Source organism: Ambystoma mexicanum, chromosome 4p, assembly GCF_040938575.1.
Source record: "Ambystoma mexicanum isolate Mex_15411 chromosome 4p, UKY_AmexF1_1, whole genome shotgun sequence".
In the NCBI taxonomy this organism is placed as follows: Eukaryota; Metazoa; Chordata; class Amphibia; order Caudata; family Ambystomatidae; genus Ambystoma; species Ambystoma mexicanum.
The window spans coordinates 1,259,949,495-1,260,010,442 of NC_090927.1; the positions used below are offsets into that span (position 1 = coordinate 1,259,949,495).

General features: G+C 45.1%; 1 pseudogene; it reads left to right on the forward strand.

The window, feature by feature from the left end:
• Positions 1-39,297: 39,297 nt before the first annotated feature.
• On the forward strand, positions 39,298-40,240 carry LOC138452677 (ubiquitin-conjugating enzyme E2 J2 pseudogene; annotated as a pseudogene).
• The last annotated feature ends 20,708 nt before the right edge of the window (positions 40,241-60,948 follow it).

A 60,948-nucleotide genomic window follows, 5' to 3' on the forward strand; every position in this document is an offset into this window, starting at 1 on the left:
AGTCAGAGTGTGTGCTTTGCTCGAGTGAACCGCCTTGTCCCGTGCTGAAAACTTGGGGCAGAGAGGTCAACGGCCTGAACATCCTGACATATTATTTTGTGAACACTTCTTTCTTTTTCATGAACACTAGCCCTCACTATGTATGTTTAGCGGTAAGGATTGGCAATAGTTTGTTTTTAGTATAGGCCCTTTTATTTTGACAAGACTGCACTAGGACTGCATTATTATTATTTGCCCTCTTGGCATATTTACATCTCTCATCTTGCACTTATTCAACTTTCTTTCCTGTGATCTCCACTGTAATATCTTTCACAATTATTCATAACATTCCACAGAGACTTTCAAATGTGTTTCACCTCGCAGGATCACTCTGCTACTTTTTATCCTTTTCTTTAAATAATGGTTCTCTTCAATCACATTTTATCGGCACTCGCGTAACCTTCAACTTGCAAAATTACAGTCACTTTCCATTTAACATCAGCAAGACTTTTGTTCACCTCGATAACTCACCGGTCTTGTTAATTGGATGTCTTTCATCTTTTCTTTCAGCTCACAGCCATTACCAACTCATCCTTTCTCCTCCCAACTCCGCTGTTCACCCGGGAGGGTCATTGGCCACTTTCCATCACCACCAAGGTTTCTTTCCTCTGCTCGCTCGGCATTGCTTTTCGAATACTCACAGCTTCCCAAAAGCATGGCAATCTTGCCTGGCTTTCTCTTGATCCTCTCAACTGTTGATCACGCCATTGGCCTTCTAACTTGCACTGTCTGGTTCACATCAGCCTTGAAATAGCTGTTCCTTCATGTACCCAGCCTTGCTAAAAGTGTTCCTGTGCATGCCACCATTTATTCTCATAGGGAGTGCTAATAAGTGCCAGGTGTAAATTGTTAGAGCTACGTGCCTGACTCTGCCTGTCCTCATTACAGTGACAGGGCCAATGTAAGTCAGGGGAGGTAATCTCCCTAGCCTCATTCCTCATCTTCCTTGGTGCAGTACTTTTGTTAAGATGGAATGGGGAGGATTTATGGGAGTTGTAGTTTCCCACAAAATAAGCAGAGACAGGGGTTAGATGGGTTTTAGAAAAAGGGGGATACCATGTCTCACCACTTGGTGCTTCTCCCCCACTTCCTGAGGACCCCCTACCCAGGTGATCCTCCCTCGCTTGTCCACCCCAAGGGTCAGGATCTAAAAGCGATGGCCTTTCCCTGGCCACCTGATTATGGGATACCCGGGGACAGTGCTGTGAAACACCCTCTGGTTTTTCACAATACCATTATGGGAACCCTACGGAAACCCGGGCTGACAGCTAGCGCTAGAAAATGTAGTCTAGCTCAATTGGCTGTACAATATCTAGGATTTTTTTTATAGGAATTGGTAGTATACAGCCTCAGCAAGAGAAAGTAAAAGCCATTCTATCTAAATGCACCAACCCCCAAGACCAAACGAGATCTTAGAGCATTTTTGGGTCTAATTGGATACTATCGCAGATTTGTCCCTAGTTTCCCATAAAAAACATCCCGACTGACTGACAAGCTAAAAAAGGCTGAACCGTAAAATATTTGTTGGACCGATGTGTATGAAGTCTGTTAGAATAGTTTAAAACACACTTTATGTCAAAATCCTATATTGAAGGTGGCAGACTTCTCAAAAGATGTTATACTTCAGACTGATGCATGTATGACTGGACTGGGGGCTGTACTGTCCCTAGTACATGACGGTTTAGAACGCCCTATATTATTTGCCAGTCACAAGTTATTTCTCAGAGAGAATAACTATTTAGTGTTAGAAATAGAAGCATTAGCCATCAAATGGGCCATCCTTTACCTCAAATATTACCTCTTGGGAAGAAGATTGATTCTAGTTACTGACCACTCTCCTGTTTTCTTGATAAGTCCGCGAAAAGAATCTAACCCAGGTGTATGCGATGGTTTATGACTTACAACCATACTGTTTCACAGAAGAACATCTGACAAGTTTGATTCCAACACCCTGTATCCTCATCTTACTTGATCTCTCTTCTGCCTTTGACACGGTCAACCATGGCATCCTGCTCAACTGTCTCCGTGATAACCTGGGTATCACCGGTCAGGCCCTGGCGTGGCTGAATTCTTTCCTCTCTGATCGACCCTCCCAGGTTCAACTTGGGCCCTTCCTCTCCTCTATCTCTATCTCTACCTGTGGTGTTCCCCAGGGGTCTAACCTCTCTCCCTGGCTGTTCAACCAATACCTGGCACTCCTTGCCCAACGCATTGCCACGCTCTGCCCCAACTTCCAGTGCTATGCGGATGACACTCAGCTAATTTTCAGGCTACCCTCAGCCACCTCCTCTCCCTCTCTCATCTCTGACTGTCTGCCTGCTATCCAGGTGTAACGCTCACCTGGCTCCCACGGAGGCGCTGGTCTGGTCTGGGTTGCTATGGCCTCTTCAAGCGTGATGCGCAGAATTCGGACCACCGAATGAACAGGACCCCCAAATCTTGCTTGTCTGGCCCGTAGGAATATCCTTCTGCAGATGAGAAAGGGGATTAACTGTCTGCTGAATAGTGTGCTTGCTCCCCCCTTTCCCTCTTCGTTCTTCTCTGACTTCCTCCAAACCCCCCGGTTTAAGCTCACCTTATGGTTTGGAAGGATGAACTCTCCATCCTGCTTCTGGTGCAGGGGCGCGCGTTCGTCCAGTTACTTCACTGGTTTTCAGAATGGCGCTGGCAAATCCACTTGACTTTTCTGAGCGATACGCCGTAAGTATGAAGATGCAAAAGTTCAAGTGTGAGCCTCCTTTTATGTTGTTTTTCCTAACCTGTGATCTGTCCTTTATTTCAGGTGCAGAACAAAGGCGATGCGTTGAGGGGTTAAATTGCCGGTGGTAAAATCTGGTGAGTTGGTGATGAGGGCGACCCCTCTAAATGTCTTTATAATTCCCCAGTAATGTCTTTTGTCCTTTCCCCATAGGGGCCGGGGTGCGGTACCTGCCAAAGATGCGGCGCCGACCCGAGATGTGGAATGGTTCACCAAGAAAAGCCGTTAAGTAATACTGGAATGCTGGAAATTCGGCCTTCCTCTTGTGTTCCCTTGCTCACCTTTTGTCTCTTCTTCTCTCCCCTGGGTGCAGAGATGTGGCGACCGGTGCTGAGAGCCGCGATGGAGCCGGGCGGCGTCTCGGGAACAGGTGAGTGAAGCGCGGCGCTGCAGCGAACAACGCGGTGCTTTTAAATGAAAGTCTTCCTTCAGTAATGCTCGTGTGAAGATTCCGGATGCAGGTAAGAAGGTTGAATAAGTTCTTGGTTTTCACCTTTCTCTTCTCTTCTTTCCTTCAGGTGTTCCAGGTTCGAGGCGGGCGTGGCTGGAGTCCAGGTGCAGGAGCAGACACGATGAGCGTTCAGCTGCTGGGATGCAGAACAACGCGAAGCACGTGTGGCTGTCCGGGCGTGGCTTAAATAGCCTTGGAAGAAGTTCCAGGTGAGTATTCTTCCACAGCCCCACCCAAGTAACAAAATAGTTCCTTCAGAAAAATAGTCCCTCCTAAGCCTCATTTGGCTTGGTTCTTCATGCAGCATGGTCTGCATCAGGTGAGTGTGCAGCATGGTCTGCTTCAGGTAAGTGCACCAAACACTTCCCCTTATGAGCCTGGCGCCTATGGCACCAGGACTGATGTCCAACATGAGCCTGGCGCCAACGGCGCCAGGACAGAGTCCAAAGAGCCCCTATAAAGGGCCGCTGGGCTTTTACCTGGGGGCGTGATTCCTGCTCCCGGGGGTGCTGGGCCTGGCCTGGTGCTCCGGGGGTAGGCATCATGACACCAGGAGTGTCGCCAATCACCTCTGCCTCAATGCCAGTAAGACTGAGATTCTCCTCATTGGCACACCCGCTCCCTCCTTGCCTGCAGCTCTCTGACCAGCCTCTCTTGGCCCTCTTCCTGCTCCCACCTGCAAGGCTAAGAACCTTGGGGTCATCTTCGACTGCACACTCTCCTTCTCTCATCACATCTCTAAGAAGTCACACTACCAGCTGCACCTCCTTAGAGGTATTCTTCCTTTCCTCTCCTTCCCTCAGAGGCTCACTGTCTCCAGAGCTCTGGTTCTCTCTAGGCTAGACTAATGCAACAGCCTCTTTCTAAATCTGACTGCTTCCACTCTCTGACCTCTGCAACTTATCCAGAACAGGACTGCAAGACTAGTCCTTGGCCTCAAGCCCAGGGATCGTATCGCTCCAGGTCTGAAATCTCTGTACTGGCTCCCAGTGGCTGCAAGGATTAAGTTCAAAGCCCTCTGCATCATGCACAAGGCCTTCTGGGGCCTGGGGTCTCAACACCTTCAACTCTCTCTTCCTAAATATCTCCCTTCTCAAGCTCTTCGCTCATCCGCCTTCAACTCCCTCAAGGTCATTTGCTTCTCCAAGCAACGAGTTGGTGGTAGATCTCTTTCCTCGGCTGGTTCCTGCCTCTGGAACAGCCTCCCTGCCTCCCTTAAACTCGAGGAGAACCATCTCCGGTTCTGGAAGCTCCTAAAAACCTTTCTCTTTGCTTCTGCTTTTTCTCCTCCCCTCCTCTGCTGACCTCCCAGTGCAACTGGATACTGCACCAGCTACCTGGACACCCTCTGATCTTGGGACCAGGTCCTCCCCCACCAGCATTTCACACCTGCACTGCCCACCTGGCAACCCCCACACTTGGGGACTGTCTCTGTATCCCTACAGTCCCCCTCCAAGCCCTGGCACCTGATGCCTCACTTACTCATGCACTTGCCACCTGCTGGCAGCTACTTACTTATTGTTATCATCTTGCCATGTACAGCACTTTCCCTGCCCCCTTCCCACGCACTTGCGCAATCTGAATGACACCTGGCCTAGGAGGATCGTTGTCCGTCCTCCCTATGTTCCCCTCCCTTGCCTCGTCGCGTCTTGAAACACCTACGTATAGGCGTGCTATAAATGCCACATCATATCATATCATAACATCGGAAAGGCAAAGATCAGAGCAACGTGGATACCCTTTCACGGTTCCCCTGTGAATCAGTTTCGTCCACATCGCATAGGGGAAGGGTATGTGAAAAACTAGAGGGTGTTTCACATGCTAGTCCCCAGGGATCCTGTACGTAGGTGGCCCGGGAAAGGCCACCATTTTTGGGCACCAACCCTAGGGGTTGACAAGTGAGGGAGGATTACCTGGGTAGCGAGTCCTTGAGGAGTGGGGAGAAGCACCTAATGGTGAGACATGGTATCCCCCTTTTTCTACAACCCATCAAACCCCTATCCCCGCCTATTTTATGGGAAACTGCAGCTGCCATAATTCCTCCCCACTTTATGTTGACAACAGTACTGAGCCGAGGAAAATGAGGAAAATGAGGAAAATGAGGAATGAGATCAGAAAGATTGTCTCCACTGACGAGCATTGGCCCTGTCCCTGTAATGAGGCCAGGCAGAGTCAGGCACATAGTCCTAACAATGCACGCCTGCCACTTGTTAACACTCCCTGTGTGAATAAAAGGTTGCACGCACAGTGGCACACAGAGATCGAGGCTGGGTACGAGAAAGAACAGCTCTTTCTGGAGTGATGCAAACCGGGCTGTGGAAGTTGGAAGGCCAATGGACTGATTGGCAGTTTCAAGGATCGAGAGAAAGCCAGGCGAGAATTCCACAATGTCAGGAAGCCGTAATTGTTCTAGAGACCGAGACCGAGTGAGCAGAGAAAAGAAACCTTCAAGTTGCCAGAAAGCAGCCTGCTACCCTCCAGGGTGAATGGCAGCATTGGGGAGGAGCAGAGGAGGCATTGGTAATGGCCTTGACTGCTGCATGAATAAGATTAAAGGAAATCAATTAATACAGGTTGTGAGTTATCGAGACCAACAAATGTCTGGTTTGTGTGAAAAGCAAAAGTGACTGTAATCTGAAGGTTGAAGAATGCACGTGTGCTGATAAAACGCAAATGGAAAGGACAATTGTTGAATTGTAAAAGGAAAAGGATACAAAGTAACAGAGTGGTCCTGTGAGGCGAAGTCGCACATTCGAAAGTCTCTGTGAAATGTAATGAGAGTTGAAAGATATTATGGTAGAGACCAAAGGAAAGAAAGTAACTGCTATAAGGAAAGAAAGTTGAATAAGAGAAAAGTGAAGTATGTGAACTCTGAATATGACAAGAGGGCAAAGTATATGAACTTTGGAAAAGGTAAAGAGGGCAAACTAAAGAGAATAAGAACTACAAGTACCAAGAGGTATTGGTGTTACAGAATGAGGAAGATTGTGAATTGAAGAATTGTTGAAAGAGAGGTCGAAGTGGTCATGCAGAAGTCTATATATAAAATCTTTGCAGTTTCAAAAGTCTTTGACAGTGAAAAGATACCTAAGATAAAATGTGGGGAAGGGAACCCCCACGGAAAGGAGACAGGCTCGAGCCCGGCAAAGGGAAGTCTGTGCAGAACTGTGTGACAAAGTGAAAAGGGACAGGCTCAAGCCCGGCAGCGGGAAGACTGTGCAGAAATGTGTAATAAAGTGAAAAGAGACAGGCTCGAGCCCTGCAGAGGGAAGCCTGTGCAGAAGTGCTTGATAAAGTAAAAGAGGAATGGACAGGCTCGAGTCCCTTAGAGGAAAGCCTGTGCAGAACTGTGAGAAATTGATAAAGTGAATGTGAACAGAGTATTGATGACAAGGCGGACGAAGCCTAAGGAAGTGATTGAACTATCAGAAGTTTAAAGCCTAAGAGTGAACTGTTGAAATTGTATCAGTAAGCCAAATTGTGGAAGACTGATAGAACTGTGCCATCCACCTATCCTTTTTAAGAAACTCTCTAGACTCTTTGGGGGTGAACGTTAGCAAAGGAGTTGTTACTAAAGCCATTCTGGCATTTCTTTTGAGAAACTATTTTTCCTTTTGTATTCCCTTAACACATTTGTCATTTCAGAAGGAGGGCAAGGTTAGGTTTTCTTAGTATAGGCCTCTTTATTTTGACTAGATTGACTTGGATGTATTTGTTATTTGTTTAATGGTCAAGACTACTCCCATTCTATAGTTAGGGTCAGTTAGGAATTCTACCAACCCAAGTAAAATATTAAATAAAGGTTTTCGAAACTTGCATCCATTGTGTCTGTGTCTACTCCTCTAGACCATGCCTTTCATACATAGGCAATGCCTGCTTCCCCATTAGTGCCTCTCTTGGCTGCAAAGGTGAGTGGAGCTTGGGATCTCAGGCTCCATTCTGTTCTCTGGTCTCAGCATCATTTGCTGGGTGCCCAGCTCACCACTGTCCCTCCGTGGTCACTCCACCCGAGAAGATGGTTCTCTTCTCAGCATCTCTTTCTCCTTGACTGGAGACTCCTGCTCGATCAAGGTACTCACCTTCCAGCATTCAACTAGCGGGTCTCGCTTCCCTCACACCACCGTTGTCTCTGCGGCTTGATGGGGCTCTGGCCTTTCAGGGTGTCAACACTACAGAGGCTCCCCTCAGGGTAGCACTTGCTTGCTCTCCCTGTAGGAGTCTCTCTCCTTATACACATCATTCAACACCATGGATTGTGTACATCTTTTGTGGCAATTACATCTAGGCACAGTTCAGCATTAGCTTGTGCCAATAGAGACAAAAAAGATCTTTGTAAAATATAGCCAAAGTCTAACTAACACCCATATAGGGAGAAAAGGTGTTTTGTACAGGGAGTTCCTTTGCGGAATGAGAGTCCCTGTCCCCAAGAGGAGAGTCAATTTCAGTGAGGTCCTCTTGCTCAGACCCCTTGGGTGGGGTCTTGCTTAGGGGGCTCCCCTCCCTAGCCTCAAAGGGGGTGGATCCCCTCTGCAGAGAAGGGACAAATTGTCCACATTTGTCACAATGCTCATCATCACTAGGTCCCTCCTTCAGAGCAAGGGTGCAACAACCCAATTATGGTCGCTATGGGGAACATATTGCTCTCTGTCTGATCAAACCATGCTTACAAAATATATATTTGTCTGTTTCGATTATCTTTTTCAGCTCTAATGAACGTTGTGGCTTTCCTAAGTTTAATATCATCTTAGTATGCTTTAAATGTTTTGTCCAAAATGGTAAAAGATTTTGAGGGGATTCAGGGCTATTTAAATCATTTCTCATTTACAGACAGGCTTTCAGCAAGGGCTGAGTACAGTTGAACAATGTTTTCCCCTATCGGTAGTAATTCAGAAATACACTATCCTAAAGAAAATGCGGGTGTATACGGTCTTTGTGGACTTGCAGACCGCTTTTGATAGTGTACCCAGAGCTCAGTTGTGGCAAACATTGCTGAAGAGAGCGGTGCCTGCTGATTTGGCCACGATAGTTTCCCAACTGTATTAAAATAATTCTGGCGTGGAGAGATGGGGTATGGTGGGAGAAACCACCCTGAAGTTCAAGGTACACAGGGGCGTGTGGCAAGGCTGTGTCCATGCCCCGCTCCTGTTTTCCTTATACATTAATGAAGTTATTTTGGAGTTCGTGGCAAGGTGTACGGAGGGTAGGCTTGATCCCCCGAGGGTTGGTACTGACGTCTACCCAGCATTATTATCTGTGCTACTGACGGGGATCGAGCTTTGCCAGGACTACTTTTTAAAAAAACATTTTTGTTCTTTTATACACACAAAATAACTTACAGGCTCTTGTACAGTTTTGCATATCGCTGTACTACCAATTATGCCTGCCTGTAACCCCCTTCCCCACCCCCACCCCCCCAGCCTATCCTTCCACAATGTTCCACTTCTATGCACCTGACTGTATTACAACTTTACATTGTCCCTAGTCCCCCGCCTATGCCGGGGCATTCGTCGCTCTGCAAAAATCAGTGTGTGCGAAGGCCATAAATTCCTGCACCAACTGCTTCCATGCTTCTAAGGCCACATTTTGTTCCTCTTGGCCCCTTCGGGCTGTTTCTTGACACGCTGAGCTTTCTGCCTGCATCCATTTCTGGAGATCCCTCCACCACTGGTGTACATCCGGGCCTTTATGTGGCTTCCATCCCATTGCTATCCTACGTTTCGCCAAAATGTATGCTAGGTCTTTCAACTTGCTAACATGTCTTGCTCGCTGCGAGCGTGCTAAAATGCCTAGCAAACAGGCTATGGAAGATCCTATCTCTGCCAAATATTGTTGTATCTTGCTACATGCCCAACACATATGCACCACGTCTACACTCACCTGTCCGAATTTTGGGCAGCTCTGTTCCGCTGCATTACTAAATTTGGCTATTTTCCACAGGGTTAAATATGCCCTATGTGTTACATACAACTGAATAAGGTGGAGCTTTGCATTTCTGGACACTTTTTTGTGATAAACGAATACTCTATTCCACGTTATATCTGTTAATTCCTCCTGCAAATCCTCCTCTTAGCTACACCTCGTCTGTGCCAACAGCTCCCCCGTCCTGACATCAAAACCTTGTAAATCCTTGACACTGCATGTGCCCCTTCTGAAATATCATATAACGTCTCTATTCTGACATTTTCCTGTAATATCCCATCTGCACCTACCCATAGCTGTTGTAGCTTGGCGAGTAGTGAAGCATGTATTATATACTGTCCCTTGTGTAAAATTACACGGGCAGCATATTATAAGTTACAATTGCGTCATACGTGAGATCATTCTGTAAGATACAAAATCAGGGTGTGGATTGGTGTGTCCGTATGGCAAAGCGTGCTCTATAGGGGATGCCAGGCTGCAATTTGCTGCTGCTTCCCACTCAATCTAGTGGCACGTGGGTAAGCTGGGCTGATATCCGCAGTGAAAGTCAGGGCAAATGTAACACAAGCCTAGCTGTCTAAGCTAAACAACAGGAACGGATAATATGAGAATAATGGCAAACATGAAATCCTTGCTTCAAGGGGGTATTTACAAAAGGTGGGCTAATATATTGGCATTCCGACCTCTGCATTCAAGGCTTTATTGCTACCGGGGTCCCGCTCCCAGGTGTCTCCCACTGGGGGTTTGTTCTACTATTTATGTTCCCTATTGCCTCATTACACAGATAGACGTGTTTTGGGGTTGGGGCAAATATACTGCTGCCCGGGATTAAGTGTATGCTAGGTGTTCAGGAATGGACAATGTGAGGGGGTCAAATTGGTATCATCATGAAAGAGAGTGAAAGGTCGAGGACTGGTGGGCCCTGGCATGGCAGGGTGGGGGTTGAGAGATGAATGGATGGGCACTTGTGCTGAGGCCTGCTCTGGTCTCATGCTCAGCACAGAGTACCTTCTGTGGCAGTTATACTAAACAATTGCAACAATAAACACCGGACCATCTGGCCAGGGGAGTAGGACCAGATGGCCCGAGTGGCGGCCGGCGGACGAGATGGCCTGCGTCGCGGCCAGGGTGGCTGGCTCCTACATTTCTCTCTGGTCGGGTTCCATAAGCCCCCACTTCGTGGGGGCTTAATAGCCGGCGTGGAAGTGCCACCCTGCGGCCTAACATTCCACAAGGCTATTCTAAGTTCTCCCATCATACGTTGTCGCTCTTACATATGAAGGTGGGCTCCCAAACACGTGTCCTCACAATAGACCAAAATAATGATAACATGCCCGTCAGGGAATAAGACCAAGAGATAAGTTGCAAGGATAAGAAACTTTATATAAAATAAAGTATGCAAGCAAAGAACTCTGCTGCCCAAGAGCGCTCTGCCAAAAATAATACATTGAGCACACACGCCCCTTGATAGGGTGCCGGTGCGCAATTTTAGGTGGTGGCGAAGGGATTGTTATGCCATTGGGCCATCTGGTTGGGGCGGTTTTACTGCGATTGCATATTGTGCGGGGGAGATGGAGTGTATTAAAACAAGGTGGTGGAGGGGGTTGTTGTTCATACTGTTGATTCTGCTCGTACCCTCCTTGTGGCAGACTGCGCAGGCTCCCAGGACGGGGGTGTCACACTGGGGTTGATTGTAATAGGGTTGGTTGTACTGATAGTTCCCTCCAGCCCTGCTGTGGCATTCCCATGAAAAGTGACCCACCTACCCTACGACCAGCATTCCCTGGGTTCCCTCCTCTGGGCCCTTGTCCCCCATAGCCCTCTCCCCTCTGTCCCCGAAACTTGTCCTCTTGTAGATCTTCCGTGCCACTGGGGTCCTGTATATTGTTGTTCTCCTCCCCACTGCGCCTGCCCGTTGCCTGTCCATACTGCAGCCATCCTTTCCTGTGTTTCTACAGAAACACCCCCCTCCTCCCCTGGCTACTCTGAGGGAAGAGCTGCTGTAACTGCTGCGACCTTCGCCAATTTTGTCTGCACTGGTTTCGCTTCTTCTGCTAATCTCCTCTAAATTGTTTCTTTCTCCCTTTCTTTTATCCTCCTACAGTGGGGAACTATGATGCTCTGAATCTCAGGCCAGCCTTTGGCTTCTATTCCTGCTATTTTATCAAGGGCCTTCTGTACTTCCTTTGGGAGGCCTTGTTAATGATGGAAGTAGACTGGTCCCACACGGTGCCTGTCTCCGCGCACCACATATCCTGCACCCGAAGAATGAACTGCGCAGCATCTTCCTCATCCCCCATAGTGCACTGCATTATGGAATGTAAATCGGGGGTATCGGGGAAGGTTCTCCGCAGGGCATCCCATGCTTGCACCCAAACTTTATTGAATGATGCCCCATCATGAGTGTCGTTACTTATTGTCAGACGCGGGAAACCCCCTTTCATCCACACTGAGTCTGCCTGATCTCCTACCGCAGGCACCAAGAGACTCTTAATATCTCCTATTGCCAGGCGCACACCTGCAGTGTTTTTCTTGAAGGCATAAATCCATTTTCCCGTGCCCGCTGTGAGTGCGGGAAGCGACTTGAGGAGGTTGTTTTTTATCCATCTGCGCCCAGGGTACGTAGTGGGACCTCCCTGCTCCCTTGTGGATAAGGGTCATCTGTAGTTTTGATTTTACCTTCCCGCTGTTCACCTTTGGTCCTTTCTTTTTTGCTAAGGCCATCCTTCCCATTCTATTCCGGAGCCTCCGCTCCCATATCTCTTCCACCCTCGGGGTGGCCACCTGCACCTGCTGTATCCCTCCCACAGCACCTTCTTCTGATTCATCAAAATCACTCCAGTATTCTTCGTCCCTCACTGAGGCCACAGTATCATATCCCAAACTATCAATTTCCCCTTCCCGTTCTACTCATACTGCCCGTATGGGCGCACAGTCCATCCTAAAGAGGAAGTCTCCCAATTTCCATTCATCTTCAGGTATGGGAGGGGGTCTTTCAGGGGTTGGAGCCCTCCCTCAGATACTCATGCTGCTTCGCATACTGCTCGTAATCGGGCCAGTTCGGTACGGGTTGTGGTTAATGCCACCTGAAGATCTTGGGTACTTACTCCAGTGGGGGTGGGGTGGTGGTAGATGGGTCGTATGGAGGGGGTGGGGCCATACCTGGGGTAAAAGGAGTGCTGTCCCGTGATACATACGTTGGATCGGTGTACCCTTCCGCTGGCCTTGTGAGCAATGGGTATATTTTCTTGGGTTCCTCGTCCCCCCTCTCCCTCTCTCCCTCGTTTACCTTAGTTTATGTTGGCATTTCTGACCCTCTTTTTCTTGTTTGTGGCAGGGGTTTCCTCGAACATCCTCCACAAATCTAACACTTCCCTTCTCTTTTGGAGATGTTTGCCCTCTATATTTTGCTGTCAAATACGTGTTCAGGTGCTCTAATGTTCCCTTATCAAAAGACCTGTCCTCTGGCCAAGCATGCAATAGCCCCTCCCCCGTTGGTTCAGTTACCCACTGATTGTGGTATTTTTTAATTTGTTCACTATACAGGGTTAGTTGCTTACAAATATGGGACAGTGGAGTATCCATCCCCATTACTGAGGACCTTTCACATTTTGTGTACTGTTCCCCCACTCTTGTAGGCCCTTATCTTCCCCTTCCCCTCTCTGTTATACCAGAGGCCTTCTTTCAGGACCTGTCAATGATGTCTTATAACATCTGTCCTTAACATCACAATTTACAATACATGCAAGGAACATGAACCAGTTTGAAAACCAACAAAAAACGAATAAAAAACCATGAACACAAAATATGTACCGCATTCCCCCTTTTTTAGAGCGTATTCCCTTCCTCACTTACTCGTCATTCACATCCCGTCTGCCCCTCCTGGGCCTTCCTCCACATATATAAAAATACTGAAAACAATAAGCTAAAATAACAAGCTAAAACATCAACCACTTCTTATTTCTGAGCCCTCTATTTATATGGGACCCCTACTTTTGTCTCCTTATTCATTCTCCACACTGGTCGGGACAGTGCACTGCGGTGCCGCCTTCAGAGCTAGGTTCCCATTTCTCCTCTATATTTTCACTTTATCTCTCTTATAAAAAACTAATGGCCATAAAAAAGGACAAGCGCGTCACTTCCAACAATCACACTATTCATTCACGCCCAACCCTTGCGTGTTCCCTTCAATCATACCGCTCTATATTCCCCACAACCCAACATTTGTTTTTCCTTGCAATTTATACTCACGTGTCCATGTTCTTCCAAGAGCCTCTGTTCGCGGTCTATCTACAACATCTGGGCCTCTCCCTGGGGCTACACCCGGCTCTGGCAAGCAGCGGGTTATTCGCAAAGCCGGAACCCACAAAAACGTTTTTCTTCTTCGTATGCATTTTTGGGGACTGGTCAGCCGCAGGTGGGGGCGCTAAGGGGTCACCAAATGAAGGTGGGCTCCCAAACACACGTCCTCACAATAGACCAAAATAATGATAGCATACCCCGTCAGGGAATGAGACCAAGAGATAAGTTGCAAGGATAACAAACTTTATATAAAATAAAGTATGCAAGCAAAGAACTCTGCTGCCCCGGGGGAGCTCTGCCAAAAATTACACGAGCAGCATATTATAAGTTACAAGTGCATCATACGTGACATCGTTCTGTAGGGTACAAAATCAGGGTGTGGATTGGTGGGCCTGTATGGCACAGCCTGCTCTATAGGGGCTGCCAGCTGCAATTGGCTGCTGCTTCCCAGTCGATCTGATGGCACGTGGGTCAGCTGGGCTCATCTCTGTTAGGCAAGATTGTATGCAGTACCCTTTGGGTGCACTACAACAACCCTGACCTCCTGACAATAGGAACCCAACCTTTGGTATAAGTCTGTACTAGACAGGTTGGTAGTGTGTTGAGCAGCCAGGCTTATCTCAAGAGGGGTCAATGTGAGCTGTAGGTGAGTTACACAGAGATTCACAGTGACAAGTATTCAAATAAACACTTACACACAAGTTTTCTTGAATAAACAATTATTAATTTATTTATCAGTCAGTTAGAATAAGCCTTCTTCAGAAGGGAGCAATATAAAAGCAACACACAAATACACCCCAAAACATCACATTCTTAGTTTCTAAATCAGTAAAGACCCTTTTGGGATAGCCCACAGTCACAACCTACACCCTCAAATGACTTCAATAGCTAGGGTGCTGGGGACATTAATATCTTAATGTTACATTTAGAACATTCTTAGGAATTGGTCAAAGGAAAAGGTTATTAGAACAAACAAGATACCACAAATATTCTTAAGCAGACAAATACTTTTTGGATTCCCTAAACAGAGTCATTCAGTGGAATAGGCTAAGCCAAAGTCAATGGGCAAAAGTTTATATGAGCTGAAGTACTTCTGGTAGGTAAGTATAAAACGTCTTGGCACAATGTTTTAGAAGACTGAAGAAGCTGTTTAGGTTTGTGAGTAGTAGAAGATGCAAGCAACTCTACAATAAGAGGTAAGTTCTCCCAGACTTTACAGTACCTTTGGATTGAAGAAAAAGTGCAGCAGATGGCTCCTGTTCCTGTGCAGCTCTGCAGATCTCACTGTTCTTGGGCCTCAGTCGTGGGGACAAGAGGGAGGACTTCTGGGGACTCCTGCATTGCAATGGGACAGTCACTGCTCGCAACCGGCAATCTTCAAACGAGTGGCACTTCGATGTTTTAGCTCCTTGCGAATACCGCAAATAGCAACACTGCGGTTTCTGGCTGTCGAAATGGACTTTCCTTGCTTCTGGTGTCCTGCACTCTGTTGAAGGGGGCTCATGCTCGGTCAGTCCTGCTTCCTGGGAGTCCGGAGGATTTTCCTGGAGCTCTTGGCCAACTTAAAAGCAACGCACACAATCTGGTGTTCCTCTCCCTGGCTATTCGGTTTCCAGCAGCAACTCTGTGGAAATTCAATCAGCTCCGAGAAGATGTCCAGGTGAATTACTTTGGAGGTGATTGGTCCCACCAACTCAAAGGGACAAGTCATCCCTGCAGGGGCTTCTCTGTCGATGCGAATTTGGAGTTTAGGCACAGCAGCAGGGCTTCACCAGGCAAACCAACGGTCCAGGAGTTGCAGCAGACGTCCTCTTCAAGTTCTTCTTCCATTCCTTCGTCCAGTGGTCGACTCTGCCTTCCAAGCCAAAAGCCTTGCATTTTATTCAGTTCTCTCCCCTTCATTCCAGCGTAGCTGTTAATCACCCAGCAGGGTGGCTGTCATTGCCGGACAGTCAGCCAGCCAATCACTACAGAGTGCTTTTGGGTCTCCTAGGAGACTAAGCACAGGGAGTTTCGGGCACCTCACTCACTTCCTGCCCCCACCAGACACCCTGGAGCCAGAGGCGGGCTTCACTCGTGAATCCTGCTAATGGCAAAGCGAACAAAGGGACCAGACCTGGTTTGGCGCGCAGAGTAAATCTCAAGAAGGACCTTTCCACAAAAAAATGGCAAAAAAAGAAGACCAGGGCCATGTTGACAAAAATGGCACCTTTGGGTGCTTTACTGCAGCTGCGAACGCAGCCCGTGGCAAATGCATACCACGGTAGTTAAAAGTAAACCACTGTCACCAGCCATTCAGTGAGGAAAGGGTAACATAAAAATGATACATGAGAAGCTAGACAAAGGGGATACTAAGTAACCCCTCCAGCACCATATTGTAAGATAGTGTGTGCTGAGTCTAGAATGTTACAAATGTAAGTAAAGTCAATTTCACTTTATTGCTCTGGGAAATAGTAGTTTATCCCAGAGAAGGTAGTTAAACCTTAGGGAAATCTGGAAGACTTCCCTGTGCCTCTGCACTGAAGGTGCTGTGTGACACAATGTAAAATATGGCAGGCTCCATAACCAAAAGAAACACAATGTTTAAAATCCAGCAAAGTTCATGCAGGTCTCTAAGGTGGAGGGAATTAGCACATTTCTGAGAATTCTCCCTAACACTCGTCCCCCTCAGACTAAGGGACAGGAGGATTTAATCCACCGTGGATGAATCTCCTTACTCCAGTCGGTCATACTTTCTGGAGAGACCATCAGCATTTTGGTGATTACACCCTGACCTGTGTTCAATGGTAAAATCAAACCCATGTAGGCTGATTGACCATCTGAACAATTTAGGATTTTCCCCCTTCATCTGCATTAACCATCTCAAGGGTTGGTCGTCGGTTTGAATCACAAAAGTAAAGCCATACAAGTATGGTCTAAACTTCTTCAAAGACCACACACTGGCAAAACATTCACGTTCTATTGTTGCCCACCTTGTTTCAGGTTCCTTCAGTTTTCTACTGATCAAGCAGATTGGGTGTTCCGGCTGACTCAGAACTGCACCTATACCTGTATTGGGAGCATCTGTCTGTACAATAAAGGATTGGTTGTAGTCAGGAGCTCTTAAGACCGGAGCTTGACAAATGGCTTTCTTAAGACCTTCAAATGCCTTAGTGGACTCCTCATTCCACCTGACCTTCTTGGGGAATTTGGGTGAGGAGATCACATTCAAGGGAGAAGCTATGGTCCCATAGTTCTCAATGAAATTACTATAGTAACCTGTGAGACCTACCTAGAAATGCTCTCACTTGGGGTGGCCCAGTCTTGTACAGCTTGTACTTTGCTAGGCAATGGCCTTATTTCCCCTCCTCCTACCTCGTGTCCAAGGTAGACCAATTTACTCTGACCAATTTGACATTTACTTGCCTTTATGGTCAGATTGGCCTGCTCATGAGCCTGCAATACATAACCTAAGTGGTCAATATGTTCCTTCCAAGTAGGGCTGAACACTGCAATGTCATCCAAGTATGCCATGCAGAGTTCCTCCATCCCATTCAGAACATGATTCACCATCATTTAGAATTTAGCAGGTGCATTCTTTAGACCAAAAGGCATAAACTTAAACTGGTAGAGGCCTCCTGGGCCTCCTGGGGTTGGAAATGCAGTTTTCTTCTTGGCATGGTCTGTCAGAGCTATTTGCCAATAGCCTGAGGTTAGGTCAAATGTACTGAGGTATTTGGCTGAACCAAGTTTATCCACCAGTTCATCTGTCCTAGGTAAAGGATGGGCATCAGTCGTGGTGATTGCATTAAGACCTCTATAGTCCGCACAGAATCTCAACTCCTTGGATCTTGCCTTTGATACTAGCACACCAAATATACTGCTGCCGGGGAATAAGTCTATGGAGGGTGTCTGGACTGGCCAATGCGAGGGGGTCAAATGGGTATCATCATTTCTTTATGCTCAATGTCTTTGTTGCTCTATCTCCTGTAAACTCCTTGGCCTCTCTTCCTGTTGCTCTGTCTCCTTTGCTGGCATATTACATTCTCTGTTACATCTGCCCCACCTTCAACCCTGCAGATTTAGAGGTTTGTATCAACAGATGCTGCACTTGCTACCATGCTGATGCTTTTTCCTGCACTTTATGTCATTATAGGTATGGCAGCACCAATGTGATGTGTGTGTTCTAAACCATTGAACATTTAGATGTCCGGAAAGCTAAGTCAGTTCTGCTACAAATCAAACTTGTTATCTTCCTCTTAAACACATATCGCTAGATGCAAACACAAGTAGCGATGTGTGTTCATTAGCACCCTTGGCGGGTGCGTCAGCCAATCAGGCTGTCCTAAACCCGGCTGAATGTAACAATCCAAGCCTGGGTTCAGAGCAACCCAATTGCTTGGAGCACCCACGCTGCACCCAGCACTGCCTTTCCCCCTCCTATACTGCCTCCCAACTCACCTTAAGCACCTTAACATCACCCACCCCCTCTCCTTACCTTAATGGGGCCTCTGCCAGGCCCGCACCAATTCGCTTCCTTCTCCTTCAGCCATGAAAATGGAAGTCGGGACAACCATTCCCCAGCCACAGTCTACAAAACAGCGCAGCCGGGTTTTTATTTTTTTAATTGCTATTAGCACCTCAGGGTTTGCCTCCGGTGATAATGCTAAAAATCACACGTTCTGTGAGCTTCACCAGTCCGATATTAAGGTTCTCGCTTCGCTCGAGCCTATAACTTGGGCCCTGAGTTTTACCGTCTGGTGAAGACCACAGAAAAAGTGATTATTGTCATAGCCGGTCCAATAGAACAGCGAGTAGAGCACTTGCTTTGACATCTATGCCTCCCAGCAGGGCCAAACTCAGCCTTTCATCCTTCTGGGGTGGATAAATGAGCACCATGCACTGTGAGTAATAATAAGCAGTGCTCAGATACCCGAGGGTTCTTAGCGCTATATAAATGCTAAATTATTATTATAATTATAGTAGCTCACTGAGCTATTGGCCGGATTTGAACTAGCAGGTTAAACATTGATCTATGCAGCAGGCTTATTAACCTACTGAGGTAAATTTACTAACAGGCTGTTGGCACTGAAAGGCTCATAGGGTTGAGGCATCAGTAATTCCACGCATGGCTCACCTAACCTGACTGGCTCATCCCAAGCTCCATGCCTCTTTGAATGAACTATCCTACATGTGAATCAGGAGGCTTGAGGCTCGTGCTTCTGAAAGGTGATAGTGTTTTGGCAGTGTCACTCACCAGTCAAACATGGGAGAGTAAGAAGCCATGAAAAGTGGAATACTGAGAGCAGGATGGCTTGACACCTACCTTAGCAATGAAATCCTCTCACATAGTCCACCAATGTGCATCATACCAGCTAAGGAGAACTGGGAAAATAGCTCAGACACTGTTCTTCAGTGCTTCAGCTCCATACTGAAACTGCTAACGCATGAGGCTCAATGGGTTCCAGGCTCCATGATCAGTCGCCCCTGCACTGCCTCCAGGCTTAACTCACACTTATGGACTATAACTGTAACCCTAAAGTCCCCTGACCCCTCGCACTTACCCAGAGCCTTGCTGCCCAGTGTAAGGATATTTGGCATGTTACAGCACAGAGTACAGCACTACTGCACAAGTAGCATTACAGCACTACTGCACAAGTAGCATTTTTTTTTTTGCAGCACCACCACAAGGGTGCGGTGCATTGCTATATGGGTTAGCAGATTAACAAGGAAAGACAGACTATTCAGTCAAAAAACGATTTTAACATATAAGATGCAAAGCTATTTTTACAGTTAAAAGCACACGTGTTCATTTAAAAATGCACACTATTTTTCACCTGAAATGCCTATATTGCTAGAGACACATTTGAAAATTAACAGCTAACATATTAACCATTAACCTGACTAATAAAACCTTATTTTAATATAACTCACTAATAAAATGTGTTCTCTACTGCAGAATTAGGCATATTTTGAAAACCAGTTAAATGAGTGTGCAGATTTTTCCTCTCTTCTCTGCCTGATTATCCGTGTTGTTGTGCACAGTAACTGCAGGAGGAAGGAAGTCAGATTTGCAACAATTGCAAATGTATAAGCGAAGCTATTGTTTAAAAGTAGGAGGATGAGAGATGATGGATTTCATTGGAACACGTCATAAAGAGGGCTGAGAGGAAAGTTTTAGTGGGCAGTAGCAGGGAAAAAGACAGGCAGACATCTTTCTGCACTACTGGGGAGAAGACCTGGCTGTGGGGGTGTCCTGCTGCAGTCGAGACTGGGGAAAGCTGAAAGAATTACCTTTCCACTGGCAGAGGCAGTCCTATCTGAAAAAGCTGAGAATTCCAGGCAATGACCCCGGCTTGAGAAGGCAAGCGTTCCTTTTTGTTGGAGTTAAGCCAAGAGAGCCACATTCACAGAGAGAATCCTCTGAACAGATAAGGTAATTACATAACTGGGGGAGCTGTGTGTGTGCACGAAAGTATGCAGTCAGTGTAGAAAAATGAAAGTCCCGTGCGTGTCTTAATCAAATGCTAATGTTGCAATTTAAGTTCTGTTCTCCGCCACTATAATTGCAGTGTGTCATTGAAAATGCTTTGATTGTTCCCTTTTATTGCTGTAAAGAATGAGATCATGTCTAAATGCAAATTTTATAATACAGAAAATATTTGAAAACAGACGGGTGGTTTATTTTCTATTTACCATTACAATGCCAATGATGTGGGGAGATTTTTAAACAGTGCAATGGTCATTTTAAGACAGATGTGTGTATGTCAGAATCAGTATGAATAATTGTGAGTGACTGTAGTATAACTTGTTGGAGGTACATGAGCCAACGGGAAGAGAGACTCTCTGAACATAGCTCCCTACCGTATATAAGGTAGTGGAAATTACCACAAGACTACCACATATAGCTCTCTGTCGTAAATAAGTCAGTGAGTTTGCCCATGGTGGCGCACCAACACTATCCCTGGAAATTGTGGTTTCCCTAGAATGCAGGTCTGAGGTCTCTCTAGTGATCACACGAAAAATCTAAGCGAAGATAAGGGATTCTGGACATTGGGGCCACAAATAAAACAAGGGAATTATGCTCACCAAAATACCACCAACCACGTATACCAAATATGCAGGTCTGGGTGCTGAAATAATGCATGTCCATTGTATTATTGTTACACATGGCCAAATCTGAATACAAAGAGTGATTATTGCTAAGTTATTTCTCGGCGGTAATAAAATACCGTCAGGCCCCAAATCTCCACAAAATACCCTACATATTTATGGTGCGTTGCAGGCCGGGAAAGTGATCATAGAGTACCTACTGGGCGTGGCAAGCGTGTCTCACACTGCCATTTGCACATTAAAGGGAACCCATTTTATAATAGCAGTGTGCCACTAAAAACGAATTTCAGAATGTCACAAAGGGAAACCACATTCTCAGATCTAGTGCAATATTTAGAGGCAAAGTTATTTGCACATGGGAATTGGTCTTCGAACAGTACCTTAGAATGGAGTAACCGCATTCAGGGTGAGGTGCAGAAAGAAAAACTAGACAATATTTTTGCAGAAGGCAGCATAATTCAGGTCTGCCTTACAAGATTATTGAATGCAGCCGATAAAAGTGCAGAGAAAGACTGTTTAATACGGCTATGCGGCAAAATATGGTTTATTTTAAACAAGTCCCTGCGAATGCAAGAGAATGATACTCAGCTAATTAACAGGTTAAAGACTGAATTAGATGGGGCAAGTAAAAATCAGGAAATGTTGAGAGCAGAATTGGATGTATGCCAAAAAGACATGCAATTAAAATGCAGAGACTTTGATACTCAGTTATCCAAAAGCAAGAAACAATTTGAAGATAGTGAGCAAGAATTGACACACTTAAAAGCCTTAGTGGATCACATTAGGCAGGATAAAGATGAGGTTGTTTCAGAAATGCAGATTTTACAAAAAGAACATTGCGAAAAAGAAGGTGATCTCCAGAGTGCAGAACAAGAAATGATTAAAATGATTCAAGAAAGAGACAAGAGAAATAAAGAGTTCAATGAATGCCAAATGCAAATGTGCGATATGCAGGAGGCAATTAATAAAATGAGTGATGAAAATAATTATTTGCATGATGAAGCCAACAGACTCCTTAAAAAGTGTAAGGACTTAGAACAGCAAATGTGCATTCCCAGGTCCCAGGAGAGGCGGCAGGGTACCACATTCAATGGAGTGGAGGTGAATTCTAGCTCTGCCCAAAGAGCTAGTGCCCCAGTGACTGGGCCGGTGACTGAACTTGGTTGCAGTGCCCTTGGGGGATTTGATACTCCCATTGGGGGCAGCCACCAATCTCATACACCTGAAAACAGGATTGAATCACAAAATAGTGCAATTCCATGCATTGCAACAAGTAGCCCCATAAAAATAATGAAATCCATTAAAGCCCTGATCAAACCATTTAAAAAGGGAGGTGAATGCTGCATTGAGGATCACTTAGAAGCGGTGCATGACATTTTTAAAGCGCTCCAGATACCTAAGGAACAGTACAGACAATATTTTCATTTAACTTTAGATGCCCCGACGGCCAGCATCATAAGGGGATTAAATGAACAGCAGAATATGACATGGCTGGAGTTTGAAAAAGAAATTAGGCGTCATTTTTCTCCTTTTCAGTCATTGCAGGAGGCAAAGAAAGTTGCGTACACTATTACTGCTGGACCTAATACATCACCTCGCCAATTTTTACAAGACTTAAAAAGAGCATTCTCTCGCTTTGATGTATCTTTTGACTCAAATTCCAATGAGTTTAAAACCGCATACTTCTATGGGCTACAGAAAGACATCATATCCCAATTGGTCCGTGAATTTGACCGTGACAAGTCCCTTGAATGGATTGTACATCAAAGCACCAAGCTATATGAGGTACTCTATTGTCAGGGTAGAGAAAGTGATAAAATGAAAGATACTAGGCCTAAATCTAAAGAACCCTCAGCCACAGTAATGGAAATCAGGTCAGCCAAAATGTCCCTTGAGTCTGCTCAAAGCCAAGGTAAAAATAATGTGACACCTGAACAAAGGGGTAATCAACAAAGATCGCCATTTACTGTACCAATGTTCCAATCACATGATCCTAGTAATAGAGAGAGCTACATCAGCCCTAGATATTTAGGAGATAGACCCCGGGTAAGATACCGGTCTGATATGGCAGGTATGAACAATAACCAGAGACAAAATCAAGATCAAAGAAATGATGGTCCCTACCAGTCATTGGGGACACAGAGCAGATTTGATCCCAGCACCATGATATATGGTAATCAGGATAGGCCCCGATATGTGGATCGATTTACTGATAATGGAAATCAATATAGGGGCCAGTACCCACAATCTGAGAGACAGGACATGAAGCAAAACGTGAACTACAGTCCACGCCAGTACAATGATTCCCCACCAGGGGACTATAATCAAAGGATGGGTGCAACCCGCTCCCCTCCACAAATGAATCAAGAGTTCAGAAACCATCCCAACCGGTATCAATCACCTGAGAGGTATCAGAATAGATCCAATCAGGGGGAAAACAACCAATATCGACCTAGGCCACAGAAAGAGGATCCTAGAGAGGTGGAAAGGTTCCAATGCATTGAGGCCCAAGTGAAAATGTTAGCTGAGCAAATAGGAAAGCTCTATACAGCGCAAAAACAACATTCCAAAGAGGGGGCTGATGGCCATAGCAATGACCGGGGGGCTTCCGAAAAGTGACTAAGTACTCATGATAACTGCAGTGCCAAAATGACAGATTGCTCTGATATAATTTTGCATAACGACTCTGAGATGTCTAATGGATTAAAAATGAAAGTACCAGTAAATGAAATTGTGACAGAAAGTGCAAATACTTCTAAAAAAGAGGTACGGTTTAACTTAGAGCTAAATAAAACAGTAAAGATTTGCACAAATGAAAAAGAAACATTAGGAATTCCAAAAGAACAAAGGGACAGATTTAAGAAAAATGACTCATGCATGGGGAATACCAGTGAACAGGGAGTAAGTGGGGATGCCATAGCTCCTTCCCTGGGCAAGCAAAACAATTACCAAACACAGACAGAAAAAGGAAATACTCACAAGGAGGGTACAAATCAATCACCTGAAAAATTCTTTGAGCCACATATTTTTGAAAAGGCTGAAAGGGCTGGTATTACACTAAATGATCACAAATGCACAGAATTAAAAAATGACAAATTGCTGAATGATGTTGTGACACATGTTCAGTTGGAAGGTTGTAATGTGGTCTCTGATGTTACCCAGATGGATGGGCGAACGGTGGCCACACTCCAAAAAACCTCTGAACATGGAGAAATGAATAAAATATCTCGCACAGAAATGGGTAAAAAGGAGGGAAAAATGTCTTTTCATTTACCAATGTGCTTAGCCAAAAGTGAAAAAGGACGGATTCCGGGAAAGCCCCAAAGAGGGGTGAAGACCAAGGCTACAAAGCGATCAGCATTGAAGATGATACCGATGACATGTTTAACGATAGTGATATTTGGAGGGATCTTCAAGAATTCAGAAGCACAGGTTGTCATTGAACCTGGACCAGCATCTGGTATCGCGGTAGAAGAAGCACCAGGATTCATCATGAGTGATAGAAGGATGATTTTCCAAAATATCTACATACCATTGAATCCTGAGATTTTGATTGAAAAACATTTGAACAATACCGGAATTAAGATTGAACAGACTAAAGAGTGGCTGGAAATAAGAAAAGAGGACGCTAAGCAGTCAATAAGAGATATATTAATGCAATTGGAAAAAACATTCGTGAATTCAGCAGACATTAAGAAGAAGAGAGGAAAGAGAGGTGCGGTGATGCTCGCGATATCAATGGTAATGTCTATAATTGGAGCAATAATAGGTACTACAATATCAACAGCCAATTCTATTTCGGTAGGAACACTGAGTACTAAAGCACAACAACTGAGTATTGACCTAGAAATAATACAAAAGACATTAGATGGAATTAGAGGGGGACTGGATGAACAAGTAAGATTCATAAATGAAACTGCAATCATTCTAAATGAACAAGCGGATGTGATGCAACGGGCGACTAAAATAATACTTAAGCATGACAGAACTTTAAATGAAATATTGAACATAATGAGTCCTGTTGATAGACTATTAACGAATTATATGAGAGAAGTTCAAACTGCAGTTTCACAATTGATTCAAGGACATATTCCCTTGTATTTTGTTTCGCAGGATATCATTCGGCAAATGATAGAAAGATTGACCAGGAGGGAAATTGACCTTATACAGATAAGAATTGCATTCGAAATGGGGAATGCAATGCCGTTATATGTGGACTTGGAAAGACTAGAGATCGGATTTTTGCTATGCATCCCATTTGTAGCCCCTGAACTTATTTATCAAACGAAGTGGGTACACAACGTGGGATTTTGGCAAGAGGACAAATTCATTAAGATTAAGACTCCAGAAGTGGTGGCATTTCAGTCATGGGAACCTGAAGTTTATTTAATACCAAACCTGGAAACATGTGTAACATTTAAAGAACAAAATTATATGTGTCCAGGTAAACCGTTTGTTCCTGATGCCACAGATGCTATTTGTGGATTGAAATCTGACCCAAGTATATCAGAGGGATGTGAAGTGATTATTAGTAATATGGGGAGTGAAGAAATGGCACAGGCTAAGATGGTCAGAGGTAAATGGTTGGTCAGTACCTGTTTAAAGAACATGACGGTAGTACATTTAAACCATGGAACATACGTGGTTAAACAGGTAAAATATAATGTTTTTTATTTACAGGTTCCAAAGGATGCAATTGTGTCAATTGGGGGATTAACATTGTTCCATGTAACAAATGATGTTTGGGAAAGCCAAGTGGAAAATATCGATTTTTTTCAAAGGGATACTTTTCCAATAGATCCAGATGTGGAATATTTATTGAATCACAAAGAAAGACATGTTATGAAAATGAATTTGCGAAAAAACAATATTACAATTAGTAATCTGGGCATAATAGAAGTGGAAAGATTTAATTGGGGAACCTGGGGGGAACGCTCAATAGTGGGTTTGGCTATCCTGGTGCTAATCATGGGTGGATGGTTGATTGTGCTATCAGTAAAAATGAAAATGTTACTGATTTTACTGACTACGTCAGGAAGAGAAAGATATCCCAATACACATGCATTTTAAGAGAAAAAGAAAGAACAAGTTGTTTTTAGGAATTGGCTTGGATTATAGCCAAGTTCTAAAAACAAAAGGAGGGTATATGTAAGGATATTTGGCATGTTACAGCACAGAGTACAGCACTACTGCACAAGTAGCATTACAGCACTACTGCACAAGTAGCATTTTTTTTTTTGCAGCACCACCACAAGGGTGCGGTGCATTGCTATATGGGTTAGCAGATTAACAAGGAAAGACAGACTATTCAGTCAAAAAACGATTTTAACATATAAGATGCAAAGCTATTTTTACAGTTAAAAGCACACGTGTTCATTTAAAAATGCACACTATTTTTCACCTGAAATGCCTATATTGCTAGAGACACATTTGAAAATTAACAGCTAACATATTAACCATTAACCTGACTAATAAAACCTTATTTTAATATAACTCACTAATAAAATGTGTTCTCTACTGCAGAATTAGGCATATTTTGAAAACCAGTTAAATGAGTGTGCAGATTTTTCCTCTCTTCTCTGCCTGATTATCCGTGTTGTTGTGCACAGTAACTGCAGGAGGAAGGAAGTCAGATTTGCAACAATTGCAAATGTATAAGCGAAGCTATTGTTTAAAAGTAGGAGGATGAGAGATGATGGATTTCATTGGAACACGTCATAAAGAGGGCTGAGAGGAAAGTTTTAGTGGGCAGTAGCAGGGAAAAAGACAGGCAGACATCTTTCTGCACTACTGGGGAGAAGACCTGGCTGTGGGGGTGTCCTGCTGCAGTCGAGACTGGGGAAAGCTGAAAGAATTACCTTTCCACTGGCAGAGGCAGTCCTATCTGAAAAAGCTGAGAATTCCAGGCAATGACCCCGGCTTGAGAAGGCAAGCGTTCCTTTTTGTTGGAGTTAAGCCAAGAGAGCCACATTCACAGAGAGAATCCTCTGAACAGATAAGGTAATTACATAACTGGGGGAGCTGTGTGTGTGCACGAAAGTATGCAGTCAGTGTAGAAAAATGAAAGTCCCGTGCGTGTCTTAATCAAATGCTAATGTTGCAATTTAAGTTCTGTTCTCCGCCACTATAATTGCAGTGTGTCATTGAAAATGCTTTGATTGTTCCCTTTTATTGCTGTAAAGAATGAGATCATGTCTAAATGCAAATTTTATAATACAGAAAATATTTGAAAACAGACGGGTGGTTTATTTTCTATTTACCATTACAATGCCAATGATGTGGGGAGATTTTTAAACAGTGCAATGGTCATTTTAAGACAGATGTGTGTATGTCAGAATCAGTATGAATAATTGTGAGTGACTGTAGTATAACTTGTTGGAGGTACATGAGCCAACGGGAAGAGAGACTCTCTGAACATAGCTCCCTACCGTATATAAGGTAGTGGAAATTACCACAAGACTACCACATATAGCTCTCTGTCGTAAATAAGTCAGTGAGTTTGCCCATGGTGGCGCACCAACACTATCCCTGGAAATTGTGGTTTCCCTAGAATGCAGGTCTGAGGTCTCTCTAGTGATCACACGAAAAATCTAAGCGAAGATAAGGGATTCTGGACATTGGGGCCACAAATAAAACAAGGGAATTATGCTCACCAAAATACCACCAACCACGTATACCAAATATGCAGGTCTGGGTGCTGAAATAATGCATGTCCATTGTATTATTGTTACACATGGCCAAATCTGAATACAAAGAGTGATTATTGCTAAGTTATTTCTCGGCGGTAATAAAATACCGTCAGGCCCCAAATCTCCACAAAATACCCTACACCAGGCTGCACTCACTCAGAGCAATGCTGCCTGATCCACTTTCCCCTTCCCTCTCCCTGGCACTTCCCCTCCCTCCCTTCCCCCTCCACGCTGTGCTGTCGCAGTTGCAGGATCTGAATGGCACAATGCCTAGTACGATTGTCTTGTCCTCCCTCGGTCTTCCATCCCTTGTCTTGTCACGCCTAGAAACACTTGTGTACAGCGCATTATAAATGACATATATCATAATGAATCAGCCCTTTTCAAGACTTGGTATGACTCGCCAGTCTATTACTCACGCCAGGTGAAACCACTGACCATAGCCAGTCCTAGTCCTGCACAAACTCGCCATCACAGGTGCAGACCCACACAGAGAGTTCACCCTAGGCGTAGGGGTTACAGGGCTAAGGGTGTTAAGCCTGGGCTCTCAGTTAGACAGTGAGGGTATTTCGAGATGGAACTACTGATGAGAGTTTGAAGACAGTTGTCGAGAAGCAGGAACTTGAAAAGATAGAAGAGCCTGGATATGATATGATATGATGTAATAGGTTATTTATAACGCGCTTAATACCCAGAGCTTTCTAAGCGCGGACCCGGAGATCGAACCTGTATTGCTCTGTGTCTTCTTGCTCGCAAGTTGAGCACATTGCCGCTGAGCTATCCCCCCGAGACAGAAGGAGAGGAGGAGGACAGCATGAAAAGTCAGAGGAGGTTGGGACAAAGGAGAAGTTGGAAGAGAAGGTTGGAGACTAGAGGGGTACAAGACAAGGTGGTGGAAGGAGTTGAGGAGTAAGGAGGTCAGCATTAGGAGAAGGTGGAAGGAGTTCACGGCAAGGGTGGTCAACAACAGGAAGAGTTGAAAGAAGCACTGAAGGAGGATGTTGATGAACATCAAGTGGCGGTGGTAGTGAATGAAAATGAAACAGATAAGGGGGAATTGAAAGTGGGGAAAGTTGGAGGAGGATGGTGACCATCAGGAGGAGTGTAGAAGGAAGTAAAGAGGAGTTGGCTGAAGGAGTTAAGAAGGAAGTTAGGAGGAGCAGGTATAGGAAGAACAGTTTTGGGCCGGTGAACCTCAAGAGAATGTGCTGGGAGGAGACAAGGAGGAGGGTTGTGAAGATCAGGTGCCAGTCGTAGAGGAAATCAAGGAGTAGGTTGGAACAGAACAGGGGGAGTGAGGAGACGGCAGAACGTGAAGGTTTGAGGAGAAATAGCCCGATACAAAGGGTTGGATCCACAGCCAAAGGAGGCATGAGAGCATGGTGCAGTGTTGTGGAGGGCCAGGAACAGACGTGGAGGGAAAAGAAAGACACAGGTAACCCTTAAGCTTGAGCGATTAAAAGAAAGAACATGTTGTTGACTGTGGTGGATCGCTTTTAAAACAGACACATAAATACACAACGTGCACTGCCTGCACAGCTTCACCAATGCATGGCTGTGGTGGTATTAAACAGAACACCCATGCCTCTTACCTGAAGAGAGCAATAGCAGAGATCTAGCCAGGAGAGAACATGCTGCCAGCCCAAGGTTACACTATTGAATGGAGAGAGCAAGAAGCTGACAGCTTGCGTGGTGCTGCTGAAGGGGAAAATCAACTCCACAATAGAGGACTTTGATTTCCTACCTGCCTGCCTCTGTCTACCCTTGTGATATCACACCAGAAGCCCAAGAGAACAGGAAAGAGGTCTAAGTGCACAAAAGCCTATGCAGGGCCAGGAAACTAGGCAGGCTAGGAATCTCTCAATGACCAAAGAGAAGGAGGCGGGGAAGGGGAGGATCCTTCACTGTATAAAGTCGGACAGAGAGTGAGGCAGGTAGTTTGAGAAGCACCCTGGGGGAGCTGCTGAACTTTACTCAGGGCTAGAAAAGAAGCCACATAGTGCCAAAGAGACTGACGAGTCTCACATCTGCAAAATAGCTTTTGGAGTGGCTGGAAGGATCCCAGAGGAATGAAGACTGCTGGGCCTCACCTACCTGCATCCTGAGAGTGCTGAAGAAGCATTGAGAATGCTGAAGTCTGTCACATCTATCCTGCTTCCTGATAGAGCCGAAGAAGCCACTGTCACTCTTGACCTAAAATCAGAGAATGCTGACGTCTCCTAGAAGAGAAGAAGAGGCAGAAGCCAACCTTAGAGATGAAAAAAATACATTGCTGAGCTAAGAAGGGCTGATGCGAACCTATGGACAGTGTCCCCTCACTAACGCCCCAAATGACTTGGAAACATTCTGATGCATTTTAAGCTTTAGAATAAGGATGTTGAACTGACTTATGTGTCATGTGTTAATTCGATGATCTACTCCATGGCATACCAGCTACCCTATGTATGTGTTGATGAGTCAAACTGTATCAAATAAATTAAGAAACAATGTGTCAAAGTCTGTGGTACCGCCCCGTTCCCTCTCCTCACCTGAATCTTCCCCTAAGATGTCCAATACCTCTTTCTTTCAGTTCCTTCTAGTTTACTTCATCCTTCTTTCCTTTTTCTCGTGCAAGTAAGGGTGAGCTCCCTTGCAGGCCACCTTGACCTGCAGGGAGACGGGATCAGGGGGGGACCCCGAGGAGCAAGCCCCCAAAAAGATCCAGGGAAAAAGCCGATGTGGCAGAAAAAACCCTGGTGTGATAGCAGTTCTGGGTTGACTGCAGCAGTGATGCCTTTGATGCTGGAACTATTAAGGACCAGGAGAGAAAGGTAACTTCCCTCTTCCCACAGTAGAGATCCTCCAAAGTTCACCCCTGAAACGCAGTAGCAAGGGAATGGTCTCCGGTCCTTCGACAGAAGCGAATACAGCTGTGTCAAAAACTCCCTTAGGAATCTTGTCGCAGGTGTAGGATCAACAAGATACGGGACACGGGATGTAGATAGCAGGAAGGTATGAATTGAATGAGGGTACAGAGTTGTATACGAAGGTACCTTGAAGAAAGAAGAACGGATAGACGGAACCAACAGGATGAAGGCGAAAACGCTACAAAACGTGATAAGTAATCACCGAAAAGAAGCTGACAGAAAACAAAGGAACTGGAGTAAAGTATATCACAGGTAAGAAAAAACATATGGATAGATAGAGATGGCGTAAGCACCGAGAAGTACGTGCAAAATGAGTAGATAGCTACTGTCTGCGACCGGAAAGTATTAATAACCCAGAAAGAAGTCAGGCAGAAGATACGCACATGCGTGGATGCACTCCAGTTAGTATTGGTTAGCAGCAAAACCATACTCACCATCACATTAATGTATTCTTTGTTTTTATTAATAGTGAGTTGCAGTCAAAGGGCCTCATCAGGGCTTTGGCGGTATCCCAGCGGTAATTGCGCCGGGATATTGCCAGCACTATTAGTGTAACCGCAACTCGGTTCGGCGAATCAGAATGTGGCGTCATGTCTGCCCAGTCTCATCTTTACATAGGGAAAATTCCTCTCTTGTTTTCTGATCTTTGCCCCGAGTCACCAAGATTTCGCTCGTCGGTATTAAATTATGGCGGAATCTCAGGAACACGCTTCTCCATTTAGAGCACGAACATACGTCCTGTGGGCCAAGTGCGGGCCGGCATGTTGATTTTCCCGGCCCGCTAGGATGAAAGACTACCCTGATGGAGGGTGGCCCGCAAACAGCTACGACTGCCCTCTGTTAGGAAAGTCTTTTTTCTACTTGCCGGGCCAGGAAAATGTTGGCCTTCTATTGGTGGACTGCATTTACTACTTGGCTCTTATGAGTCACGTAGTGCATGTGCTCCACCAATAGAAGGCCAGCACTGCGGCTGGCGTGGCATGGCTTGTTGTCAGAAGGCATTTCAGCCTTGCCACGCCAGCTGCAGCACGTTGAGCATACACCGATTTTTAACGCTACTTTGGTCGCGATGGTAGTACAGGGTGCACTGCTGCTTAGCTCGCACCGGTAGGCCTTAGTCTGAGTAGCTTTCCTGCTTGCCCGCCTTCAACAAGCAGGAATACCTGCAAGGGGCACCCCATGACCCGCCCTCCTGCCAGCAACAACCCCATGGTGTCCACCCTTGGCCAGCACAACAACATCCCCGGCGCTGGTAAGTGGGGGCACTCTCACGTTCTTTTCCAGTGTGTGTGTGTGCTGGGGAATTGGGGTGTGTGCAGGGGAGTATCCATCATTGCAAGAGTGGGTCGGGTGAGGCGCTAAAAAAGTCCTGCTACTTTCCCCGCTAATACAGTGTGCCTGATTCCATACATACGGCTTCATTCGCGCCCTCCCCCCCCACCCTCCATCAACTTTGTTTGGTAACATTAGTGGTATTTTAACACCTACAACTTGCATATGGATTGCACTAACAGAAGTGACTTCACGGAAAAGGATGTTGCAAGGAGCATCATCAGTTTTTGGTGTTTAGAGGTACAATGGAAGGGACTTTAGAATAGGTCGCCATAAGTAAGCCAAGTGGCAAATAACTTTGTGGTGCAAAATACCTACATTGTACTATTATTATATAAGCAGCAACTCTCTAGTCATTAGGTTTGTTTTTTTATTACAGCATGATATGTTAATATAAGCTATGAAGTGAAACACTTACAGAGCTGCAGATAAGGCACAGTGCGATTAAATGATTTGCCCAGGATCGCACACTTGCTAGTAGTGAAACCAGGATTTAGACAATTTAATTTGTTGATGCCAATGCGATTTAGCTCACCGTCTTTGTGAAAAGGCTCTTGCACTGATGCAGTCTACTGGTCACGCTGTTGTTTGGGGGTGTGCGGGGCATAATGTTTGGATGGAGGTGGTGGCCATGAGGCATGGCATGGGGGTGCGGGCCAGGGGGCACAGTTGTTGGTTGCAGGGTTGTGGCCAGGGGGCAGCATTTCTGGTTGCAGAGTTGTGGCCATGGGGCCTAGTGTTTGGTTGGGGGCCATGGGGCATAGTGTTTGGTTGCAGGGTGGGGGGCATGAGGCACAGTGTTTGGCTGGAGGGTGGAGGCCATGGGCATAGTGTTTGGTTGTATGGAGGGGCCATGCGGCATAGAGTTTAGCAGGGGATAAGGGCCATGGGGCATAGTGCTTGGTTTGAGGGTAGGGGCCAGGGGGCATAGAGTTTGGTTGGGGAGTGGTGGCCATGTGGCATAGTGTTTGGTTGGAGGATGGGGGGCATGGGGCATAGAGTTTGCCTGGGGTGGGAGCCATGTGGCATAGTGTTTGTTTGGGGGTTGTGGCCATGGGGCATAGAGCTTGGTTGGGGGTGGTAGCCGTGGGGCATAGTGTTTGGTTTGGATGTGGGGGCAATGGGTCATAGTGTTTGTTGGGGGCTAGGGGCCATGGGGCATAGTGTTTGGTTTGGATGTGGGGGCAATGGGTCATAGTGTTTGGTTGGGGGTGGGTGCCATGGGGCATAGTGTTTAGTTGGGGGGGGTGGCCATGGGGCATAGTGTCACACTCAAGAGTGAACCCAATCAGAAAGCTAAATCAGGCACAGTAAATAGATGTACCTCCTTTGCCTTTTGTGTATTTTGTATTTGTATTTTATTTATATAGCGCGCCTAACCCTAGGGTATCTGGTCGCATTTCTTAGAGTGGCATATGTTACAGATTTACATACAGTTAATAACAAATTTACATGTAGTTGATACAGTTAATAACACATTTACATGTAGTTGATATAATGCAAGAGTTTGACAGATAAGTGCATCACAATAGGTACAGGGCTAAGATAATTGACAATTGTACAAGTTACTGTGTTTCCTGTGAGATGAGCCAACTTTTTGCATTTTTCCTGAAGTTGATGTAAGACGGTTCAGTTCTAAGGGCTACAGGCAGTGTGTTCCAAGTTTTGGCTGCAAGGACGGGGAAGCTGCTACCCCTGCACTTTTGTGGAAACCTGACTCAACGAAGGCCACACTCCCAAGAGTATGGCCAACTCAAACAGCAAAGTAATGCAGTCCAAATAGCAGTCCAAAATAATGAGCTTGTACCGTGCAAATCTAAAGTAGCATAATGCGTGAAATCTCACCTGTAGGGACGAGTTCTCATGAAGATGGACTATTATTGCTAACAGCCCTGGTGGAATACCCCAAGATCTTAACTTGTTCCAAAGGCGCCCTCTATTAATGGTATCAAATGCTTTCGATAAGTTGATTGGGGCGCCATAGAGTCAATCAGTGCATTTCACGCTTTCTCGCGCAGAATGTTCACAATTAGGCTGTTCAAGGACATGGACATACCTTTCCGGAAACCTATCTGGGCTTTATCTAAATGCCACGGCTCTCTGCCTGCTATTCTAATTCCTGGAGGACAGCACTCGCGAACGGCTTGCTGTCTGCATCTAAAAGGGCAATAGGGCGATAGTTAGCTGAATCTGACCGATCAGCGTTCTTGTAAATTGGAATTATAATTGCAGTTCACCAGCTCGTCGGGCAGCATTTCAGACGCATCACATTATTGAACAAAGCCAATAGGTCATACAGCTATATCTGATTTGAAAATTGTATTTGTTAGACCGTTTGGCCGGCTGAAAAATTCTTTATTAATTGTTCTACCACCTCTCTGGTCAATTTCAGTGACTAGGACCCACTGACAGTCCTAGCTACCTCATCTCCAGACGGATTTCTATATAGTTCTTTACAATGTTTTGGCCAGACATCCTCTGTTACGAAATTACTTTGCAACTGCGCTTGAGTCCCGCTTTCCTGGTTTACTAACGCCCAAAAATTACACACATTATTTGATAGGAGGGTGCTCAACAAATTCCCCATGTCTTTGTTGCTTTAGGAATCTATGTGCTCTATTCCAGTTCCTATATACTGTCACCAGTTTCTTCTTTCCCATTAAGATCTCTATTTTCTTTGCATCTTCCTTATTGAGAGCGCTGATGTTCTTTCGCAGCTCCCTTTTGCGTATCCATGTTTCATGATTGAAGGCATATTTATGGATAGTGCTAGTTTTGTTCCCGATGTGTAAGGGTGTATACAAGTCCCAGAAAAGTGCTCGTGACATAGAGGTCACTGTCTAATTCAGATTTCTATTCAGCATGTAACCTCCCACTCCAAACGTCGACAATCTTTTTCCCCCCTGATTCAGCAGCAGATCTTTCTGCCCACCAATCACTGCTCTTGATTCCCCTTGGGAGAATTTAGCAGTTACCATATTAATGTAACTATTTGTCCTAATGATATGATATGATATGATATAGCATTTATAACACGCCTATACACAAGTGTTTCAAGGCGCGACGAGGCAAGGGAGGGGGAACAGAGGGAAGACAAAGACAATGATCTTACTAGGCCAGGTGACATTGAGATCGCACAAGTGCAGGGGAGGGGGTAAGGGAAAAGTGCAGGGGACAAGGGGTGAAGGGGCAGTGCAATACATAGGGTCAACAGTAAAATAAATAGAATAAAATAAATAAGAACAAGAGGTAAAAATGTGACCAGCTAGTGGCAAGTGCAGACATCAAGTTTCAAGAGCTGGTAGGGGACTGCAGGGAAACAGAATCAGCCCCCAAGTGCAGGTGTTGTCCGGGAGGCAGTGCAGGTGTGCAACTGGAGGGGATCTGGGCCCGAGATCATAGCGTAGCCAGGTGACCAGTGCAGTTTCAGTCAGGAGTTTAGCAGGGCAGAGGAGGAGAGAAAGCAGAAGCAAAGAGGAAGGTCTTGAGGTGCTTCCGGAATTGGAGATGGTTCTCCTCAAGTTTCAGAAACCCAGGAAGGATGTTCCAGAGGGAGGCCCCAGCCGAGGAGAGAGATCTATCACCAACTTGTTGCTTGGAGAAGCGACTGACCCTGAGGGAGTTGGAGGTGGATGAGCGAAGGGCCTGAGAAGAGAGAGTTGAAGGTATTGAAGGCCCAGGCCCCAGAAGGCCTTGTGGACACTGCAGAGGATTTTGAACTTAATCCTTGCAGTCACTGGGAGCCAGTGCAGTGATTTCAGTCCTGGAGAGATACGATCCCTGGGCTTGAGGCCAAGGACACGTCTCGCAGTCCTGTTCTGGATGAGTTGCAGAGGGCGGAGAGTAGAAGCAGGCAGATTTAGAAAGAGGCTAATTCAGTAATCCAGCCTAGAGAGAACCAGGGCTCTAGAGACAGTGAGCTTCTGGGGGAAGCAGAGGAAATGAAGAATACCTCTGAGGAGGTGCAGCTGGTAGTGTGACGTCTTAGAGATGTCGGAGATGTGAGGAGAGAAGGAGAGTGAGGAGTCGAAGATGACCCTGAGGTTTTTAGCCTCACAGGTGGGAGCAGGAAGAAGGCCAAGAGAGGCCGGCCTGGGAGCGACAGGAAAGGAGGGAGCTGGTGTGCTGATGAGGAGAGTCTGTTTTATTGGCATTAAGGCAGAGATCATTGCACATCTCCATACTTGCACACTGATCGAACATGTAATCTATGATGGAACTCGACAGACCACTTTTCCATGTTGGAGCCAAGTGTAGATCCCCCTTGATATTTCCATTGCCCAGCACCAGATCCCACTCACTAACAAAGGTCATCAATTTCTTTCTATTTTCACAAGCCAGGAGGTTTTTGTACAGAGATGATTTTGTTAACAAACTAAATGAATTCATGTCAACCACCATTATTACACTTATTGTCTCCCCGTGGAGAAATCCTCCAACAATATTTCAGATAGACTTTCCAAGAATGTTTCTAAGCCTGAACGCGAGAGTTTCCAATAGAAATGCAATACTATTAGACTTTTCAGATTTTCACCAACCTGGTAATGGAATTTTTACTGCGAGGTTGCCTTAGGTATTACTCAATCTTTCTGATTTTATTATTATTGAGTTCCTGGAGGAAATGAATAAACCCCCAGAGGGACGTCCTTCATTAAAATGAGTTACCTTTTGTTCTAATATGGAGAAACCGTCTATTTTAACTCCGACCTTTAGCCAGGTCTCTTGCAGCAGAATCAGATTGTATTTTCAGAATATTTCTGTTTGTGTTAAATCATTTGCGAAGCTCCTATGACCCTTCATGTTCCAACTTATCATGTCAATTTCACATTTGGCTAAAGCAACACATATGTCTTCCCCAGTTTCTAAAACACCTGTAAAAGGATGTCAGGTAACAGAGACCATACTTTATTTTTGGAGTCAAACAGACCACCAGACTGATTTATTACTCCTGCATCCCTTCCTCTACTTGTACTTGACTCTTTGTCTACAGATGTTGTAGGATCCTGATAGACTTTCCTCCCCCATCTGTTATTACTACCGTCACATGTATTCTTTGTTTTCTCATCTGATTTCCTGCTCATTATCATGTATCCCAAAATTTGGAAGCCATTTTCAGCCGCCAGCAGCGCGTTAGCCCCCAATCGAGTCTTCAGAGCAATTTGTACAATATTGGTACAATCAGTGTATGTAAAATGTATATAATTGATGTTGTGGGTTGAAAGAAGATATAGGTCAGGGATTTCTTTTGTGATTTGCAATATTGCCTGTCTGGTCAGAACCAATTGATGTATTCAGACTCTCGAAGCAACCAGAATCTTCAAGCTTGTCATGTCACAGAAGTACCCGCTACTGTACATTTTAAGGATATTATAAGTCACAGAGGAGTTCCATGACCAAAAAGATGAACAAAGCCAAGGTGACTTGCAATATCCTTTTTACGTATGGTCGGGGGTATTTTATTCTTTATACTACATGGCCACACACTGTCATCCCCTTTACTATGTGGCCTCTTGCTTCATTCAATGTAAAGGATCTTTCATTTGCTGATCCATATAATCGATGTAGAATCTGTTTGGATTTAAAGAAGCTAATATACAGCCTCTAAGCTGCATACAAATTGTTTAGGCACTTTAATAAAATGCATTGAAAAAACGTTTTCATTTTGTGTTTAAAAATAAGTAATAACATGCAGATTCTTGCTCACATGTGTTAAAACCCAACCATGCACAATTTAAACATTCTAACATAAACAGGTCATTGTCAATTAATGGCTGTCAAGGGTCACAAAAAAATAGGTTTACAAGCAAGGAATTTGAAAAGCTTGTCACGGTTGCATTGACAGTTGTAATTCTGCTCTGTGCTGGCTCAAGCAGAAGGCATTGTGATGTCACAACTGAAGCGTGATAGTTGATTAGAGAGCAGTTGTGATCCCATTTTCCTATTACAGGTCAGTTTTGATTGCCCAACTAGCCTGTGATTAGAACATTATGTCCAGGCGTTTGTATGGATATTGCAGGCTACCATGTATTGTGGAAAATGTTCTTTTCTGAACAATAAAATGAATACAGGCATGATGAAAAAAGAACAGCAAAATATCGGCTGGGATTTTAGTCAATCTTCTCACTACAAGAAGGCAGAAAAACAAAGTAATTATGTACCTCACACATAGCAATCGGAGTGATCCCCCGATTGGTGCGTATTAATGTTTTAACAAAAATGCAAGTCCCAGCAATAGGACACACTCACAAGCCATTGTGCATCGTGGCTTTAATTAGTGTGTGTGTGGTTGCATGTAACGCATCCGGGGGAGCCCATTCCACAGTGGTGTACACATGATCTTATTCAGGCAGGAGTGGGCCTCCTCTTCCTCCAGCCTTCATTGGTGTCCATCTCTTCCTTCTAGGCACCCTGCCAGACCTTAATCTGCCAGCTTTTGCATATACACACGTAATCATGAAATGATCCCCAGCCTCTGTTTTCTAAAACAGAAATCCCAATAAGGTCAACTTCTTCTCATAATTTAAGGTTTATGTGTCTGCAACTAGTCAGTTTCCTTTTTCATTCTCGAAAACCACATTAAACACATTACATTATTTGATTCCAATCCCTTCATTAAAATGTTTTTACAACGTTAAAAAATAAAAGAAAATATTGAATTTACTGATTGGTACCAGTTGCTTAAATTTTCTAGCAGCTGAACTGCATTTTGTAATACAGTTGTTGCGTATCACATTTTCAGGGCAGGGGGTCCTCTGAATCAGATCAGAGCACCCTCAGTCGACTGGTCAACTCCACATATATACCTGCCAATGAGCATCAGGCACTGGAAGAAACGTTCCCACGAGGGCCTGGCAGACGGTCTGGGCTGGTGCATGCCCACTGGTGGATATGGCAGGGTGGCATTGTGCGCTTGAACTAAATGAGCACCATAGATCATTATGAGAAGTCACAGTCTCCATCAGCTCACACTTAGGACAGGCCTGACGGTTTATGAATCATCACTACACCGCAAAGTGACAGGGTTGCGGCTAATGAGATGACCACATTGGCAGTGCCATTAGTTACGCCAGTCTCAAGCATGCACCCTGTAACGTCTGCTAAGCCTGTGCACTCCTTCACAACCAAAGGAGCTCCAGGGGAAGCGGCCACCATCTTGATGTAGTTTTACTTCACCATACCGACCCAGAATGTATATCTGAAAATCCCATGCTTCTATCAGGCTACCTATTTGTGTACACCGCCATCAACCCCATGCAGGCCTGGGCTGTTGCATGTAACCCACTCTCTCATTTCGGTTACCATTTTTGAACCCAATGTTATTTCCCTAAGTTTGCATATTCCCCAAACCTTCTTCGCCTAACTCAGTATTTCTCCCAATAAGTAAACTCTTAGATTCTTCCCAGAAGTTCACAACCCTCTGCTGGTGATGGGCCAGACTTCCATATATTTCCTACCTCACATTGCACATGGCTGAGTTGCCCCCTCCCCGCCCACTTGAGAGAAGTATGCCTCTTAGTTAACACTGCAGTCACATTTTGGAATCTAGTCTGCAGAGGAAGAAGATCACACAAGCCCTCCGCCCCTCCCCCCCCCCCAACTGTCCTCAGTGTATCCATCCAGAGACTCTTGCGTATGTCCCTCCTACTTTTGATCATAAGTAAATCCTGCTAAATGCTCATTTAGATGGTATGTTTCTTACATGTAGAAATAAAATGACATTCTTCTTTTTTTTTTAATAGATGCTGAAAATTCTAACTGTGACCCCTGACATATATAGGTAATGGAACAACCTCAACACAAAGCATCACTGAAAAAGGCCAAAAATAAGGGTTTTTGTTTCTCTGGGGCTGGAGCACATTCAGGAGGCAATCCTGAAGAAGGTAGAGAGGAGAGAGATCAAGAATGAAAGATGAGTACCAAAAATATGAAGCGTGCACCTACAACAGCAATGAACCGGCTTAAACAAGACTACCTGCGATTAAAGCAGGACCCTGTGCCCTACATCCGTGCCGAACCGCTGTCGGAAGATTTTCTTAAATGGCACTATGTCATGAGAGGTCCTCAGGGGACACCCTATGAAGGTGGATACTATCATGGAATGTTGGATTTTCCAAAGCAGTTTCCTTTTCGGCCTCCCAGCATTTACATGATTACACCCAATGGCAGATTTGGGTGCAATCAAGCATTATGCCTTTCAATCAGCAGCCACCATCCGGAAACCTGGAATCCCGCCTGGTCCGTTTCCGCCATCCTGATTGGCCTCTTGAGTATCATGGTGGAGAAGAAAGAGACTGAGGGCAGCATGGAGAGCACCGACTCCAAGAAGAGAAAGCTGGCTGCAAGAAGCTTAACATTCAACCTGAAAGACGACATTTTCTGCCAGTTGTTTCCGGAAGTGGCAGAGGAAATAAAGGGAAAACTAGAAGCTCAACAAAAGCTTGAACAGCAAGGCCTTCTGAAATCCATCCACAGCCAAAATTACTCGGAGGAATCCTTCAATAGCCACTTAGCAGTGGGAAACCAGCTGGGCTTCCAGCACGCCCAACGGATCCATAGAGTTTTAGGCAGAGGTTTGGTGAAGGCTTTCGCCATAGTCGTTTTAGCAGCTTTTGTCTTTATTTACTTATGTCTTTATTTCTTTTCTTTTTTTCATTGATTTTTTGACATTTGTCAAGCACCTACGCCCACGGGCATCAGGGCGCTGTTGCAATCCATTTACATTGAGAGTTAACTATAAACTGGTGGTGTGATCTGATACAAGCATAACAATAAACTGTACAAATTACTTAGCCGCTACATTTGGACCATCTTAGGCAAATAGCCAAGTTTTTTAGAACCTTTCGGAAGGGCCATGTTTGTACTGAGAAGCATAGCCTAAGACCTAGGCATGACCAGGAAGCAAATTAATCAAGGTTTTCAAATAACATCTTTGGGAGTTATGCAAGCTTCCTGTTTATAATTAGTAATGCTCCTATAATTCAGGTGCAATACTTAGACATTAAGAGCAGTTGGCGAAGCCTTGAAATAATATGTTTCTTAACAGTGAACTATGTATGATATACTAACTACAGTGTGTCTTAATGTTTGAGTCATTAAAAAATATAATACTGTATTCGTGATAGTAACTGCATTTTGTATTTCCACATGTTTAATAATTTAGAAAGATAACAGGTACAGTACATAAGAAGTAGAGAAATTACGAGTTAGGGCATCGGAATTTCTGTAAATATGTTTGTGTTGCCTCACATTATTTAATCTGTTAACAATAGTAATATTGACTATACAAATCACTGCACTGGATTGTAAAAGTATTTGCTAGAAGGGCATACATTGGTTTTCAGCTACAGAAGTCAGTAGGTTCCTTTAGGGATGTAAATCACATTATAAAACAACTGGGGTCTGGCTGTCAATAGAGCCCATTGCAAATGTAACTACGTCCAGCCAATGCTCAGAGAATCCTTTAAAGTGCCAGCAAATGAAGATATGTATTGCTTTGTAGATTCCAATACCAACACATGTTGAACGCCATGTATGTATGCATGAGCTGTGTTTTCAGCACAAACCTAGCTGTGAAGCAACAGATTGCTGTACAACAAGTGGATACAGCAATAGGGTACCCACACATGGATCCATTTGGAAAGATGCAACATAAGGACTTGGACAGAACGATACCTAGAGTTAAAGGAATGGCATAGAGGTGAAGGTAGGGAAAGGGGGGCCCGCTCTTGATTTCTTCTATTGGTGGATTCACAGCTCTGCTCCTGCTGGATTCCTATGAGATCCACATGATCTGGCCTGCCTAACTTTTCTGCTGTGTCCATGGGTCTGAATCTAGGATTCCCCCCTTTGCCTTCTTCTACATCAACTAACAAAAAGAACAAGTGGTCTGCATGCGCAACAGAGTTTCAGCAATGGGTGATGAAGTGTCAGGAGTTTAGCCACAAGTTATGGTATTTTACCTTGCATTTGTATAGCTCCTCCTGCCATAGGTTATGGCGTCGAACGAATCGCTTTACCTGTCTGAGAGGCAAAGGAGGAGTATGATGGAAGATCCAGTACTGGCAGGGAGGAGAAAAGTCCGGGAGAAAGTTGGGATGAGGGTGGAGGATAGAGAAGATGCTCAAGAAGGCATTAAAAGGAAAAGGCGGAGTGTACGATTGAACCAAGTTTATCATGGGATTGCAGCAGGTGAAAGGTGTTCGCCGTGCCAGGGTGTTACGTCTGAAATGTATTCACCCTGTTCAGCTTCTATGTTGTGTTATGTTTCATCACTACTACCGTAATAGTCTTACACCGCCCGGCTTTGTCCGAAAGATTGTATATTATGACCCTGACAGGGTGTCACCAGACCTTAGTCTGTGGAAAGGAAGGGACATTTTGGGAAGGAGGTGATCGGAACAAGAAACTAGATTAAAACAAATGACCAAAAACCAAGAGAAAAACAATTGGGATGAGTGGGGAGTGGGGAGGATATGGTGGTGAAGTAGGGATGCATGTTTTCTCAAATGTGATAGGTTTTTGGTAAGCCTGAGTGTAGGATTCAGGAGAGTACATCTCAGTTTAGAGCAGAGTTGTATTGTGATGGCCCTATCTAGAACCGACGTAGCATGGCACTAGATGTAGTTAGATGGTGAGTGGTTGCGTCATAGACTTATGAAGTGCTGAAGAGGGTCCGAGTAGTGTGGGGTCTTTCACCAGGTTAGTTTGTAAGAAAAAAGGGAGAGCACTGGGGTTGCTAGACCAGCTGACACGAGTGTCAGCACCAGAAAATTGACATGTATAGAGGGATCCTCCCATGCCAGGCGTAGTATATGCACACTCTAACATGTTTAGGCACTGCCATCCCATTTAAAGTGAAGCATCGTGTGCCCCTCCGACCTTATGCATCATGTGCCTGAGATAATGACAATATGAAAGGTACAGCTTCAAAGGCACCATTCTCCATCAAATGCCAAGTTCAGCCTCATATGTTTCAGAAATGCCTTCTGATGCCAGGTAATAATACCTTATGAGCATGGTATGAATACTACAATGAAGGTGAAGCCACACATAGCCGGGTGCTGCCCGCATGTGCCAAGTATAGCTTGTAGTGTTTCAGAATTGCCATCCAATGGCCACTAGTGCCTCGCAGACATAGTACAGTCACCATATGTTATGTGCAGCCTTACATTTACAATAGTTATCATCTTATGCCAAGCACAGCGCTAAATTCCCCAGCAATGCCATCCAATGCTTCTTGATGCCTCATATGTATGGTATAGTCACCATATGTAATGTGCAGCAGAACATGATCAGCCGCTGCCATCATATGCCAAGGGCATCTTCAGATACCTCAGAAAGGGCCCCAGAATGACAGCTAAGGCCTCATATGCATGGCGTAGTCACCACAAATGAGGTGCATTCTCACATGTCCAGCTGCTGCCATCATATACCAAATAAAGCTTCTAATGACACAAAAAGGCTCTCCAATGTCAATGAGTTCTCCAAAATGAATGGCATAGTCACCATATATCATGAGCAGTCTAACAAAGCCAATTGCTGCCATTGTATGTCGTGGACAGCCTCAAATGCCCAGGTATGCCATCCAGTGTTAGTACATGCCTCTTGTGACAGTTCAAGTCTCCATATCTAATGTACGGCCTAAAATGACCAGCTTCTGCAATCAGATGAAGCAGATGCCAAGGGCAGTGTGACATTCTTCATATAATTGATATAGTCATCTTCCCTTGATCAGCTGCTATAGGCAGCCTAAAATGCCACGAAATGTCCCAACAATAACAGTTCATGTCTCATATGAATGGACAAATCAACACATTTCAGATGTAGCCTTACGTGTTCAATTGCCGATATCAGATGCAAAATAAAGCTTCGACTGACACAGAAATGCAATCCAATGCCAGCTAGTGGTGTGTATGCATGGTATAGTCAGCGTATATAATCTACATCCTAATGATATGATATAATATGGTATTTGTAACCCGCCTATACACAAGTGTTTCAAGGCGCGACGAGGCGAGGGGGGTGGGGAACAAGGGGGGACAGACAGCGATCCTACTAGGCCAAGTGTCATTCAGATCGCGCAAGGGTAGAAGGGAAAGGAAAAGTGCAAGGGGAAAGGGAAATGGTAAAGTGCAGTACAGGGTTAGTAGAATACAAGATAAATAATAAAGGCCAGCTAGTGGCAAGTGCAAGGTAAGTGCCGGGAGGAGGGGCTTTAGGGATACAGAGACAGTCCCGCAGTGTAGGGGTTGCCAGGGAGGCAGTGCAGGGAAGAGTGAGCTGGGCCAAGGACCGAGATCAGTGACTGGGCCAGTTGCAGATTTAGTGCAGGTTCAGTGATTTTAGCAGGGGAGAGGGGGAGAGAAAGCGGAGGCAAAGAGGAAGGTTTTGAGGTGCTTCCGGAACCGGAGATGGTTCTCCTCATGTTTCAGGGAGGTAGGAAGGCTGTTCCAGAGGGAGGCCCCTGCTGCGGAGAGAGATATACCCCCAACTTGTTGCTTGGAGAAGCGGCTGACCCTGAGGGAGTTGGAGGCGGAGGAGCGAAGAGCTCGGGAAGGAAGATATTTAGGAAGAGAGAGTTGAAGGTATTTTGGCCCAAGGCCCCAGAAGGCCTTGTGGACAATGCAGAGGGTTTTGAACTTAATCCTCACAGCCACTGGGAGCCAGTGTAACGATTTCAGTCCTGGAGAGATACGGTCCCTGGGCTTGAGGCCAAGGACAAGTCTCACAGTCCTGTTCTGGATGAGTTGCAAAGGGTGGAGGGTAGCGGCAGGCGGATTTAGGTAGAGGCTGTTACAGTAGTCCAGCTTCGAGAGAACCAGGGCTCTAGAGACAGTGAGCTTCTGGGGGAAGGAGAGGAAAGGAAGGATACCTCTGAGGAGGTGTAGCTGGTAGTGTGACTTCTAAGAGACGTCAGAGATGTGAGGAGAGAAAAAGAGTTTGGAGTCGAAGATGACCCCGAGGTTTTTTTGCCGTGCAGGTAAGAGCAGGAAGAGGGCCAAGAGAGGCCGGCCAGAGAGCTGCAGGGAAGGTGGGAGTGTGTGTGCCGATGAGTAGAATCTCTGTCTTACTGGCATTAAGGCAGAGGTCGTTCTGTGATCAGAAGCTGTCATCATATGCTAAAGGCAGCCACAAATGTCCAGTAGTGATATACAATGCTAGTTGATGCTTCACATGTAGTATGCAATGTACAGCCTCACGTGACCAGCTACTCCCATCATATACCAAGAGAATCCTGAAATGTCCCAGAAATTCGAGTTAACATCTGAAATGCAGGATAGAGTCACCATCTGTAAGATGGGACCTCATATTCGGTTGTTGCTGTCCTCTGCCAACTATAGCCTCAAATGCCCCAGTAATGCCCTCCAATGCCAGTGAAAGTCTCATATGCATGGTATACCCGCCGCAGCTAATGTGCAGCCTCACATTTCCAGATGCTGCCATCAAATGCCAAGAGTAGCACAAATAACCCAGAAATGGCACTCAACATCTCGTATGCATGGTGCAGTGGTCACATGTAAAGGTGCAGCATTACATTACATTACCGGTTTCTGCAATCATAGGCCAAAAGTAGCTCTAAATGCCCCACCCAGTACTATTGTCACATGTCAGTTAATGCTGCATGGATTCCATCCAAAGTAATGTGGTTCATCTCCTCTATCATGGTTCCAACCTCACTGAGCATGCCAACCCGTTCCTTGGCAACACAGCACACCTTATCTGCAGCTCCCGACACTCTTCTAACCCAGGCCACACCTATGTCTCCCGATAAAGCAACACATCGAGGCATTTTTCTTCTTCAAAAAGAACGCACGCATTTTGTGTTTCCCAGCTGGTACCTACGCTCTTACCATACTCAATGTGTCCACAATGTTATTCTGATGCAGGGAGGGTGGACACGGATGTCAGTCCCTCCCTCCCCTAATAACACAGCAGCCAATAAGAGACTGGTGTAGGAAAAGGTGGGGGAGACTTGTGATATTAAACAGCTGCAATCAGAGCCTTGGTTACTTTTGTTTTACAACACTGCCACTATGACATCTGAGCCAGGAGTTGCAAGGGAAGTTTGATGTGTAGCAAGGGAGTCGCCAGGGGTTGTGTAACCCTAATGCCATTTCCCTGACTCCTAAATGCGATTTTCTATGTCACTGGCTAGACAATATATAAGTTTGCCTGGGCCTGCAGCACTGCTGTGATGTCATGTGGCCTGCTTATTGGTTCGGGTGGTTATGAACTGCGGTGAGGCAGACCTGACTGTAAATGGCAGTATGACATCCTTAGGAGGACTGGCCGGAAGTAGCTGTTACTTAGTAGTGGGTGACTGACAATGGGCCTCATTAGAAGGTTGGCGGAATGGGTTTACCGGCACCGGTAAAGGTGCCGGTGCCGGTAAACCCGTTCCACCCTATTACGAGGTCTCCTCGCGGGACCCGCAATGGGCGCCTGGAAAAACCATGCGTCCTTACCGGGTCCCGTGAGGGGACCAGGGAGCTAACAATGGGCCCGTCATTAACGGGCCCGTTGTTAGCTCCATCCCCAATCCCATTGAGCCCTATGGGGGCTCGAATGGGGATGGACCGGGTTACGATGGCCCGGTAATTCCTCATTCGAGGAACCCGGGCCCGGATTGCGGTATGGAGGCAATCATGCCGCTAAAAGCGGCATGGTTACCTCCAACCTTCTAATGAGACCCACTGACTGCAGCCATTGACTGAGAGGACATTTCACTGGTATAGTAAAGGACAGAGAAAGGACTAAACCTATTTCAGGTGGGTGATAGTAGAGTCCCTGACTGAGTGGGGTCCCAGTCAGGATCACCTCAGGTTCTTCCCTCCCCTAGTGGAGTGGGGAGAATCCAATCACATAATGACAGGAAACTGACATTATGCCTCCTAACGCATAGTGTATATGGTCCCTTGGCGGTGGGCAGCTTGTGTGTTTGGTGTTTGGCGTCTGGTGTTGGGGGAAAGTAAGAAGCAGCTCTGTGTCTGGGGTGTTTCTTTTCTTGGAAATTGCTGCCCCAGTGCACGTAGGTCACTGCTACATTGCAAGGTACGCTTTCCCTGAGTGACTGCTTATCCTTTCTTTGACTGGTTGTAATCATGTCTGCTTGTAAAAAACATTGCTACTGGCTGCACAGTGCAGCACCTACTATAGGAAAACGTGCACGCAGTGTTTTCCTTGGAAAATTGAAACACCCTGGGCCCAAGACTGCAATGGGAAAGAAGGGTAAAGAGGTGTGGGCCCGCACACCGCAGACTGAAATTACTCGTTTCTTCAACAATGGTAAGTGGTGATCTGCCTACTAACCTCCCGGCCTCTCCGGACCTGGAGAAATATCTATCCTCTTCAGACTATGCTAGTACGGATAGTGAAGATGGACAGCCTCATTCACGTATTGCTGCAGAGCGTGGTGGGGGGCAAATGTCTTTACCCTCTATTACTGCAGCCTCCATGCAGCGCGTGGAAGCCAAGATCGAATCTCTGCTGCAATAATGTTCTAGCCTGGCAATGGGACAGTCTGATATTAAAAGCAGCGTGGGCCAGCTGACGGCGCATGTGATTGGCACACTATTTTTGGTGATCAGTTAAATCAAGGGCTGACTGAGGTAACTCATGGTGAACAGAGGGGGCAGGGAAACGAAAAGACTGATCTCTCTCCTCGGGCCATCGCCATCCTTTAAATCAGTTTGATACTGTGAACATCATCGCTTCCACAGAGGACCCAGCTTTGGATGCATTGTGTGTGGAATCATCCATGTTGGATAGCCGCTTGTCTCTGTGTGAGAAGACTATCAAAGATCCCAGTGTGAAAAGGACCTGGCCTCGAAACCAATAAAATACGAGGATAAATTCAATGAAATCGTCTAAGGTTAAGAAGAAATCTCAGCCCCCTCAATTCAGAGCACAGGACCTCCCCAGCCCCCCCTCGTTGGTTATTATACCATCACTAAGAAGCTGGGAGATTTCACGGTACGGCAAGTACTTTTGCATGGCCCTCTGGATAAATGGTTGGGTGAGGCGCACCCTTTGGCGCCAAAACAACGGCCCACTATGGCTTCTTCCTGTAAAGGTTCTCTGATCATGTAAAAAAGCCTGAGCAGGAAAACATCAAAACGGCTATACTGGGGGCTAGTTTGGCAAAAAAAAGCCAAGCTAAAGCGCCTAGTGAGGCAGGAAATGCACCCCTCCATCCCCATGTGAGTCACGAGGGGATGGATTATTCTGTCTTACCTGTTGCTTCCTCACAGAGGGTCGAACGTGAAGTTATAGGAGGGCACTGAATCTTTGGGGCAGCAATATAACACACAGGCCTTTTACTCATGAAAACTGGCTTGCCTATGTTAAGGCCTCGAGGGTTGCTAGATCAGCATTTGTTCCCTCACTGCCTGAACCTGCGTGTTTTGCTGGGTTGAAATACATAAACATTGTTGAAAGACTCCCTACGGGTGATAGTCCTTTTCTAAATCGGTCCTGGTTGCTTACTTTAATACCTCAAATCCCGGCCCTTCCCACTGTTACATCAAAGGATATAGAGGGACTGAAATAACCTACTTTGAATAGTGTGTCGAACTGGGTATTTGCTGCTTTTGCCTCACCCATGGTGGTGGAATCCATCTGCAACCATTCTAGGGCTTTTTCTCATATGGGTTTTGATATTTATGTTTTCTGCCCGACTCAGAATGCTGCTTCTGTGCCTGAAGCTTATAGTAAGATACTTCGGGCCGGGCGAGAGTAGATGCACTGTGTTTTGTTTATGGGCGTTTGAAGGAGAGGAAGGAGGGTACATGGTTTTGCTCCCAAGGTTCGATCCCACGATGAAATCTGGACACCCGTAGAAACGTTATCTTCAAGGTCATGTGTTGGAATTCAAGAAGTCATGTCTCATTCATGAACAATAGGGCTGTATTAGAATATATGATGACAAATGACATATTTCTATTACAAGAGACTTGACTTGCCTCCCGATTCGACTTGGATGGTTCTGTACTGTTTCTTCTTCCATATCCCCACCCCATAGCTGGTTGCCCGGTGGGAGACTTATGCATGGGAGTTAAAGCTTCTTATTTATCAAAAGAGATTATAACGGATGGTCTTAAAGAATATTTACTCTGTGTGGAAATCACTGGGCTGTCTGTTGGGGGTGGGAACCTGTTGGTGATCACCTTGTACGATCCACCTCGAGGTACGCAGACCAGCAGGTTGGAGAAGGCTCTCATCAATATCCTCTGCTGTTGACAACTGCTGCATCCAAGGGGAGGGATTATGGTGGCAGTGGATTTTAACCTGGATTGCTATGAGTGTGGGGTTGTCTACAGGAAACGTAGCAACTAAAATGAAATACCACAGTCAAGGTCGGAAATGGCAGGATTTGCTGGGTGAATTTGATTTACAGATACACTATTCGTCAAGGAATTATGTATTTTATACATGGACTAATGGCAGACATTATAGCTGCCATGATTTTATGTTTGTAAATGGTCCAATAAGTAAACACTCCTCCCTGTTAAATATTATGCCAGTACCAATAAGTGATCATGCCATATTGAATATGACTTTACAGGTCACTAAGATCGAAATTTCTCAGCAGATAGTATATAATCCCAGGGTCAATGCCCAGGGAAATAGACTCTGTTGGACGCTGCGTCATATTCAAGGACTAAATGTTAGGCTGACTAGGGCGGAAGCCAGGGGGATCTCGACAGTACAGTCTTGTAGCTGGAAGTTAGATACTCTGGTTGCTAGGTATGCGCCACAATTTGACAGGTCTATCATTGCTAGGCGTGGTACTAAAAAGCTGGGAACTCCCTACAATGCAATTATTGCTTGTAGGAAAAGAGAGTTAAGAGCGGCCATCCGTTTGGTCAAAAGACACTATTATTCTAGCCTTAAAGTGAGAAACCAAGAAATCTCTGCCTTGAAAGGTACATATAAACGCTGGCTTACAAATCATCGATACAGCAATGCCAGCGCTGTTTGGATGATTTTAAATAAACTTATCCAAGAAAGAGACTCTAGAAAATTCTGGCATCTAATACAATCTAGCAATAGGAAAAGGGTAGGCACCACTAAATCAACTTAATATCAAAATAATAATATATAAGTCTCTGTAGTCCATAATAGTTCAAATTTTAAAGGAGCTGACTGAAAAAAGTCCAGAGACACCTGGACCTAAAAACTACAGCACAAAGAAAACGGGATGGAATCCACCCAGCTAGTCAGTCACTCACAAACTGTGCCCCCATGGGGGTGTTATCATCAACTTGCTAAAGTTAAAAAAAATGGTAGGCCTCAATTTAAGTGATTTCTCAAAAGTTCAATGCTGACGGTAAGATCGAAATTCCAGACCAAAATCGTAATTGTGCGTAATCAAATAGTTGATTTAAATTTCAAACAGAAGAGGGGGCCAGCTGTGACCTCGGCATGTCAAGATCTCATGTGCCAATGCATTTTCGGAGTAAATCACTCCTTCGTCAGGGCTGAGCCCTACATGTAATTGCAATACATAATCAAATAATCATATGTAGAATCGACACAATTATATTCATAAGCAGTATCGTAGAGAAAATGCAATAAACGTAATATGCAAAAGCATGATATGCAAACACAAAGTGCAAAAAACAATAAAGTACATACCCCAATTCAATACACAGAGATGTGACAAAAATGAAAGAAATAGAAAAAAGGTAAAAATATGTAAATATGTGCTGCTGTACACATAGTGTGTAATAACTGAAAACTAAATGAAAGGTACCTTATTCTTGTGACCATGTGGTCAGTTATCGGGATCTCATATGAGAATGATGTAAATGTTCTTAATTCAGCGTTCTGAAAATGGATAAAGTACCCGTACTTCAATGAAAATGTAACCGATCTGAAAGTGGCTGTGCCCATGGTTGTGGAAGCGGAAAACGCTTACCTGTACCATTATTAAACGTGAACTGAATCTGAAGAGCGCACACGTGGGCGCGTTGTGAATTCAAAGTATCTCTAGGTTGGGACGATTTCACAATTCTGAAAGTAAATGGAACACAGGTGTAAGTGCCTTATGTTATAAATCATATGTAGTATTGTTGTGCGCAGAACGATGTGTGAAACTGCAGCTTACCTGTGATCGCCTGTTCAGAGACTGGAAAACGCGCTTACAGATGTTAAATACTGTTGCTATGGCGACTGAATCGTGTCCCAACCTTACCACGAATGGAGAGATCGGGGCATGCCAGGTCGCCATAGACAAGTTGTGTTAAAAACAAAAGTAGACAGAAATAATTAAGATTGTGATCTCTCATATTACTATACATATTGTGTAAAACTCGGATGCGCATGATACTAGTGCAAGTAGCCAATGAGCTACATATCATGCGGCACAGCTCTGTTGGAGGCAACGCCCACATAGAAGGTATTTTCAGCGTGAACACAGTGAACTGGATAGTCCAGCTCCCTTGATGAGCAGCAATTACCCTTGAGATGGATGGGGATGCAGATCTTACTCATACACCAAATAATAGAGCCGACTCAGGAAGTTGACAAAAGGAAGACTTTAATATCCATTTTCTAAAACAGGGAGCATAACGAACATCAACGCAAACGCTCAATCTTCAAACTCAAAGCATTTAAGAAAAACTGTACTTTTATATGCAAAATGTGTCATTAATAACGTCTAACCTATGTGTTACCAACATCATCCTACGTGGCAAACTACAAAAACCTAACAGAGGGAGTGATTGGCTCTAAGTGAACATCTAAGTATATGATCCATACTGGTCTAAAAAAGTGTAACTATGTGATTGGTTACTTAACATCAGGTGGGCAACTAAGTCTTCCTCTAAAAATGACCACTGTGAACGTCACTAAATACACAACATCCCATTGGTTTACACACTATAGGACCCCTGAATACGCAGGTCCTCTACAATTGGTTGGCACTCTGTCCATCTTCAATACTTTTCCACCTACGTTAGCAGCGACAGGCTGGCCGTCCAGATGCTGGTGAGGTTGCCTTAACTTTAGCTTCCTACCAATTAGCATATCAATCCATCATCACCTCAGTGGTCTCCTGTAAATTAGGCCTTTGAACTTCGTCCTTGATAGTGTTCTTAGATCTGAGAAAATTAGGGAGTGAGCAGCAAAGTCTGCCTCCATGCGTAGGTGTGATCATCTCGTTCGTCCAACTTCAAGCTTCCATGTGACTAGAGACCATAAAATCAAGCCTTTTTGTGTATTTAATATTTTATTCCAATAGACCTCTGACGTCTTCCTTTGTTATGTTCACTCCTTCTGGACAGGAGGTTTGTTCTTTCACGCGGTTTTGTATCCTAAGTCAGTCTACTCCAGTTTGATAAGACCTTGGCTTCTTGGGGCTCATTCAACCTCGCTTTTCTGAGCTCTGGTTCTGTAATTCAATGTCTGCTTTTAACACCGAGCTGAGGCCATTTTGCTAATGTCCAACCAGCTTTAATACGTTTAGTGGAAACATCCATAATTTTCTCATTCCTATGTATGTATACGTTGGCGCTTGCCGCTATCTATTTTACTATAAGCTTAGAGCTAGCTTCACGATTACTTTGCTGCTTGCGTTTCTTCTGCATCTGTACACGTGTAAAATGATTTAATATTGTCATCTGTTTCTGTGGCATACGTTTCTTCACCTTGAGCCCAAGATGTCACTTATCCTTATTGCTTTCTTGATGCCGTATAGAATATTACGTGTTCTCTGATCACTGAATCTTTTTATGTCCTTCATCTTCAGCTCCATATAACATATACTGGGCAATGGCTAGTAATACTACCATTCATCCTTGCCGTTCATTGGTTTTGCTTCTTCAGGAATCTTATTCAGATGGCCATCATATTTCTTTGTATGCAGATAAGGTTTTCTCAATGGGTACCTTGGCTCCCAGATCCTCTTAGGTACTGGCCCTTTTATTGGTACTGGACTGAGTCCATATTCTGCTCTTTGTTGATTCAACTGTTCTGTATACGTCTCATACTCTGGTTTCCAGCATACAGGTAAAAGGGGCGGGTCGATTGAGGTGGGAGTACTTGGCTCCTTCTCTACAATGGCAACAAAACTTGCCCGGGAGCTATGTTTATACAATAAAGTAAGCTGCAATGGCAAGTGCCGGTGTAAGAGCAAGCCTAAACATAATGCAGCTATGAAAGAATAACACAATGGGCCTCATTACAACCCAGGCATTAAGGGGTTAACGGCGCTGTAAAAGGTGTCGGCGCCGTTAAACCCTTAATGCCTGATTACGAGGTCCCTTTGCGGGTTGCACTTTAATGCCTGCTTTTAGCAGGCGTTAAAAAAACCAACCCGCAAAGGGACCTAGGAGCTAATTTACGGTGCCGTAATTAGCACCTTCCCCAGTCCCATTGAGCCCTATGGGGCAAAAATGGGAAAGGGGAAGGGCCATGGCAGCATGGGGAATTACCGCCCCGCCAACCTTGGAATGGGGTGGTATTTCCCCATTCCACCATGGCGGACTCGTTACAACACCGGCACCAACCATGGTGCTAATAGCGCCATGGTTTAGCGCTGGGGGTGTAATGAGGGCCAATGTGTAACCACAGGCATGCGTCAGCAACGTCTGATTAATGGCATGTCTGCTGATCCAGTGCAGAAATGAATGTAATGGTTCACAGACCAAGGTAATGAGAAGTCATTGAATGTGAATGAAACTAAGTATTATGCGTTATTGGCTCATTATGGAAACATAAGTGGTGCCAATCCTAGAGGTCTGTAAAGTCCAAAATGATAATACAAATAAAAAGAAAAGGAAAGCAGAGTACAAAATATCAACTGAACAAACTGTAGCTCCAAGCAGATCATTATACTTAGTGTAACAACACACTTGGTATTCGCAATGATACACCGAACTGCACGGTTATCAAAAGTGTGCATTCATACTCAAGGAGTAAGGTTTGTAGTAATGCTACCACAAACAACTGTTTGGATGAGCCAGAGGATCAAAAAATTTGAATGTAAACATCGGAAAACTAAGCAGCAAAATCACAGATTGAAGTCAGATGTAGCAAAGGAAGTTAATTCCTTCGTTCATCCCATGAGGAGTAAGTGACCCCAGGCGGTCTATCCAAAAAGTTTCTCTCCTGTCCAGTTTCAGGTTAATGTCTTATATGATCTAACCTGGCTAAGGGTGGGGCCCACGAAGTATGTGCCGTAGATGGGTCCCATTGGGACATTTTTATCAGGGATAATTATTGGGGGGGAACAGGATGCTTCTCCGACCTTACCTCACAGGTCCATAGTTAATACGGAGGTGGGGGGGTTGGTCAAGGAAGCAGATTTGTACCTGATCATCAGTAAATTGGCAGCTTCTTGGTCAGCTGGACGGATGGGCTTTGTAACATTATTTGTAAGCACAAACACGAATATTGGGCAGTGGCTTTGCGGCAAATATTCCTACACATTTGTGAGACGGGTATCATTCCTAGGACCTGGCAATATTCTGTCTTAATCCCAGTCCATAAGAAGGGTCCTCAGCATTTGCCTGAGAACTACAGAATACTGGCAATGCTAGACAGTGGATCCAAAATATTCGTGAATATGTCACTGGAGACAATGTCAAACTGGGCTAAAAACTGTGCTCATCTTAATCTCACTCAAACAGGATTTAGGAAAAATGGCTCTACGAGCCACCCTTTGTGGGTTTTATTCACCTTAATTTTGGTTAAACTACTTACCCCAGACCAGGCACTCTATATGTGCTTTGTTGATTATAGCTCAGCATTTGACAGTGTATACCAAGGGAAACTCTGCTGTAAACTGGAGAGTTGGGGGGATAGACAATTTTGTCCTGTATTTTTTTAAACAGTTATATACCGATACTGAGCTACAGATTCGCCTCTCACAAACAGGCAACCTGGGAATACCTATTTCTACCAACAAAGGGTTGAAGCAGGGTTGTGTGCTTGACCCTACTCTATATAATCTTTAAGTATCCAATTTTGAACCATGATTAAGATCAGCGAACAATCATCCATTCGGCTCTGCAGCCATTCATTGCCTCACTTACGCCCACAACACAGTCATTTTTGACCATACAGCTATGGGCTTACAGTGTTCTTTGGATGCACTGTCTATGCGAGGGAAAATGGCCTTACGGTGAATGTCACCAAGACAAGAATCATGACTATCGGGAAGCGAGCGTATGGTGCCCCGTTTTTGTCTAGAAAATAGATACCCAGCCCCTAGGAAAAGTTGCTGAATATAAGTATTGGGGCATGACAGTTAAGGCTTCGAAAGACCAGTCCTATGTGGGAGAGATTGTCTTTAGCAAGGCCTGGACTAAATGGCTTGCTCTTAGGAGTATTGTCAATAGGCTGGGTGGGGGTCTATTCAGGCCAAGCTGAATGTTTACAAGCAATCAATTATACAGGGGATAATATATGCCTTGGAGGTACTCCGGGAGAGATCTGTGGGATGGCTGGAACGGCTAGACGTGAAAATACTTAGCTCATTCCTGGGCCTACCTTGTTCGGTTCCAGTACAGACAGTTAGGCTTGAACTCGGATTACAGTCATTGACCTCTTTGGGGAAACTTGCTGTTTGTAGGCTGTGGAACAAGATTACCTTGGGAGCCTTTTATGAGCCAAACCTCTTGACCCTTACAGTAGAACATTCACAGAGGGTGACCAGGAGTATCTGGTATTGTGGGTTGGAGAAAACTGTATTGTCTAATTTCTCCGTCATTAGACTGAATGCAGCCCCTAAATCAATGATTGAATTCCATCTAGCTAAAATTGTGGAAAAACACTAGATTATGATCGTGCTCTGGTTATTGATCAATTGACTTTACGACATAGATAAGTGCAATATACCCACCAAGGCTGCCTGGGGATAGCCCTTGTAGCTATCTTACCAAATATCGCTCTCCTGGACTGATACATTTTATACTTTACTTAAGCTTTGACATCTTACCGGTCTTGGCTTATACTGGGGCCTGGGCAGGAATGCCTCGAGAGATGACAACCTGTAGGTTATGTGGAGAAACAATTGAGACCGCATGGCATATCCTGACCCAATGTTCTAGACTGCAACCTATGTATGATAAGGAATATGCTAAATATCAAAATATAAGAGCTGACCAATTCTGGAGCATTTTCTAGGGGGCTGAATCCCTTGTTCTTACTGCTGGGCCGTATCATATTTGGAAAAATGTGAAAACTAGATTATGTGATTGATCATTTATATTACTGTCGCTTCTTTCATGCACAGCGTATACAATGAATTGTTTGGTAGCAATATTTTATATTTTTATATGTGAAACATTTATTTTTATACATTTTTCTACGTTTTAATGTTTTTATGTAGTGTGAAAGGTTCATTTAATCATATACAAAAAAAACATGCATTTGGACATGAGTAAGGCACCCAAGGAAGGAATAGGCAAACATTGGGGAGAGACCAACCGAATGACAGTGGGCTGCATAATTCAGTGTGACTAGAAAGGGAAGTTTGTGTAGTAGTCGTGTGGTGAGTACACTACCGCAAGGGAGGAAAGCTGGTGCTTTGCTAGTAACCATAGAAAGAACTAAATAGACTGAAAAGTCTGGGCTAGAGAAGCCTTTCATGCGAGGATTACCTCCACAGGTCTCTTTTTGTGTTAGTTGATGAAGTATAGGCCCGTATGCATCTCCTAGATACAGAGAGACAATGCATCCTTTTTTCTCCCATACCTTCTTCTAAAAAAAACATGGACTGAAATAAACAGACTGTTAACCTGGTGCGGGGATAGCTTTCCGGGATCAGGTTGCCAGATCAGCAGCTGTGACAAGCATGTAGGAGGTGAGGTTAAGGAGTCATGTGAGAGGTACACGGGGCTCACTCCAGGCCAAGATAGATCTCCTGGTGGTCAGGGGGTTTGGGCAAGTTCCCATTGATGTGGAGGAGGATGAAAAGGCAATGTCGGCTGGCCTTGGGCGTTGAAGTAAATTCCGCCACACTGCATTGAGTCCAGTAATAATAATCTATATTTATATATAAATAGATGTGACCGGCAAAAAGCCAGACGAATTATACACATGTTGTTACGCCTCAAGGTTGATACACTTGAAACAAAGCTTACAAGTAGTGGGAACCACTAACCTGGGCAGCTGGTAGTCTCCGAGGGCAGCAACACTGGTGAACGGGAAGGTCTCCCGGGAAGCTCTATTCCCTCCCTGCCGATGACAACCCTCATCATGGGAGAAAACACAATTCCCATGGAAAACCCTCCGGGGGAGAAAAACCCTGCTGGAACACGGCGGCGGATCTGTTCTGCAGTCGACCTCCAGTGTCCTGGATGATTGCGATCGAGGAGTCGGCTGTGGGCGTGCTTGTCCTGAGCGTGAGTCCTCAGCAGAAGACCGGAGAAGTGAGTATTGATTTTATATGAAAAGGGTAAGTGTTCCGATCGAATAGCTACTAGACTTACTCCAAAAATGGAGATTAATGCACACTGCAGTTCTCGGGGTGGTCACTGACCAGTAGGGGTTTGTTATGCCTAAGGACGAAGGAAGACCTTTCCCAAAAATGAAAATAGAAGCGAGAGATTAATATACACAATGGGAGACGGGTAAGGGACGAAAGGGAAAGTGATTAATGGGAGCTCCCAGGAAACTCACTTCCCAGAAATGGAACAGAGTGCTGTAATGGGACACGATGATCTGTTACGAGGATCAGTTGGTAGGCTAAGGCGGAGAGAATTTCTATGAGATAATGACATGAGAGAAAAGGAATAGGGATCAGAAGTTGGTTTAAGGGAAGAAAAAGTTTAGTACGCATGAGTTCCTAGAGACGAACTTACGAAGCGCCATGCTGCGGAGTAGCGACGCGATTGCTTGACTTCCTGGTCGCACTATAAAGAGTCACGTGATCGTTTCGGTACGGATACACAGAACGTGCAACCGCTATACCGTTGCTTGCATAGTTGGAGCCAGAGTAGTCGGCCATGTTATGTGAGTGGGGTAACTGTATGATACACACTCGTCGTTGTTGCCAAAGTGGCCATCAACAGAACGGTGTAACAGTATGCCCCCTCCTACGGGCTGGTGACCCCGGTTTCCCCGGGTGAAGACGGAAGAATCTCCGGACCAGAGTAGGAGCATGCACTCCTGATGCCAACTCCCAAGTCCTCTCGGCAGGGGAATACCCTTTCCAATTTACAAGAAATTGTAACCGACCTCGATGATATCTGGAATCACAAATGCCAGCCACCTCGTATTCTGGTCCGGTATCGGTCATGATTGGTGGGGGATGATTTACAGAGGTGCGTTGAAATCAATCTTTCACAGACAGCTTGATCGAACCGCAACAGAACCAACTAATGCTACCACCTTAAATGGACCGAAATATTTGGGTGATAGCTTGGACGGCACCAAATGTCGAGGGAGAAATTGGGCAGACAACCAGACTGCGTCGCCAACTTAGATGGATGGTGAATCTTGTCGACGACGGTCGGCTACCTGCTTATCTCGATCTTGAGCAGCTTGCAAAGTTGTTTGAGCAAGTTGTTGTCCCTTATGAATCCTGTCAACTAGGTCCTCTAATCCTGGACAGTTGGAGGAGGACTTAGAGACCGTAGGTTCGAAAGACGGGTGAAAGCCATAAGAGCAGAAAAAGGGACTGGTCTTCAGTGCCGAATGTCTAGCATTGTTGTAGGCGTATTCTGCTAAAGATAAGAGATCACACCAATTATCTTGAGCAGCTGAAACAAAACAACGTAAGTAGCCCTCCAATGTTTTGTTGAGGCGCTCTGTTTGTTCATTCGTTTGAGGATGGTACCCCGAGCTGAGGGCTCTTTTTATCCCCAACACCTTCCAAATACCCTTCCAAAATTGCGAGACATACTGGGGACCCCGGTCCGATACAATAGTGTTAGGGAGGCCATGTCTGGAGAAAATTTCAGAGATAAAGATTTTAGAGATCATAGCTGCTCCCGGGAGTTTGCTTAGCGGAGTGAAGTGAGCCATCTTCGTAAAGTAGTCAATTGTCACCATGATGGTGGTGTAGCCCGACAACAATGGGAGATCAACAATGAAATCTGTGGAGATGATCTGCCATGGTTTGTCCGGAATGGGCATACAGGTAAGCAGACCAAAAGGCGGGCTCCTAGGAGTCTTAGATTGGAGGCATATTGTACATGCGGCTACATAATCACAAACGTCCCTGGTCAGACCCGGCCACCAGAAATGCTGTGTGATTAGGTCAAGCGTAGATTGATATCCTCGATGTCCTGCCACCTTGGAATCATGACACATGGAGAGTACGTCTTGTTGAAGCATCGGGGTTGGGACCAAAACTTGATCATTAAAGAAATAGTATTCCTTATACTTGGTTAGCGAATGGGTCTTCGGCAGGTCCTGGCAGAGTCGCTCATGGCGGGCTGTCTCTTGTCTGAGTGCTTGTAGAAAATCAGTGATCGAAGCCAGAAACTTAGCTTTCGGAAAAAGCAGTTCGGATTGAAATTTCCTGATAGGGGGATCCTTTCGTGAAAGTGCATCTGCCCATAGGTTTTGATTACCTGGAAGGAAAGTAAATTCTATCCGGAATGGTAGGAAGAAGTGGGCCCATCGAGCCTGTCGACTGTTAGTGGTGTGAGCCTGTTGCAGCACCTTGAGATTGCGATGATCGGTGCGAACTTCCACTGGGTGCATCGAGCCAAGCAAAAGATGTCTCCACTCTTCAAAGGCTTTTTGGATTGCCAACAGTTCCTTCTCGAGGACGGAATAATTGACTTCGGAGGAAGAAAAGGTCTTAGACAGGTATGCGATTGGTCTTTCTTCCCCCAGATCGTCCTTTTGTAACAGGACCGCTCCTAAAGCATAGTGAGACGCATCTGACTCAACAATAAAGGGACGAGATTGATCCGGAGTAAGTAAAAAGGAAGTGGAAGTAAATAGACCCTTGAGTTTAGTGAATGCTTCTTGAGCGGAATCGTCCCATACAAAGGACGTTCCCTTCTTCAGAAGATTGGTGATAGGAAGACTGATTTCTGAGAACCCCGGAATGAATTTCCTGTAAAAATTAGTGAACCCCAAAAATCGATGAATCTCTTTGATGTTAGTGGGGGGAGGCCAATCCAACACAGTGGAAATCTTACGAGGGTCCATGGAAATTCCCTTGGCAGACAAGATGAACCCTAAGTAGGTAACCCGTTCCTTGTGGAATTCACATTTTTCTGCTTTGCAAAACAACTGATTGGTCTGAAGACGGTCCAATACTAGATTGACATGTTTGATGTGTTCCTCTAAATTCTGTGAGAACACAAGGATATCGTCCAAGTAAACAATTACATAATGAAGGAGGACGTCAGCGAAAAGGTGGTCCATAAACCGCTGAAATACTGCAGGAGCATTCTTGACTTCCTCATCGCACTATAAAGAGTCACGTGATCGTTTCGGTACGGATACACAGAACGTGCAACCGCTATACCGTTGCGTGCATAGTTGGAGCCAGAGTAGTCGGCCATGTTAGGTGAGTGGGGTAACTGTATGATACACACTCGTCGTTGTTGCCAAAGCGACCATCGACGGAACAGTGTAACACATGTACTGTTTACTATGGAGTTTAGAATAAAACCCACCAACCACAGTGAAGTGTATACCTTATTTACGTGTGCAAGGAGAGGTCATTGGAGGAGCCCCGTAATTCGCTGTCCAGGTGCTATTGGCCATGCAATCAATAGGTGGAGCAGGGTTCAAAACTGCCAGGAGCTGGGCGCTATTTAGCTCCTGGTATCAGCCAAGGGGAGCGTGGTTAGCTTGACACCAACAGCTACTGGAGCTATCTTTGACTCCCCAGGCAAGTGGTGACATAAAAACATAAGCATTGCAATATTAACTGTAGGTTTGGCAATGTCTATAAGCAAGGTTAAAGGACACACCTAAGGGGCATTTAAAGAATACTGAATAATATATAATGGGCAAAAAGTTAGAGTTTGCATCTTGTGCACAAGTTAGATTTGCTATGCACCATGTACTAGCTCCTGGTTCCTTAGAGCTCACTCCTATCTAACGAGTGCTATCTGTCCAAGGAGCTGCTTTTTTTCTGGTCAACAAATCCTAATTTTTCGATCCCTGTTGAGGCATTCCTTATGTTCAGGAGTCACCCCTCACATATTTATCCTCATTTCCCTTCAGGCTAGGTGGAAGATGCCCTGAGAACTCAAAGCACCCACAATCTCCTGTTATGTTCAAGTAGCGCCAAATAGCCAAAGGGGAGGGTTGCATCGGAAACCTCCAAATGACATCCCGCTTTCGTGCAAGAAAGAGATGAAATGTGGGTATGCTCTAAATATAGGGGAGAACATCCATTATGCTTTTAGAGAGCGAATTTCACTTGGGACAAGCCTGTTGGTTTGGGTTTGAGCACTCCGCATACTTGTGTATCCACATTGCACTCCTATAAGTTACAGCCTTGATGGGTTGGAGCCAGCTAAAGTTCCAGACAGTGATATT